The following is a 72,089-nucleotide window of genomic DNA, read 5'->3' as shown; positions in this document are numbered from 1 at the left end:
CATTTTAATGTAAACAATCATATTTCGTAATATTTTGGGTCAGAAACGTTTCATAGTACTATATTATGTCTAACTATGTGAAAAAAATCAAATTGGAGTACGTCGTGCACTTGATTATATGAGTTTGTTAGAAAAACCACTTTCCTTTGCTCCTAGCGCCTTCTCGTTCGCTGTATAGCGTTTTGCGCGGATAAAGAGCACAAGTGTGTAATTGGACACAGGATGAATGCGAACTAGTTTTGTTATGGTACCTTTGATTCAAAGTGACTTTCTAGACATAAAATATCACCTTTTTCACTTTATCATGCTTTTTCATCAACTTTTGCATTTTAATGTAAACAATCATATTTCGTAATATTTTGGGTCAGAAACATTTCATAGTACTATATTATGTCTAACTATGTGAAAAAAATCAAATTGGAGTAGGTCGGGCAACTGATTATATGAGTTTGTTAGAAAAACCACTTTCCTTTGCTCCTAGCGCCTTCTCGTTCGCTGTATAGCGTTTTGAGCGGATAAAGAGCACAAGTGTGTAATGGGACCCAGGATGAATGCGAACTAGTTTTGTTATGGTACCTTTGATTCAAAGTGACTTTCTAGACATAAAATATCACCTTTTTCACTTTATCATACTTTTTCATCAACTTTTGCATTTTAATGTAAACAATCATATTTCGTAATATTTTGGGTCAGAAACATTTCATAGTACTATATTATGTCTAACTATGTGAAAAAAATCAAATTGGAGTACGTCGTGCACTTGATTATATGAGTTTGTTAGAAAAACCACTTTCCTTTGCTCCTAGCGCCTTCTCGTTCGCTGTATAGCGTTTTGAGCGGATAAAGAGCACAATTGTGTTAGGGGACACCGGATGAATTGGAACTAATTTTCTTATTGTACTTTTGATACAAAGTGACTTTCTAGACATAAAATGTCACTTTTTTCACCTTATCATACTTTTTCATCAACTTTTGCATTTTAATGTAAACAATCATATTTCGTAATATTTTGGGTCAGAAACATTTCATAGTACTATATTATGTCTAACTATGTGAAAAAAATCAAATTGAAGTACGTCGTGCACTTGATTATATGAGTTTGTTAGAAAAACCACTTTCCTTTGCTCCTAGCGCCTTCTCGTTCGCTGTATAGCGTTTTGAGCGGATAAAGAGCACAAGTGTGTAATGGGACACAGGATGAATGCGAACTAATTTTGTTATGGTACTTTTGATTCAAAGTGACTGTCTAGACATAAAATGTCACTTTTTTCACCTTATCATACTTTTTCATCAACTTTTGCATTTTAATGTAAACAATCATATTTCGTAATATTTTGGGTCAGAAACACTTCATAGTACTATATTATGTCTAACTATGTGAAAAAAATCAAATTGGAGTACGTCTTTCACTTGATTATATGAGTTTGTTAGAAAAACCACTTTCCTTTGCTCCTAGCGCCTTCTCGTTCGCTGTATAGCGTTTTGAGCGGATAAAGAGCACAATTGTGTTAGGGGACACAGGATGAATGCGAACTAATTTTGTTATGGTACTTTTGATTCAAAGTAACTGTCTAGACATACAATGTCACTTTTTTCACCTTATCATACTTTTTCATCAACTTTTGCATTTTAATGTAAACAATCATATTTCGTAATATTTTGGGTCAGAAACATTTCATAGTACTATATTATGTCTAACTGTGTGAAAAAAATCAAATTGGAGTTCGTCTTTCACTTGATTATATGAGTTTGTTAGAAAAACCACTTTCCTTTGCTCCTAGCGCCTTCTCGTTCGCTGTATAGCGTTTTGAGCGGATAAAGAGCACAAGTGTGTAATGGGACACAGGATGAATGCGAACTAGTTTTGTTATGGTACCTTTGATTCAAAGTGACTTTCTAGACATAAAATATCACCTTTTTCACTTTATCATACTTTTTCATCAACTTTTGCATTTTAATGTAAACAATCATATTTCGTAATATTTTGGGTCAGAAACATTTCATAGTACTATATTATGTCTAACTATGTGAAAAAAATCAAATTGGAGTAGGTCGGGCAACTGATTATATGAGTTTGTTAGAAAAACCACTTTCCTTTGCTCCTAGCGCCTTCTCGTTCGCTGTATAGCGTTTTGAGCGGATAAAGAGCACAAGTGTGTAAGGGGACACAGGATGAATGCGAACTAGTTTTGTTATGGTACTTTTGATTCAAAGTGACTGTCTAGACATAAAATGTCACTTTTTTCACCTTATCATTCTTTTTCATCAACTTTTGCATTTTAATGTAAACAATCATATTTCGTAATATTTTGGGTCAGAAACATTTCATAGTACTATATTATGTCTAACTATGTGAAAAAAATCAAATTGGAGTACGTCGTGCACTTGATTATATGAGTTTGTTAGAAAAACCACTTTCCTTTGCTCCTAGCGCCTTCTCGTTCGCTGTATAGCGTTTTGAGCGGATAAAGAGCACAATTGTGTTAGGGGACACAGGATGAATTGGAACTAATTTTCTTATTGTACTTTTGATACAAAGTGACTTTCTAGACATAAAATGTCACTTTTTTCACCTTATCATACTTTTTCATCAACTTTTGCATTTTAATGTAAACAATCATATTTCGTAATATTTTGGGTCAGAAACGTTTCATAGTACTATATTATGTCTAACTATGTGAAAAAAATCAAATTGGAGTACGTCGTGCACTTGATTATATGAGTTTGTTAGAAAAACCACTTTCCTTTGCTCCTAGCGCCTTCTCGTTCGCTGTATAGCGTTTTGCGCGGATAAAGAGCACAAGTGTGTAATTGGACACAGGATGAATGCGAACTAGTTTTGTTATGGTACCTTTGATTCAAAGTGACTTTCTAGACATAAAATATCACCTTTTTCACTTTATCATGCTTTTTCATCAACTTTTGCATTTTAATGTAAACAATCATATTTCGTAATATTTTGGGTCAGAAACATTTCATAGTACTATATTATGTCTAACTATGTGAAAAAAATCAAATTGGAGTAGGTCGAGCAACTGATTATATGAGTTTGTTAGAAAAACCACTTTCCTTTGCTCCTAGCGCCTTCTCGTTCGCTGTATAGCGTTTTGAGCGGATAAAGAGCACAAGTGTGTAATGGGACACAGGACGAATGCGAACTAATTTTGTTATTGTACTTTTGATTCAAAGTGACTTTCTAGACATAAAATGTCACTTTTTTCACTTTATCATACTTTTTCATCAACTTTTGCATTTTAATGTAAACAATCATATTTCGTAATATTTTGGGTCAGAAACATTTCATAGTACTATATTATGTCTAACTATGTGAAAAAAAATCAAATTGAAGTACGTCGTGCACTTGATTATATGAGTTTGTTAGAAAAACCACTTTCCTTTGCTCCTAGCGCCTTCTCGTTCGCTGTATAGCGTTTTGAGCGGATAAAGAGCACAAGTGTGTAATGGGACACAGGATGAATGCGAACTAGTTTTGTTATGGTACTTTTGATTCAAAGTGACTGTCTAGACATAAAATGTCACTTTTTTCACCTTATCATACTTTTTCATCAACTTTTGCATTTTAATGTAAACAATCATATTTCGTAATATTTTGGGTCAGAAACATTTCATAGTACTATATTATGTCTAACTATGTGAAAAAAATCAAATTGGAGTACGTCGTGCACTTGATTATATGAGTTTGTTAGAAAAACCACTTTCCTTTGCTCCTAGCGCCTTCTCGTTCGCTGTATAGCGTTTTGAGCGGATAAAGAGCACAATTGTGTTAGGGGACACAGGATGAATTGGAACTAATTTTCTTATTGTACTTTTGATACAAAGTGACTTTCTAGACATAAAATGTCACTTTTTTCACCTTATCATACTTTTTCATCAACTTTTGCATTTTAATGTAAACAATCATATTTCGTAATATTTTGGGTCAGAAACATTTCATAGTACTATATTATGTCTAACTATGTGAAAAAAATCAAATTGGAGTACGTCGTGCACTTGATTATATGAGTTTGTTAGAAAAACCACTTTCCTTTGCTCCTAGCGCCTTCTCGTTCGCTGTATAGCGTTTTGAGCGGATAAAGAGCACAAGTGTGTAATGGGACACAGGATGAATGCGAACTAATTTTGTTATGGTACTTTTGATTCAAAGTGACTGTCTAGACATAAAATGTCACTTTTTTCAGCTTATCATTCTTTTTCATCAACTTTTGCATTTTAATGTAAACAATCATATTTCGTAATATTTTGGGTCAGAAACATTTCATAGTACTACATTATGTCTAACTATGTGAAAAAAATCAAATTGGAGTAGGTCGGGCAACTGATTATATGAGTTTGTTAGAAAAACCACTTTCCTTTGCTCCTAGCGCCTTCTCGTTCGCTGTATAGCGTTTTGAGCGGATAAAGAGCACAAGTGTGTAATGGGACACAGGATGAATGCGAACTAATTTTGTTATGGTACTTTTGATTCAAAGTGACTGTCCAGACATAAAATGTCACTTTTTTCACCTTATCATTCTTTTTCATCAACTTTTGCATTTTAATGTAAACAATCATATTTCGTAATATTTTGGGTCAGAAACATTTCATAGTACTATATTATGTCTAACTATGTGAAAAAAATCAAATTGGAGTACGTCGTGCACTTGATTATATGAGTTTGTTAGAAAAACCACTTTCCTTTGCTCCTAGCGCCTTCTCGTTCGCTGTATAGCGTTTTGAGCGGATAAAGAGCACAATTGTGTTAGGGGACACAGGATGAATGCGAACTAATTTTGTTATGGTACTTTTGATTCAAAGTAACTGTCTAGACATAAAATGTCACTTTTTTCACCTTATCATACTTTTTCATCAACTTTTGCATTTTAATGTAAACAATCATATTTCGTAATATTTTGGGTCAGAAACATTTCATAGTACTATATTATGTCTAACTATGTGAAAAAAATCAAATTGGAGTACGTCTTTCACTTGATTATATGAGTTTGTTAGAAAAACCACTTTCCTTTGCTCCTAGCGCCTTCTCGTTCGCTGTATAGCGTTTTGAGCGGATAAAGAGCACAAGTGTGTAATGGGACACAGGATGAATGCGAACTAGTTTTGTTATGGTACCTTTGATTCAAAGTGACTTTCTAGACATAAAATATCACCTTTTTCACTTTATCATACTTTTTCATCAACTTTTGCATTTTAATGTAAACAATCATATTTCGTAATATTTTGGGTCAGAAACATTTCATAGTACTATATTATGTCTAACTATGTGAAAAAAATCAAATTGGAGTAGGTCGGGCAACTGATTATATGAGTTTGTTAGAAAAACCACTTTCCTTTGCTCCTAGCGCCTTCTCGTTCGCTGTATAGCGTTTTGAGCGGATAAAGAGCACAAGTGTGTAAGGGGACACAGGATGAATGCGAACTAATTTTGTTATGGTACTTTTGATTCAAAGTGACTGTCTAGACATAAAATGTCACTTTTTTCACCTTATCATTCTTTTTCATCAACTTTTGCATTTTAATGTAAACAATCATATTTCGTAATATTTTGGGTCAGAAACATTTCATAGTACTATATTATGTCTAACTATGTGAAAAAAATCAAATTGGAGTACGTCGTGCACTTGATTATATGAGTTTGTTAGAAAAACCACTTTCCTTTGCTCCTAGCGCCTTCTCGTTCGCTGTATAGCGTTTTGAGCGGATAAAGAGCACAATTGTGTTAGGGGACACAGGATGAATGCGAACTAATTTTGTTATGGTACTTTTGATTCAAAGTGACTTTCTAGACATAAAATGTCACTTTTTTCACCTTATCATACTTTTTCATCAACTTTTGCATTTTAATGTAAACAATCATATTTCGTAATATTTTGGGTCAGAAACATTTCATAGTACTATATTATGTCTAACTATGTGAAAAAAATCAAATTGGAGTACGTCGGGCACTGATTATATGAGTTTGTTAGAAAAACCACTTTCCTTTGCTCCTAGCGCCTTCTCGTTCGCTGTATAGCGTTTTGAGCGGATAAAGAGCACAAGTGTGTAATGGGACACAGGATGAATGCGAACTAATTTTGTTATGGTACTTTTGATTCAAAGTGACTGTCTAGACATAAAATGTCACTTTTTTCACTTTATCATACTTTTTCATCAACTTTTGCATTTTAATGTAAACAATCATATTTCGTAATATTTTGGGTCAGAAACATTTCATAGTACTATATTATGTCTAACTATGTGAAAAAAATCAAATTGGAGTAGGTCGGGCAACTGATTATATGAGTTTGTTAGAAAAACCACTTTCCTTTGCTCCTAGCGCCTTCTCGTTCGCTGTATAGCGTTTTGAGCGGATAAAGAGCACAAGTGTGTAAGGGGACACAGGATGAATGCGAACTAATTTTGTTATGGTACTTTTGATTCAAAGTGACTGTCTAGACATAAAATGTCACTTTTTTCACCTTATCATTCTTTTTCATCAACTTTTGCATTTTAATGTAAACAATCATATTTCGTAATATTTTGGGTCAGAAACATTTCATAGTACTATATTATGTCTAACTATGTGAAAAAAATCAAATTGGAGTAGGTCGGGCAACTGATTATATGAGTTTGTTAGAAAAACCACTTTCCTTTGCTCCTAGCGCCTTCTCGTTCGCTGTATAGCGTTTTGAGCGGATAAAGAGCACAATTGTGTTAGGGGACACAGGATGAATTGGAACTAATTTTCTTATTGTACTTTTGATACAAAGTGACTTTCTAGACATAAAATGTCACTTTTTTCACCTTATCATACTTTTTCATCAACTTTTGCATTTTAATGTAAACAATCATATTTCGTAATATTTTGGGTCAGAAACATTTCATAGTACTATATTATGTCTAACTATGTGAAAAAAATCAAATTGGAGTACGTCGTGCACTTGATTATATGAGTTTGTTAGAAAAACCACTTTCCTTTGCTCCTAGCGCCTTCTCGTTCGCTGTATAGCGTTTTGCGCGGATAAAGAGCACAAGTGTGTAATTGGACACAGGATGAATGCGAACTAGTTTTGTTATGGTACCTTTGATTCAAAGTGACTTTCTAGACATAAAATATCACCTTTTTCACTTTATCATGCTTTTTCATCAACTTTTGCATTTTAATGTAAACAATCATATTTCGTAATATTTTGGGTCAGAAACATTTCATAGTACTATATTATGTCTAACTATGTGAAAAAAATCAAATTGGAGTAGGTCGGGCAACTGATTATATGAGTTTGTTAGAAAAACCACTTTCCTTTGCTCCTAGCGCCTTCTCGTTCGCTGTATAGCGTTTTGAGCGGATAAAGAGCACAAGTGTGTAATGGGACACAGGATGAATGCGAACTAGTTTTGTTATGGTACTTTTGATTCAAAGTGACTGTCTAGACATAAAATGTCACTTTTTTCACTTTATCATACTTTTTCATCAACTTTTGCATTTTAATGTAAACAATCATATTTCGTAATATTTTGGGTCAGAAACATTTCATAGTACTATATTATGTCTAACTATGTGAAAAAAATCAAATTGGAGTACGTCGTGCACTTGATTATATGAGTTTGTTAGAAAAACCACTTTCCTTTGCTCCTAGCGCCTTCTCGTTCGCTGTATAGCGTTTTGAGCGGATAAAGAGCACAATTGTGTTAGGGGACACAGGATGAATTGGAACTAATTTTCTTATTGTACTTTTGATACAAAGTGACTTTCTAGACATAAAATGTCACTTTTTTCACCTTATCATACTTTTTCATCAACTTTTGCATTTTAATGTAAACAATCATATTTCGTAATATTTTGGGTCAGAAACATTTCATAGTACTATATTATGTCTAACTATGTGAAAAAAATCAAATTGGAGTACGTCGTGCACTTGATTATATGAGTTTGTTAGAAAAACCACTTTCCTTTGCTCCTAGCGCCTTCTCGTTCGCTGTATAGCGTTTTGAGCGGATAAAGAGCACAAGTGTGTAATGGGACACAGGATGAATGCGAACTAATTTTGTTATGGTACTTTTGATTCAAAGTGACTGTCTAGACATAAAATGTCACTTTTTTCACCTTATCATACTTTTTCATCAACTTTTGCATTTTAATGTAAACAATCATATTTCGTAATATTTTGGGTCAGAAACATTTCATAGTACTATATTATGTCTAACTATGTGAAAAAAATCAAATTGGAGTACGTCTTTCACTTGATTATATGAGTTTGTTAGAAAAACCACTTTCCTTTGCTCCTAGCGCCTTCTCGTTCGCTGTATAGCGTTTTGAGCGGATAAAGAGCACAAGTGTGTAAGGGGACACAGGATGAATGCGAACTAATTTTGTTATGGTACTTTTGATTCAAAGTAACTGTCTAGACATAAAATGTCACTTTTTTCACCTTATCATACTTTTTCATCAACTTTTGCATTTTAATGTAAACAATCATATTTCGTAATATTTTGGGTCAGAAACATTTCATAGTACTATATTATGTCTAACTATGTGAAAAAAATCAAATTGGAGTACGTCTTTCACTTGATTATATGAGTTTGTTAGAAAAACCACTTTCCTTTGCTCCTAGCGCCTTCTCGTTCGCTGTATAGCGTTTTGAGCGGATAAAGAGCACAAGTGTGTAATGGGACACAGGATGAATGCGAACTAGTTTTGTTATGGTACCTTTGATTCAAAGTGACTTTCTAGACATAAAATATCACCTTTTTCACTTTATCATACTTTTTCATCAACTTTTGCATTTTAATGTAAACAATCATATTTCGTAATATTTTGGGTCAGAAACATTTCATAGTACTATATTATGTCTAACTATGTGAAAAAAATCAAATTGGAGTAGGTCGGGCAACTGATTATATGAGTTTGTTAGAAAAACCACTTTCCTTTGCTCCTAGCGCCTTCTCGTTCGCTGTATAGCGTTTTGAGCGGATAAAGAGCACAAGTGTGTAAGGGGACACAGGATGAATGCGAACTAATTTTGTTATGGTACTTTTGATTCAAAGTGACTGTCTAGACATAAAATGTCACTTTTTTCACCTTATCATTCTTTTTCATCAACTTTTGCATTTTAATGTAAACAATCATATTTCGTAATATTTTGGGTCAGAAACATTTCATAGTACTATATTATGTCTAACTATGTGAAAAAAATCAAATTGGAGTACGTCGTGCACTTGATTATATGAGTTTGTTAGAAAAACCACTTTCCTTTGCTCCTAGCGCCTTCTCGTTCGCTGTATAGCGTTTTGAGCGGATAAAGAGCACAAGTGTGTAATGGGACACAGGATGAATGCGAACTAATTTTGTTATGGTACTTTTGATTCAAAGTGACTGTCTAGACATAAAATGTCACTTTTTTCACCTTATCATACTTTTTCATCAACTTTTGCATTTTAATGTAAACAATCATATTTCGTAATATTTTGGGTCAGAAACATTTCATAGTACTATATTATGTCTAACTATGTGAAAAAAATCAAATTGGAGTACGTCGTGCACTTGATTATATGAGTTTGTTAGAAAAACCACTTTCCTTTGCTCCTAGCGCCTTCTCGTTCGCTGTATAGCGTTTTGAGCGGATAAAGAGCACAAGTGTGTAATGGGACACAGGATGAATGCGAACTAGTTTTGTTATGGTACCTTTGATTCAAAGTGACTTTCTAGACATAAAATATCACCTTTTTCACTTTATCATACTTTTTCATCAACTTTTGCATTTTAATGTAAACAATCATATTTCGTAATATTTTGGGTCAGAAACATTTCATAGTACTATATTATGTCTAACTATGTGAAAAAAATCAAATTGGAGTAGGTCGGGCAACTGATTATATGAGTTTGTTAGAAAAACCACTTTCCTTTGCTCCTAGCGCCTTCTCGTTCGCTGTATAGCGTTTTGAGCGGATAAAGAGCACAAGTGTGTAATGGGACACAGGATGAATGCGAACTAATTTTGTTATGGTACTTTTGATTCAAAGTGACTTTCTAGACATAAAATGTCACTTTTTTCACTTTATCATACTTTTTCATCAACTTTTGCATTTTAATGTAAACAATCATATTTCGTAATATTTTGGGTCAGAAACATTTCATAGTACTATATTATGTCTAACTATGTGAAAAAAATCAAATTGGAGTAGGTCGGGCAACTGATTATATGAGTTTGTTAGAAAAACCACTTTCCTTTGCTCCTAGCGCCTTCTCGTTCGCTGTATAGCGTTTTGAGCGGATAAAGAGCACAAGTGTGTAATGGGACACAGGATGAATGCGAACTAGTTTTGTTATGGTACTTTTGATTCAAAGTGACTTTCTAGACATAAAATGTCACTTTTTTCACCTTATCATACTTTTTCATCAACTTTTGCATTTTAATGTAAACAATCATATTTCGTAATATTTTGGGTCAGAAACATTTCATAGTACTATATTATGTCTAACTATGTGAAAAAAATCAAATTGGAGTACGTCGTGCACTTGATTATATGAGTTTGTTAGAAAAACCACTTTCCTTTGCTCCTAGCGCCTTCTCGTTCGCTGTATAGCGTTTTGAGCGGATAAAGAGCACAATTGTGTTAGGGGACACAGGATGAATTGGAACTAATTTTCTTATTGTACTTTTGATACAAAGTGACTTTCTAGACATAAAATGTCACTTTTTTCACCTTATCATACTTTTTCATCAACTTTTGCATTTTAATGTAAACAATCATATTTCGTAATATTTTGGGTCAGAAACATTTCATAGTACTATATTATGTCTAACTATGTGAAAAAAATCAAATTGGAGTACGTCGTGCACTTGATTATATGAGTTTGTTAGAAAAACCACTTTCCTTTGCTCCTAGCGCCTTCTCGTTCGCTGTATAGCGTTTTGAGCGGATAAAGAGCACAAGTGTGTAATGGGACACAGGATGAATGCGAACTAATTTTGTTATGGTACTTTTGATTCAAAGTGACTGTCTAGACATAAAATGTCACTTTTTTCAGCTTATCATTCTTTTTCATCAACTTTTGCATTTTAATGTAAACAATCATATTTCGTAATATTTTGGGTCAGAAACATTTCATAGTACTACATTATGTCTAACTATGTGAAAAAAATCAAATTGGAGTAGGTCGGGCAACTGATTATATGAGTTTGTTAGAAAAACCACTTTCCTTTGCTCCTAGCGCCTTCTCGTTCGCTGTATAGCGTTTTGAGCGGATAAAGAGCACAAGTGTGTAATGGGACACAGGATGAATGCGAACTAATTTTGTTATGGTACTTTTGATTCAAAGTGACTGTCCAGACATAAAATGTCACTTTTTTCACCTTATCATTCTTTTTCATCAACTTTTGCATTTTAATGTAAACAATCATATTTCGTAATATTTTGGGTCAGAAACATTTCATAGTACTATATTATGTCTAACTATGTGAAAAAAATCAAATTGGAGTACGTCGTGCACTTGATTATATGAGTTTGTTAGAAAAACCACTTTCCTTTGCTCCTAGCGCCTTCTCGTTCGCTGTATAGCGTTTTGAGCGGATAAAGAGCACAATTGTGTTAGGGGACACAGGATGAATGCGAACTAATTTTGTTATGGTACTTTTGATTCAAAGTAACTGTCTAGACATAAAATGTCACTTTTTTCACCTTATCATACTTTTTCATCAACTTTTGCATTTTAATGTAAACAATCATATTTCGTAATATTTTGGGTCAGAAACATTTCATAGTACTATATTATGTCTAACTATGTGAAAAAAATCAAATTGGAGTACGTCTTTCACTTGATTATATGAGTTTGTTAGAAAAACCACTTTCCTTTGCTCCTAGCGCCTTCTCGTTCGCTGTATAGCGTTTTGAGCGGATAAAGAGCACAAGTGTGTAATGGGACACAGGATGAATGCGAACTAGTTTTGTTATGGTACCTTTGATTCAAAGTGACTTTCTAGACATAAAATATCACCTTTTTCACTTTATCATACTTTTTCATCAACTTTTGCATTTTAATGTAAACAATCATATTTCGTAATATTTTGGGTCAGAAACATTTCATAGTACTATATTATGTCTAACTATGTGAAAAAAATCAAATTGGAGTAGGTCGGGCAACTGATTATATGAGTTTGTTAGAAAAACCACTTTCCTTTGCTCCTAGCGCCTTCTCGTTCGCTGTATAGCGTTTTGAGCGGATAAAGAGCACAAGTGTGTAAGGGGACACAGGATGAATGCGAACTAGTTTTGTTATGGTACTTTTGATTCAAAGTGACTGTCTAGACATAAAATGTCACTTTTTTCACCTTATCATTCTTTTTCATCAACTTTTGCATTTTAATGTAAACAATCATATTTCGTAATATTTTGGGTCAGAAACATTTCATAGTACTATATTATGTCTAACTATGTGAAAAAAATCAAATTGGAGTACGTCGTGCACTTGATTATATGAGTTTGTTAGAAAAACCACTTTCCTTTGCTCCTAGCGCCTTCTCGTTCGCTGTATAGCGTTTTGAGCGGATAAAGAGCACAATTGTGTTAGGGGACACAGGATGAATGCGAACTAATTTTGTTATGGTACTTTTGATTCAAAGTGACTTTCTAGACATAAAATGTCACTTTTTTCACCTTATCATACTTTTTCATCAACTTTTGCATTTTAATGTAAACAATCATATTTCGTAATATTTTGGGTCAGAAACATTTCATAGTACTATATTATGTCTAACTATGTGAAAAAAATCAAATTGGAGTACGTCGTGCACTTGATTATATGAGTTTGTTAGAAAAACCACTTTCCTTTGCTCCTAGCGCCTTCTCGTTCGCTGTATAGCGTTTTGAGCGGATAAAGAGCACAAGTGTGTAATGGGACACAGGATGAATGCGAACTAATTTTGTTATGGTACTTTTGATTCAAAGTGACTGTCTAGACATAAAATGTCACTTTTTTCACTTTATCATGCTTTTTCATCAACTTTTGCATTTTAATGTAAACAATCATATTTCGTAATATTTTGGGTCAGAAACATTTCATAGTACTATATTATGTCTAACTATGTGAAAAAAATCAAATTGGAGTAGGTCGGGCAACTGATTATATGAGTTTGTTAGAAAAACCACTTTCCTTTGCTCCTAGCGCCTTCTCGTTCGCTGTATAGCGTTTTGAGCGGATAAAGAGCACAAGTGTGTAATGGGACACAGGATGAATGCGAACTAATTTTGTTATGGTACTTTTGATTCAAAGTGACTTTCTAGACATAAAATATCACCTTTTTCACTTTATCATACTTTTTCATCAACTTTTGCATTTTAATGTAAACAATCATATTTCGTAATATTTTGGGTCAGAAACATTTCATAGTACTATATTATGTCTAACTATGTGAAAAAAATCAAATTGGAGTACGTCGGGCACTTGATTATATGAGTTTGTTAGAAAAACCACTTTCCTTTGCTCCTAGCGCCTTCTCGTTCGCTGTATAGCGTTTTGAGCGGATAAAGAGCACAATTGTGTTAGGGGACACAGGATGAATTGGAACTAATTTTCTTATTGTACTTTTGATACAAAGTGACTTTCTAGACATAAAATGTCACTTTTTTCACCTTATCATACTTTTTCATCAACTTTTGCATTTTAATGTAAACAATCATATTTCGTAATATTTTGGGTCAGAAACATTTCATAGTACTATATTATGTCTAACTATGTGAAAAAAATCAAATTGAAGTACGTCGTGCACTTGATTATATGAGTTTGTTAGAAAAACCACTTTCCTTTGCTCCTAGCGCCTTCTCGTTCGCTGTATAGCGTTTTGAGCGGATAAAGAGCACAAGTGTGTAATGGGACACAGGATGAATGCGAACTAATTTTGTTATGGTACTTTTGATTCAAAGTGACTGTCTAGACATAAAATGTCACTTTTTTCACCTTATCATACTTTTTCATCAACTTTTGCATTTTAATGTAAACAATCATATTTCGTAATATTTTGGGTCAGAAACATTTCATAGTACTATATTATGTCTAACTATGTGAAAAAAATCAAATTGGAGTACGTCGGGCACTTGATTATATGAGTTTGTTAGAAAAACCACTTTCCTTTGCTCCTAGCGCCTTCTCGTTCGCTGTATAGCGTTTTGAGCGGATAAAGAGCACAAGTGTGTAATGGGACACAGGATGAATGCGAACTAGTTTTGTTATGGTACTTTTGATTCAAAGTGACTGTCTAGACATAAAATGTCACTTTTTTCACTTTATCATTCTTTTTCATCAACTTTTGCATTTTAATGTAAACAATCATATTTCGTAATATTTTGGGTCAGAAACATTTCATAGTACTATATTATGTCTAACTATGTGAAAAAAATCAAATTGGAGTAGGTCGGGCAACTGATTATATGAGTTTGTTAGAAAAACCACTTTCCTTTGCTCCTAGCGCCTTCTCGTTCGCTGTATAGCGTTTTGAGCGGATAAAGAGCACAAGTGTGTAATGGGACACAGGATGAATGCGAACTAATTTTGTTATGGTACTTTTGATTCAAAGTGACTGTCTAGACATAAAATGTCACTTTTTTCACCTTATCATTCTTTTTCATCAACTTTTGCATTTTAATGTAAACAATCATATTTCGTAATATTTTGGGTCAGAAACATTTCATAGTACTATATTATGTCTAACTATGTGAAAAAAATCAAATTGGAGTACGTCGGGCACTTGATTATATGAGTTTGTTAGAAAAACCACTTTCCTTTGCTCCTAGCGCCTTCTCGTTCGCTGTATAGCGTTTTGAGCGGATAAAGAGCACAAGTGTGTAATGGGACACAGGATGAATGCGAACTAATTTTGTTATGGTACTTTTGATTCAAAGTGACTGTCTAGACATAAAATGTCACTTTTTTCACCTTATCATACTTTTTCATCAACTTTTGCATTTTAATGTAAACAATCATATTTCGTAATATTTTGGGTCAGAAACATTTCATAGTACTATATTATGTCTAACTATGTGAAAAAAATCAAATTGGAGTACGTCGTGCACTTGATTATATGAGTTTGTTAGAAAAACCACTTTCCTTTGCTCCTAGCGCCTTCTCGTTCGCTGTATAGCGTTTTGAGCGGATAAAGAGCACAAGTGTGTAATGGGACACAGGATGAATGCGAACTAATTTTGTTATGGTACTTTTGATTCAAAGTGACTGTCTAGACATAAAATGTCACTTTTTTCACCTTATCATGCTTTTTCATCAACTTTTGCATTTTAATGTAAACAATCATATTTCGTAATATTTTGGGTCAGAAACATTTCATAGTACTATATTATGTCTAACTATGTGAAAAAAATCAAATTGGAGTACGTCGGGCACTTGATTATATGAGTTTGTTAGAAAAACCACTTTCCTTTGCTCCTAGCGCCTTCTCGTTCGCTGTATAGCGTTTTGAGCGGATAAAGAGCACAATTGTGTTAGGGGACACAGGATGAATGCGAACTAATTTTGTTATGGTACTTTTGATTCAAAGTGACTTTCTAGACATAAAATATCACCTTTTTCACTTTATCATACTTTTTCATCAACTTTTGCATTTTAATGTAAACAATCATATTTCGTAATATTTTGGGTCAGAAACATTTCATAGTACTATATTATGTCTAACTATGTGAAAAAAATCAAATTGGAGTAGGTCGGGCAACTGATTATATGAGTTTGTTAGAAAAACCACTTTCCTTTGCTCCTAGCGCCTTCTCGTTCGCTGTATAGCGTTTTGAGCGGATAAAGAGCACAAGTGTGTAATGGGACACAGGATGAATGCGAACTAATTTTGTTATGGTACTTTTGATTCAAAGTGACTTTCTAGACATAAAATGTCACTTTTTTCACCTTATCATACTTTTTCATCAACTTTTGCATTTTAATGTAAACAATCATATTTCGTAATATTTTGGGTCAGAAACATTTCATAGTACTATATTATGTCTAACTATGTGAAAAAAATCAAATTGGAGTACGTCGTGCACTGATTATATGAGTTTGTTAGAAAAACCACTTTCCTTTGCTCCTAGCGCCTTCTCGTTCGCTGTATAGCGTTTTGAGCGGATAAAGAGCACAAGTGTGTAATGGGACACAGGATGAATGCGAACTAATTTTGTTATGGTACTTTTGATTCAAAGTGACTGTCTAGACATAAAATGTCACTTTTTTCACCTTATCATACTTTTTCATCAACTTTTGCATTTTAATGTAAACAATCATATTTCGTAATATTTTGGGTCAGAAACATTTCATAGTACTATATTATGTCTAACTATGTGAAAAAAATCAAATTGGAGTACGTCGTGCACTTGATTATATGAGTTTGTTAGAAAAACCACTTTCCTTTGCTCCTAGCGCCTTCTCGTTCGCTGTATAGCGTTTTGAGCGGATAAAGAGCACAAGTGTGTAATGGGACACAGGATGAATGCGAACTAATTTTGTTATGGTACTTTTGATTCAAAGTGACTTTCTAGACATAAAATGTCACTTTTTTCACCTTATCATACTTTTTCATCAACTTTTGCATTTTAATGTAAACAATCATATTTCGTAATATTTTGGGTCAGAAACATTTCATAGTACTATATTATGTCTAACTATGTGAAAAAAATCAAATTGGAGTAGGTCGGGCAACTGATTATATGAGTTTGTTAGAAAAACCACTTTCCTTTGCTCCTAGCGCCTTCTCGTTCGCTGTATAGCGTTTTGAGCGGATAAAGAGCACAAGTGTGTAATGGGACACAGGATGAATGCGAACTAATTTTGTTATGGTACTTTTGATTCAAAGTGACTGTCTAGACATAAAATGTCACTTTTTTCACCTTATCATTCTTTTTCATCAACTTTTGCATTTTAATGTAAACAATCATATTTCGTAATATTTTGGGTCAGAAACATTTCATAGTACTATATTATGTCTAACTATGTGAAAAAAATCAAATTGGAGTAGGTCGGGCAACTGATTATATGAGTTTGTTAGAAAAACCACTTTCCTTTGCTCCTAGCGCCTTCTCGTTCGCTGTATAGCGTTTTGAGCGGATAAAGAGCACAAGTGTGTAATGGGACACAGGATGAATGCGAACTAATTTTGTTATGGTACTTTTGATTCAAAGTGACTGTCTAGACATAAAATGTCACTTTTTTCACCTTATCATTCTTTTTCATCAACTTTTGCATTTTAATGTAAACAATCATATTTCGTAATATTTTGGGTCAGAAACATTTCATAGTACTATATTATGTCTAACTATGTGAAAAAAATCAAATTGGAGTACGTCGGGCACTTGATTATATGAGTTTGTTAGAAAAACCACTTTCCTTTGCTCCTAGCGCCTTCTCGTTCGCTGTATAGCGTTTTGAGCGGATAAAGAGCACAATTGTGTTAGGGGACACAGGATGAATGCGAACTAATTTTGTTATGGTACTTTTGATTCAAAGTGACTTTCTAGACATAAAATGTCACTTTTTTCACCTTATCATACTTTTTCATCAACTTTTGCATTTTAATGTAAACAATCATATTTCGTAATATTTTGGGTCAGAAACATTTCATAGTACTATATTATGTCTAACTATGTGAAAAAAATCAAATTGGAGTAGGTCGGGCAACTGATTATATGAGTTTGTTAGAAAAACCACTTTCCTTTGCTCCTAGCGCCTTCTCGTTCGCTGTATAGCGTTTTGAGCGGATAAAGAGCACAAGTGTGTAATGGGACACAGGATGAATGCGAACTAATTTTGTTATGGTACTTTTGATTCAAAGTGACTGTCTAGACATAAAATGTCACTTTTTTCACCTTATCATACTTTTTCATCAACTTTTGCATTTTAATGTAAACAATCATATTTCGTAATATTTTGGGTCAGAAACATTTCATAGTACTATATTATGTCTAACTATGTGAAAAAAATCAAATTGGAGTACGTCGGGCAACTTGATTATATGAGTTTGTTAGAAAAACCACTTTCCTTTGCTCCTAGCGCCTTCTCGTTCGCTGTATAGCGTTTTGAGCGGATAAAGAGCACAAGTGTGTAATGGGACACAGGATGAATGCGAACTAGTTTTGTTATGGTACTTTTGATTCAAAGTGACTGTCTAGACATAAAATGTCACTTTTTTCACCTTATCATACTTTTTCATCAACTTTTGCATTTTAATGTAAACAATCATATTTCGTAATATTTTGGGTCAGAAACATTTCATAGTACTATATTATGTCTAACTATGTGAAAAAAATCAAATTGGAGTACGTCGTGCACTTGATTATATGAGTTTGTTAGAAAAACCACTTTCCTTTGCTCCTAGCGCCTTCTCGTTCGCTGTATAGCGTTTTGAGCGGATAAAGAGCACAAGTGTGTAAGGGGACACAGGATGAATGCGAACTAATTTTGTTATGGTACTTTTGATTCAAAGTGACTTTCTAGACATAAAATGTCACTTTTTTCACCTTATCATACTTTTTCATCAACTTTTGCATTTTAATGTAAACAATCATATTTCGTAATATTTTGGGTCAGAAACATTTCATAGTACTATATTATGTCTAACTATGTGAAAAAAATCAAATTGGAGTACGTCGTGCACTTGATTATATGAGTTTGTTAGAAAAACCACTTTCCTTTGCTCCTAGCGCCTTCTCGTTCGCTGTATAGCGTTTTGAGCGGATAAAGAGCACAAGTGTGTAATGGGACACAGGATGAATGCGAACTAGTTTTGTTATGGTACCTTTGATTCAAAGTGACTTTCTAGACATAAAATATCACCTTTTTCACTTTATCATGCTTTTTCATCAACTTTTGCATTTTAATGTAAACAATCATATTTCGTAATATTTTGGGTCAGAAACATTTCATAGTACTATATTATGTCTAACTATGTGAAAAAAATCAAATTGGAGTAGGTCGGGCAACTGATTATATGAGTTTGTTAGAAAAACCACTTTCCTTTGCTCCTAGCGCCTTCTCGTTCGCTGTATAGCGTTTTGAGCGGATAAAGAGCACAAGTGTGTAATGGGACACAGGATGAATGCGAACTAATTTTGTTATGGTACTTTTGATTCAAAGTGACTGTCTAGACATAAAATGTCACTTTTTTCACCTTATCATACTTTTTCATCAACTTTTGCATTTTAATGTAAACAATCATATTTCGTAATATTTTGGGTCAGAAACATTTCATAGTACTATATTATGTCTAACTATGTGAAAAAAATCAAATTGGAGTACGTCGTGCACTTGATTATATGAGTTTGTTAGAAAAACCACTTTCCTTTGCTCCTAGCGCCTTCTCGTTCGCTGTATAGCGTTTTGAGCGGATAAAGAGCACAAGTGTGTAATGGGACACAGGATGAATGCGAACTAATTTTGTTATGGTACTTTTGATTCAAAGTGACTTTCTAGACATAAAATGTCACTTTTTTCACCTTATCATACTTTTTCATCAACTTTTGCATTTTAATGTAAACAATCATATTTCGTAATATTTTGGGTCAGAAACATTTCATAGTACTATATTATGTCTAACTATGTGAAAAAAATCAAATTGGAGTACGTCGTGCACTTGATTATATGAGTTTGTTAGAAAAACCACTTTCCTTTGCTCCTAGCGCCTTCTCGTTCGCTGTATAGCGTTTTGAGCGGATAAAGAGCACAAGTGTGTAATGGGACACAGGATGAATGCGAACTAATTTTGTTATGGTACTTTTGATTCAAAGTGACTGTCTAGACATAAAATGTCACTTTTTTCACCTTATCATACTTTTTCATCAACTTTTGCATTTTAATGTAAACAATCATATTTCGTAATATTTTGGGTCAGAAACATTTCATAGTACTATATTATGTCTAACTATGTGAAAAAAATCAAATTGGAGTACGTCGTGCACTTGATTATATGAGTTTGTTAGAAAAACCACTTTCCTTTGCTCCTAGCGCCTTCTCGTTCGCTGTATAGCGTTTTGAGCGGATAAAGAGCACAAGTGTGTAAGGGGACACAGGATGAATGCGAACTAATTTTGTTATGGTACTTTTGATTCAAAGTGACTGTCTAGACATAAAATGTCACTTTTTTCACCTTATCATACTTTTTCATCAACTTTTGCATTTTAATGTAAACAATCATATTTCGTAATATTTTGGGTCAGAAACATTTCATAGTACTATATTATGTCTAACTATGTGAAAAAAATCAAATTGGAGTACGTCGTGCACTTGATTATATGAGTTTGTTAGAAAAACCACTTTCCTTTGCTCCTAGCGCCTTCTCGTTCGCTGTATAGCGTTTTGAGCGGATAAAGAGCACAAGTGTGTAATGGGACACAGGATGAATGCGAACTAGTTTTGTTATGGTACCTTTGATTCAAAGTGACTTTCTAGACATAAAATATCACCTTTTTCACTTTATCATACTTTTTCATCAACTTTTGCATTTTAATGTAAACAATCATATTTCGTAATATTTTGGGTCAGAAACATTTCATAGTACTATATTATGTCTAACTATGTGAAAAAAATCAAATTGGAGTAGGTCGGGCAACTGATTATATGAGTTTGTTAGAAAAACCACTTTCCTTTGCTCCTAGCGCCTTCTCGTTCGCTGTATAGCGTTTTGAGCGGATAAAGAGCACAAGTGTGTAAGGGGACACAGGATGAATGCGAACTAATTTTGTTATGGTACTTTTGATTCAAAGTGACTGTCTAGACATAAAATGTCACTTTTTTCACCTTATCATTCTTTTTCATCAACTTTTGCATTTTAATGTAAACAATCATATTTCGTAATATTTTGGGTCAGAAACATTTCATAGTACTATATTATGTCTAACTATGTGAAAAAAATCAAATTGGAGTACGTCGTGCACTTGATTATATGAGTTTGTTAGAAAAACCACTTTCCTTTGCTCCTAGCGCCTTCTCGTTCGCTGTATAGCGTTTTGAGCGGATAAAGAGCACAATTGTGTTAGGGGACACAGGATGAATGCGAACTAATTTTGTTATGGTACTTTTGATTCAAAGTGACTTTCTAGACATAAAATGTCACTTTTTTCACCTTATCATACTTTTTCATCAACTTTTGCATTTTAATGTAAACAATCATATTTCGTAATATTTTGGGTCAGAAACATTTCATAGTACTATATTATGTCTAACTATGTGAAAAAAATCAAATTGGAGTACGTCGTGCACTTGATTATATGAGTTTGTTAGAAAAACCACTTTCCTTTGCTCCTAGCGCCTTCTCGTTCGCTGTATAGCGTTTTGAGCGGATAAAGAGCACAAGTGTGTAATGGGACACAGGATGAATGCGAACTAGTTTTGTTATGGTACCTTTGATTCAAAGTGACTTTCTAGACATAAAATATCACCTTTTTCACTTTATCATACTTTTTCATCAACTTTTGCATTTTAATGTAAACAATCATATTTCGTAATATTTTGGGTCAGAAACATTTCATAGTACTATATTATGTCTAACTATGTGAAAAAAATCAAATTGGAGTAGGTCGGGCAACTGATTATATGAGTTTGTTAGAAAAACCACTTTCCTTTGCTCCTAGCGCCTTCTCGTTCGCTGTATAGCGTTTTGAGCGGATAAAGAGCACAAGTGTGTAAGGGGACACAGGATGAATGCGAACTAATTTTGTTATGGTACTTTTGATTCAAAGTGACTGTCTAGACATAAAATGTCACTTTTTTCACCTTATCATTCTTTTTCATCAACTTTTGCATTTTAATGTAAACAATCATATTTCGTAATATTTTGGGTCAGAAACATTTCATAGTACTATATTATGTCTAACTATGTGAAAAAAATCAAATTGGAGTACGTCGTGCACTTGATTATATGAGTTTGTTAGAAAAACCACTTTCCTTTGCTCCTAGCGCCTTCTCGTTCGCTGTATAGCGTTTTGAGCGGATAAAGAGCACAAGTGTGTAATGGGACACAGGATGAATGCGAACTAGTTTTGTTATGGTACCTTTGATTCAAAGTGACTTTCTAGACATAAAATATCACCTTTTTCACTTTATCATACTTTTTCATCAACTTTTGCATTTTAATGTAAACAATCATATTTCGTAATATTTTGGGTCAGAAACATTTCATAGTACTATATTATGTCTAACTATGTGAAAAAAATCAAATTGGAGTACGTCGTGCACTTGATTATATGAGTTTGTTAGAAAAACCACTTTCCTTTGCTCCTAGCGCCTTCTCGTTCGCTGTATAGCGTTTTGAGCGGATAAAGAGCACAAGTGTGTAATGGGACACAGGATGAATGCGAACTAATTTTGTTATGGTACTTTTGATTCAAAGTGACTTTCTAGACATAAAATGTCACTTTTTTCACTTTATCATTCTTTTTCATCAACTTTTGCATTTTAATGTAAACAATCATATTTCGTAATATTTTGGGTCAGAAACATTTCATAGTACTATATTATGTCTAACTATGTGAAAAAAATCAAATTGGAGTAGGTCGGGCAACTGATTATATGAGTTTGTTAGAAAAACCACTTTCCTTTGCTCCTAGCGCCTTCTCGTTCGCTGTATAGCGTTTTGAGCGGATAAAGAGCACAAGTGTGTAATGGGACACAGGATGAATGCGAACTAATTTTGTTATGGTACTTTTGATTCAAAGTGACTGTCTAGACATAAAATGTCACTTTTTTCACCTTATCATTCTTTTTCATCAACTTTTGCATTTTAATGTAAACAATCATATTTCGTAATATTTTGGGTCAGAAACATTTCATAGTACTATATTATGTCTAACTATGTGAAAAAAATCAAATTGGAGTACGTCGTGCACTTGATTATATGAGTTTGTTAGAAAAACCACTTTCCTTTGCTCCTAGCGCCTTCTCGTTCGCTGTATAGCGTTTTGAGCGGATAAAGAGCACAATTGTGTTAGGGGACACAGGATGAATGCGAACTAATTTTGTTATGGTACTTTTGATTCAAAGTGACTGTCTAGACATAAAATGTCACTTTTTTCACCTTATCATACTTTTTCATCAACTTTTGCATTTTAATGTAAACAATCATATTTCGTAATATTTTGGGTCAGAAACATTTCATAGTACTATATTATGTCTAACTATGTGAAAAAAATCAAATTGGAGTACGTCGTGCACTTGATTATATGAGTTTGTTAGAAAAACCACTTTCCTTTGCTCCTAGCGCCTTCTCGTTCGCTGTATAGCGTTTTGAGCGGATAAAGAGCACAAGTGTGTAATGGGACACAGGATGAATGCGAACTAATTTTGTTATGGTACTTTTGATTCAAAGTGACTGTCTAGACATAAAATGTCACTTTTTTCACCTTATCATACTTTTTCATCAACTTTTGCATTTTAATGTAAACAATCATATTTCGTAATATTTTGGGTCAGAAACATTTCATAGTACTATATTATGTCTAACTATGTGAAAAAAATCAAATTGGAGTAGGTCGGGCAACTGATTATATGAGTTTGTTAGAAAAACCACTTTCCTTTGCTCCTAGCGCCTTCTCGTTCGCTGTATAGCGTTTTGAGCGGATAAAGAGCACAAGTGTGTAAGGGGACACAGGATGAATGCGAACTAGTTTTGTTATGGTACTTTTGATTCAAAGTGACTGTCTAGACATAAAATGTCACTTTTTTCACCTTATCATTCTTTTTCATCAACTTTTGCATTTTAATGTAAACAATCATATTTCGTAATATTTTGGGTCAGAAACATTTCATAGTACTATATTATGTCTAACTATGTGAAAAAAATCAAATTGGAGTACGTCGTGCACTTGATTATATGAGTTTGTTAGAAAAACCACTTTCCTTTGCTCCTAGCGCCTTCTCGTTCGCTGTATAGCGTTTTGAGCGGATAAAGAGCACAATTGTGTTAGGGGACACAGGATGAATGCGAACTAATTTTGTTATGGTACTTTTGATTCAAAGTGACTTTCTAGACATAAAATGTCACTTTTTTCACCTTATCATACTTTTTCATCAACTTTTGCATTTTAATGTAAACAATCATATTTCGTAATATTTTGGGTCAGAAACATTTCATAGTACTATATTATGTCTAACTATGTGAAAAAAATCAAATTGGAGTACGTCGTGCACTTGATTATATGAGTTTGTTAGAAAAACCACTTTCCTTTGCTCCTAGCGCCTTCTCGTTCGCTGTATAGCGTTTTGAGCGGATAAAGAGCACAAGTGTGTAATGGGACACAGGATGAATGCGAACTAATTTTGTTATGGTACTTTTGATTCAAAGTGACTGTCTAGACATAAAATGTCACTTTTTTCAGCTTATCATTCTTTTTCATCAACTTTTGCATTTTAATGTAAACAATCATATTTCGTAATATTTTGGGTCAGAAACATTTCATAGTACTACATTATGTCTAACTATGTGAAAAAAATCAAATTGGAGTAGGTCGGGCAACTGATTATATGAGTTTGTTAGAAAAACCACTTTCCTTTGCTCCTAGCGCCTTCTCGTTCGCTGTATAGCGTTTTGAGCGGATAAAGAGCACAAGTGTGTAATGGGACACAGGATGAATGCGAACTAATTTTGTTATGGTACTTTTGATTCAAAGTGACTGTCTAGACATAAAATGTCACTTTTTTCACCTTATCATTCTTTTTCATCAACTTTTGCATTTTAATGTAAACAATCATATTTCGTAATATTTTGGGTCAGAAACATTTCATAGTACTATATTATGTCTAACTATGTGAAAAAAATCAAATTGGAGTACGTCGTGCACTTGATTATATGAGTTTGTTAGAAAAACCACTTTCCTTTGCTCCTAGCGCCTTCTCGTTCGCTGTATAGCGTTTTGAGCGGATAAAGAGCACAATTGTGTTAGGGGACACAGGATGAATGCGAACTAATTTTGTTATGGTACTTTTGATTCAAAGTGACTGTCTAGACATAAAATGTCACTTTTTTCACCTTATCATACTTTTTCATCAACTTTTGCATTTTAATGTAAACAATCATATTTCGTAATATTTTGGGTCAGAAACATTTCATAGTACTATATTATGTCTAACTATGTGAAAAAAATCAAATTGGAGTACGTCTTTCACTTGATTATATGAGTTTGTTAGAAAAACCACTTTCCTTTGCTCCTAGCGCCTTCTCGTTCGCTGTATAGCGTTTTGAGCGGATAAAGAGCACAAGTGTGTAATGGGACACAGGATGAATGCGAACTAGTTTTGTTATGGTACCTTTGATTCAAAGTGACTTTCTAGACATAAAATATCACCTTTTTCACTTTATCATACTTTTTCATCAACTTTTGCATTTTAATGTAAACAATCATATTTCGTAATATTTTGGGTCAGAAACATTTCATAGTACTATATTATGTCTAACTATGTGAAAAAAATCAAATTGGAGTAGGTCGGGCAACTGATTATATGAGTTTGTTAGAAAAACCACTTTCCTTTGCTCCTAGCGCCTTCTCGTTCGCTGTATAGCGTTTTGAGCGGATAAAGAGCACAAGTGTGTAAGGGGACACAGGATGAATGCGAACTAGTTTTGTTATGGTACTTTTGATTCAAAGTGACTTTCTAGACATAAAATGTCACTTTTTTCACCTTATCATACTTTTTCATCAACTTTTGCATTTTAATGTAAACAATCATATTTCGTAATATTTTGGGTCAGAAACATTTCATAGTACTATATTATGTCTAACTATGTGAAAAAAATCAAATTGGAGTACGTCGTGCACTTGATTATATGAGTTTGTTAGAAAAACCACTTTCCTTTGCTCCTAGCGCCTTCTCGTTCGCTGTATAGCGTTTTGAGCGGATAAAGAGCACAATTGTGTTAGGGGACACAGGATGAATTGGAACTAATTTTCTTATTGTACTTTTGATACAAAGTGACTTTCTAGACATAAAATGTCACTTTTTTCACCTTATCATACTTTTTCATCAACTTTTGCATTTTAATGTAAACAATCATATTTCGTAATATTTTGGGTCAGAAACATTTCATAGTACTATATTATGTCTAACTATGTGAAAAAAATCAAATTGGAGTACGTCGTGCACTTGATTATATGAGTTTGTTAGAAAAACCACTTTCCTTTGCTCCTAGCGCCTTCTCGTTCGCTGTATAGCGTTTTGAGCGGATAAAGAGCACAAGTGTGTAATGGGACACAGGATGAATGCGAACTAATTTTGTTATGGTACTTTTGATTCAAAGTGACTGTCTAGACATAAAATGTCACTTTTTTCACCTTATCATACTTTTTCATCAACTTTTGCATTTTAATGTAAACAATCATATTTCGTAATATTTTGGGTCAGAAACATTTCATAGTACTATATTATGTCTAACTATGTGAAAAAAATCAAATTGGAGTACGTCGTGCACTTGATTATATGAGTTTGTTAGAAAAACCACTTTCCTTTGCTCCTAGCGCCTTCTCGTTCGCTGTATAGCGTTTTGAGCGGATAAAGAGCACAAGTGTGTAAGGGGACACAGGATGAATGCGAACTAATTTTGTTATGGTACTTTTGATTCAAAGTGACTGTCTAGACATAAAATGTCACTTTTTTCACCTTATCATACTTTTTCATCAACTTTTGCATTTTAATGTAAACAATCATATTTCGTAATATTTTGGGTCAGAAACATTTCATAGTACTATATTATGTCTAACTATGTGAAAAAAATCAAATTGGAGTACGTCGTGCACTTGATTATATGAGTTTGTTAGAAAAACCACTTTCCTTTGCTCCTAGCGCCTTCTCGTTCGCTGTATAGCGTTTTGAGCGGATAAAGAGCACAAGTGTGTAATGGGACACAGGATGAATGCGAACTAGTTTTGTTATGGTACCTTTGATTCAAAGTGACTTTCTAGACATAAAATATCACCTTTTTCACTTTATCATACTTTTTCATCAACTTTTGCATTTTAATGTAAACAATCATATTTCGTAATATTTTGGGTCAGAAACATTTCATAGTACTATATTATGTCTAACTATGTGAAAAAAATCAAATTGGAGTAGGTCGGGCAACTGATTATATGAGTTTGTTAGAAAAACCACTTTCCTTTGCTCCTAGCGCCTTCTCGTTCGCTGTATAGCGTTTTGAGCGGATAAAGAGCACAAGTGTGTAATGGGACACAGGATGAATGCGAACTAGTTTTGTTATGGTACTTTTGATTCAAAGTGACTGTCTAGACATAAAATGTCACTTTTTTCACCTTATCATTCTTTTTCATCAACTTTTGCATTTTAATGTAAACAATCATATTTCGTAATATTTTGGGTCAGAAACATTTCATAGTACTATATTATGTCTAACTATGTGAAAAAAATCAAATTGGAGTACGTCGTGCACTTGATTATATGAGTTTGTTAGAAAAACCACTTTCCTTTGCTCCTAGCGCCTTCTCGTTCGCTGTATAGCGTTTTGAGCGGATAAAGAGCACAATTGTGTTAGGGGACACAGGATGAATTGGAACTAATTTTCTTATTGTACTTTTGATACAAAGTGACTTTCTAGACATAAAATGTCACTTTTTTCACCTTATCATACTTTTTCATCAACTTTTGCATTTTAATGTAAACAATCATATTTCGTAATATTTTGGGTCAGAAACATTTCATAGTACTATATTATGTCTAACTATGTGAAAAAAATCAAATTGGAGTACGTCGTGCACTTGATTATATGAGTTTGTTAGAAAAACCACTTTCCTTTGCTCCTAGCGCCTTCTCGTTCGCTGTATAGCGTTTTGAGCGGATAAAGAGCACAAGTGTGTAATGGGACACAGGATGAATGCGAACTAGTTTTGTTATGGTACCTTTGATTCAAAGTGACTTTCTAGACATAAAATATCACCTTTTTCACTTTATCATACTTTTTCATCAACTTTTGCATTTTAATGTAAACAATCATATTTCGTAATATTTTGGGTCAGAAACATTTCATAGTACTATATTATGTCTAACTATGTGAAAAAAATCAAATTGGAGTAGGTCGGGCAACTGATTATATGAGTTTGTTAGAAAAACCACTTTCCTTTGCTCCTAGCGCCTTCTCGTTCGCTGTATAGCGTTTTGAGCGGATAAAGAGCACAAGTGTGTAATGGGACACAGGATGAATGCGAACTAATTTTGTTATGGTACTTTTGATTCAAAGTGACTGTCCAGACATAAAATGTCACTTTTTTCACCTTATCATTCTTTTTCATCAACTTTTGCATTTTAATGTAAACAATCATATTTCGTAATATTTTGGGTCAGAAACATTTCATAGTACTATATTATGTCTAACTATGTGAAAAAAATCAAATTGGAGTACGTCGTGCACTTGATTATATGAGTTTGTTAGAAAAACCACTTTCCTTTGCTCCTAGCGCCTTCTCGTTCGCTGTATAGCGTTTTGAGCGGATAAAGAGCACAATTGTGTTAGGGGACACAGGATGAATGCGAACTAATTTTGTTATGGTACTTTTGATTCAAAGTAACTGTCTAGACATAAAATGTCACTTTTTTCACCTTATCATACTTTTTCATCAACTTTTGCATTTTAATGTAAACAATCATATTTCGTAATATTTTGGGTCAGAAACATTTCATAGTACTATATTATGTCTAACTATGTGAAAAAAATCAAATTGGAGTACGTCGTGCACTTGATTATATGAGTTTGTTAGAAAAACCACTTTCCTTTGCTCCTAGCGCCTTCTCGTTCGCTGTATAGCGTTTTGAGCGGATAAAGAGCACAAGTGTGTAATGGGACACAGGATGAATGCGAACTAGTTTTGTTATGGTACCTTTGATTCAAAGTGACTTTCTAGACATAAAATATCACCTTTTTCACTTTATCATACTTTTTCATCAACTTTTGCATTTTAATGTAAACAATCATATTTCGTAATATTTTGGGTCAGAAACATTTCATAGTACTATATTATGTCTAACTATGTGAAAAAAATCAAATTGGAGTACGTCGTGCACTTGATTATATGAGTTTGTTAGAAAAACCACTTTCCTTTGCTCCTAGCGCCTTCTCGTTCGCTGTATAGCGTTTTGAGCGGATAAAGAGCACAAGTGTGTAATGGGACACAGGATGAATGCGAACTAGTTTTGTTATGGTACCTTTGATTCAAAGTGACTTTCTAGACATAAAATATCACCTTTTTCACTTTATCATACTTTTTCATCAACTTTTGCATTTTAATGTAAACAATCATATTTCGTAATATTTTGGGTCAGAAACATTTCATAGTACTATATTATGTCTAACTATGTGAAAAAAATCAAATTGGAGTAGGTCGGGCAACTGATTATATGAGTTTGTTAGAAAAACCACTTTCCTTTGCTCCTAGCGCCTTCTCGTTCGCTGTATAGCGTTTTGAGCGGATAAAGAGCACAAGTGTGTAAGGGGACACAGGATGAATGCGAACTAGTTTTGTTATGGTACTTTTGATTCAAAGTGACTGTCTAGACATAAAATGTCACTTTTTTCACCTTATCATACTTTTTCATCAACTTTTGCATTTTAATGTAAACAATCATATTTCGTAATATTTTGGGTCAGAAACATTTCATAGTACTATATTATGTCTAACTATGTGAAAAAAATCAAATTGGAGTACGTCGTGCACTTGATTATATGAGTTTGTTAGAAAAACCACTTTCCTTTGCTCCTAGCGCCTTCTCGTTCGCTGTATAGCGTTTTGAGCGGATAAAGAGCACAAGTGTGTAATGGGACACAGGATGAATGCGAACTAGTTTTGTTATGGTACCTTTGATTCAAAGTGACTTTCTAGACATAAAATATCACCTTTTTCACTTTATCATACTTTTTCATCAACTTTTGCATTTTAATGTAAACAATCATATTTCGTAATATTTTGGGTCAGAAACATTTCATAGTACTATATTATGTCTAACTATGTGAAAAAAATCAAATTGGAGTAGGTCGGGCAACTGATTATATGAGTTTGTTAGAAAAACCACTTTCCTTTGCTCCTAGCGCCTTCTCGTTCGCTGTATAGCGTTTTGAGCGGATAAAGAGCACAAGTGTGTAAGGGGACACAGGATGAATGCGAACTAGTTTTGTTATGGTACTTTTGATTCAAAGTGACTGTCTAGACATAAAATGTCACTTTTTTCACCTTATCATACTTTTTCATCAACTTTTGCATTTTAATGTAAACAATCATATTTCGTAATATTTTGGGTCAGAAACATTTCATAGTACTATATTATGTCTAACTATGTGAAAAAAATCAAATTGAAGTACGTCGTGCACTTGATTATATGAGTTTGTTAGAAAAACCACTTTCCTTTGCTCCTAGCGCCTTCTCGTTCGCTGTATAGCGTTTTGAGCGGATAAAGAGCACAAGTGTGTAAGGGGACACAGGATGAATGCGAACTAATTTTGTTATGGTACTTTTGATTCAAAGTGACTGTCTAGACATAAAATGTCACTTTTTTCACCTTATCATACTTTTTCATCAACTTTTGCATTTTAATGTAAACAATCATATTTCGTAATATTTTGGGTCAGAAACATTTCATAGTACTATATTATGTCTAACTATGTGAAAAAAATCAAATTGGAGTACGTCGTGCACTTGATTATATGAGTTTGTTAGAAAAACCACTTTCCTTTGCTCCTAGCGCCTTCTCGTTCGCTGTATAGCGTTTTGAGCGGATAAAGAGCACAAGTGTGTAATGGGACACAGGATGAATGCGAACTAATTTTGTTATTGTACTTTTGATTCAAAGTGACTTTCTAGACATAAAATGTCACTTTTTTCACCTTATCATACTTTTTCATCAACTTTTGCATTTTAATGTAAACAATCATATTTCGTAATATTTTGGGTCAGAAACGTTTCATAGTACTATATTATGTCTAACTATGTGAAAAAAATCAAATTGGAGTAGGTCGGGCAACTGATTATATGAGTTTGTTAGAAAAACCACTTTCCTTTGCTCCTAGCGCCTTCTCGTTCGCTGTATAGCGTTTTGAGCGGATAAAGAGCACAAGTGTGTAAGGGGACACAGGATGAATGCGAACTAATTTTGTTATTGTACTTTTGATTCAAAGTGACTTTCTAGACATAAAATGTCACTTTTTTCACCTTATCATACTTTTTCATCAACTTTTGCATTTTAATGTAAACAATCATATTTCGTAATATTTTGGGTCAGAAACATTTCATAGTACTATATTATGTCTAACTATGTGAAAAAAATCAAATTGGAGTACGTCGGGCACTTGATTATATGAGTTTGTTAGAAAAACCACTTTCCTTTGCTCCTAGCGCCTTCTCGTTCGCTGTATAGCGTTTTGAGCGGATAAAGAGCACAAGTGTGTAATGGGACACAGGATGAATGCGAACTAATTTTGTTATGGTACTTTTGATTCAAAGTGACTGTCTAGACATAAAATGTCACTTTTTTCACCTTATCATTCTTTTTCATCAACTTTTGCATTTTAATGTAAACAATCATATTTCGTAATATTTTGGGTCAGAAACATTTCATAGTACTATATTATGTCTAACTATGTGAAAAAAATCAAATTGGAGTAGGTCGGGCAACTGATTATATGAGTTTGTTAGAAAAACCACTTTCCTTTGCTCCTAGCGCCTTCTCGTTCGCTGTATAGCGTTTTGAGCGGATAAAGAGCACAAGTGTGTAATGGGACACAGGATGAATGCGAACTAGTTTTGTTATGGTACTTTTGATTCAAAGTGACTGTCTAGACATAAAATGTCACTTTTTTCACCTTATCATTCTTTTTCATCAACTTTTGCATTTTAATGTAAACAATCATATTTCGTAATATTTTGGGTCAGAAACATTTCATAGTACTATATTATGTCTAACTATGTGAAAAAAATCAAATTGGAGTATGTCGTGCACTTGATTATATGAGTTTGTTAGAAAAACCACTTTCCTTTGCTCCTAGCGCCTTCTCGTTCGCTGTATAGCGTTTTGAGCGGATAAAGAGCACAATTGTGTTAGGGGACACAGGATGAATTGGAACTAATTTTCTTATTGTACTTTTGATACAAAGTGACTTTCTAGACATAAAATGTCACTTTTTTCACCTTATCATACTTTTTCATCAACTTTTGCATTTTAATGTAAACAATCATATTTCGTAATATTTTGGGTCAGAAACATTTCATAGTACTATATTATGTCTAACTATGTGAAAAATCAAATTGGAGTACGTCGTGCACTTGATTATATGAGTTTGTTAGAAAAACCACTTTCCTTTGCTCCTAGCGCCTTCTCGTTCGCTGTATAGCGTTTTGCGCGGATAAAGAGCACAAGTGTGTAATGGGACACAGGATGAATGCGAACTAGTTTTGTTATGGTACCTTTGATTCAAAGTGACTTTCTAGACATAAAATATCACCTTTTTCACTTTATCATACTTTTTCATCAACTTTTGCATTTTAATGTAAACAATCATATTTCGTAATATTTTGGGTCAGAAACATTTCATAGTACTATATTATGTCTAACTATGTGAAAAAAATCAAATTGGAGTAGGTCGGGCAACTGATTATATGAGTTTGTTAGAAAAACCACTTTCCTTTGCTCCTAGCGCCTTCTCGTTCGCTGTATAGCGTTTTGAGCGGATAAAGAGCACAAGTGTGTTAGGGGACACAGGATGAATGCGAACTAATTTTGTTATTGTACTTTTGATTCAAAGTGACTTTCTAGACATAAAATGTCACTTTTTTCACCTTATCATACTTTTTCATCAACTTTTGCATTTTAATGTAAACAATCATGTTTCGTAATATTTTGGGTCAGAAACATTTCATAGTACTATATTATGTCTAACTATGTGAAAAAAATCAAATTGAAGTACGTCGTGCACTTGATTATATGAGTTTGTTAGAAAAACCACTTTCCTTTGCTCCTAGCGCCTTCTCGTTCGCTGTATAGCGTTTTGAGCGGATAAAGAGCACAAGTGTGTAATGGGACACAGGATGAATGCGAACTAATTTTGTTATTGTACTTTTGATTCAAAGTGACTTTCTAGACATAAAATGTCACTTTTTTCACCTTATCATACTTTTTCATCAACTTTTGCATTTTAATGTAAACAATCATATTTCGTAATATTTTGGGTCAGAAACATTTCATAGTACTATATTATGTCTAACTATGTGAAAAAAATCAAATTGGAGTAGGTCGGGCAACTGATTATATGAGTTTGTTAGAAAAACCACTTTCCTTTGCTCCTAGCGCCTTCTCGTTCGCTGTATAGCGTTTTGAGCGGATAAAGAGCACAATTGTGTTAGGGGACACAGGATGAATTGGAACTAATTTTCTTATTGTACTTTTGATACAAAGTGACTTTCTAGACATAAAATGTCACTTTTTTCACCTTATCATACTTTTTCATCAACTTTTGCATTTTAATGTAAACAATCATATTTCGTAATATTTTGGGTCAGAAACATTTCATAGTACTATATTATGTCTAACTATGTGAAAAAAATCAAATTGAAGTACGTCGTGCACTTGATTATATGAGTTTGTTAGAAAAACCACTTTCCTTTGCTCCTAGCGCCTTCTCGTTCGCTGTATAGCGTTTTGAGCGGATAAAGAGCACAAGTGTGTAATGGGACACAGGATGAATGCGAACTAATTTTGTTATGGTACTTTTGATTCAAAGTGACTGTCTAGACATAAAATGTCACTTTTTTCACCTTATCATTCTTTTTCATCAACTTTTGCATTTTAATGTAAACAATCATATTTCGTAATATTTTGGGTCAGAAACATTTCATAGTACTATATTATGTCTAACTATGTGAAAAAAATCAAATTGGAGTACGTCGTGCACTTGATTATATGAGTTTGTTAGAAAAACCACTTTCCTTTGCTCCTAGCGCCTTCTCGTTCGCTGTATAGCGTTTTGAGCGGATAAAGAGCACAAGTGTGTAATGGGACACAGGATGAATGCGAACTAGTTTTGTTATGGTACTTTTGCTTCAAAGTGACTTTCTAGACATAAAATAACACCTTTTTCACTTTATCATACTTTTTCATCAACTTTTGCATTTTAATGTAAACAATCATATTTCGTAATATTTTGGGTCAGAAACATTTCATAGTACTATATTATGTCTAACTATGTGAAAAAAATCAAATTGGAGTAGGTCGGGCAACTGATTATATGAGTTTGTTAGAAAAACCACTTTCCTTTGCTCCTAGCGCCTTCTCGTTCGCTGTATAGCGTTTTGAGCGGATAAAGAGCACAATTGTGTTAGGGGACACAGGATGAATTGGAACTAATTTTCTTATTGTACTTTTGATACAAAGTGACTTTCTAGACATAAAATGTCACTTTTTTCACCTTATCATACTTTTTCATCAACTTTTGCATTTTAATGTAAACAATCATATTTCGTAATATTTTGGGTCAGAAACATTTCATAGTACTATATTATGTCTAACTATGTGAAAAAAATCAAATTGAAGTACGTCGTGCACATGATTATATGAGTTTGTTAGAAAAACCACTTTCCTTTGCTTCTAGCGCCTTCTCGTTCGCTGTATAGCGTTTTGAGCGGATAAAGAGCACAAGTGTGTAATGGGACACAGGATGAATGCGAACTAATTTTGTTATGGTACTTTTGATTCAAAGTGACTGTCTAGACATAAAATGTCACTTTTTTCACCTTATCATACTTTTTCATCAACTTTTGCATTTTAATGTAAACAATCATATTTCGTAATATTTTGGGTCAGAAACATTTCATAGTACTATATTATGTCTAACTATGTGAAAAAAATCAAATTGAAGTACGTCGTGCACTTGATTATATGAGTTTGTTAGAAAAACCACTTTCCTTTGCTCCTAGCGCCTTCTCGTTCGCGGTATAGCGTTTTGAGCGGATAAAGAGCACAAGTGTGTAATGGGACACAGGATGAATGCGAACTAATTTTGTTATTGTACTTTTGATTCAAAGTGACTTTCTAGACATAAAATGTCACTTTTTTCACCTTATCATACTTTTTCATCAACTTTTGCATTTTAATGTAAACAATCATGTTTCGTAATATTTTGGGTCAGAAACATTTCATAGTACTATATTATGTCTAACTATGTGAAAAAAATCAAATTGGAGTAGGTCGGGCAACTGATTATATGAGTTTGTTAGAAAAACCACTTTCCTTTGCTCCTAGCGCCTTCTCGTTCGCTGTATAGCGTTTTGAGCGGATAAAGAGCACAAGTGTGTAATGGGACACAGGATGAATGCGAACTAATTTTGTTATTGTACTTTTGATTCAAAGTGACTTTCTAGACATAAAATGTCACTTTTTTCACCTTATCATACTTTTTCATCAACTTTTGCATTTTAATGTAAACAATCATATTTCGTAATATTTTGGGTCAGAAACGTTTCATAGTACTATATTATGTCTAACTATGTGAAAAAAATCAAATTGGAGTACGTCGTGCACTTGATTATATGAGTTTGTTAGAAAAACCACTTTCCTTTGCTCCTAGCGCCTTCTCGTTCGCTGTATAGCGTTTTGAGCGGATAAAGAGCACAAGTGTGTAATGGGACACAGGATGAATGCGAACTAATTTTGTTATTGTACTTTTGATTCAAAGTGACTTTCTAGACATAAAATGTCACTTTTTTCACCTTATCATACTTTTTCATCAACTTTTGCATTTTAATGTAAACAATCATATTTCGTAATATTTTGGGTCAGAAACGTTTCATAGTACTATATTATGTCTAACTATGTGAAAAAAATCAAATTGGAGTACGTCGTGCACTTGATTATATGAGTTTGTTAGAAAAACCACTTTCCTTTGCTCCTAGCGCCTTCTCGTTCGCTGTATAGCGTTTTGAGCGGATAAAGAGCACAAGTGTGTAATGGGACACAGGATGAATGCGAACTAGTTTTGTTATGGTACCTTTGATTCAAAGTGACTTTCTAGGCATAAAATATCACTTTTTTCACTTTATCATACTTTTTCATCAACTTTTGCATTTTAATGTAAACAATCATATTTCGTAATATTTTGGGTCAGAAACATTTCATAGTACTATATTATGTCTAACTATGTGAAAAAAATCAAATTGGAGTAGGTCGGGCAACTGATTATATGAGTTTGTTAGAAAAACCACTTTCCTTTGCTCCTAGCGCCTTCTCGTTCGCTGTATAGCGTTTTGAGCGGATAAAGAGCACAAGTGTATAAGGGGACACAGGATGAATGCGAACTAGTTTTGTTATGGTACTTTTGATTCAAAGTGACTGTCTAGACATAAAATGTCACTTTTTTCACCTTATCATTCTTTTTCATCAACTTTTGCATTTTAATGTAAACAATCATATTTCGTAATATTTTGGGTCAGAAACATTTCATAGTACTATATTATGTCTAACTATGTGAAAAAAATCAAATTGGAGTACGTCGTGCACTTGATTATATGAGTTTGTTAGAAAAACCACTTTCCTTTGCTCCTAGCGCCTTCTCGTTCGCTGTATAGCGTTTTGCGCGGATAAAGAGCACAAGTGTGTAATTGGACACAGGATGAATGCGAACTAGTTTTGTTATGGTACCTTTGATTCAAAGTGACTTTCTAGACATAAAATATCACCTTTTTCACTTTATCATGCTTTTTCATCAACTTTTGCATTTTAATATAAACAATCATATTTCGTAATATTTTGGGTCAGAAACATTTCATAGTACTATATTATGTCTAACTATGTGAAAAAAATCAAATTGGAGTAGGTCGGGCAACTGATTATATGAGTTTGTTAGAAAAACCACTTTCCTTTGCTCCTAGCGCCTTCTCGTTCGCTGTATAGCGTTTTGAGCGGATAAAGAGCACAAGTGTGTAATGGGACACAGGATGAATGCGAACTAATTTTGTTATGGTACTTTTGATTCAAAGTGACTGTCTAGACATAAAATGTCACTTTTTTCAGCTTATCATTCTTTTTCATCAACTTTTGCATTTTAATGTAAACAATCATATTTCGTAATATTTTGGGTCAGAAACATTTCATAGTACTATATTATGTCTAACTATGTGAAAAAAATCAAATTGGAGTAGGTCGGGCAACTGATTATATGAGTTTGTTAGAAAAACCACTTTCCTTTGCTCCTAGCGCCTTCTCGTTCGCTGTATAGCGTTTTGAGCGGATAAAGAGCACAAGTGTATAAGGGGACACAGGATGAATGCGAACTAGTTTTGTTATGGTACTTTTGATTCAAAGTGACTGTCTAGACATAAAATGTCACTTTTTTCACCTTATCATTCTTTTTCATCAACTTTTGCATTTTAATGTAAACAATCATATTTCGTAATATTTTGGGTCAGAAACATTTCATAGTACTATATTATGTCTAACTATGTGAAAAAAATCAAATTGGAGTACGTCGTGCACTTGATTATATGAGTTTGTTAGAAAAACCACTTTCCTTTGCTCCTAGCGCCTTCTCGTTCGCTGTATAGCGTTTTGCGCGGATAAAGAGCACAAGTGTGTAATTGGACACAGGATGAATGCGAACTAGTTTTGTTATGGTACCTTTGATTCAAAGTGACTTTCTAGACATAAAATATCACCTTTTTCACTTTATCATGCTTTTTCATCAACTTTTGCATTTTAATATAAACAATCATATTTCGTAATATTTTGGGTCAGAAACATTTCATAGTACTATATTATGTCTAACTATGTGAAAAAAATCAAATTGGAGTAGGTCGGGCAACTGATTATATGAGTTTGTTAGAAAAACCACTTTCCTTTGCTCCTAGCGCCTTCTCGTTCGCTGTATAGCGTTTTGAGCGGATAAAGAGCACAAGTGTGTAATGGGACACAGGATGAATGCGAACTAATTTTGTTATGGTACTTTTGATTCAAAGTGACTGTCTAGACATAAAATGTCACTTTTTTCAGCTTATCATTCTTTTTCATCAACTTTTGCATTTTAATGTAAACAATCATATTTCGTAATATTTTGGGTCAGAAACATTTCATAGTACTACATTATGTCTAACTATGTGAAAAAAATCAAATTGGAGTAGGTCGGGCAACTGATTATATGAGTTTGTTAGAAAAACCACTTTCCTTTGCTCCTAGCGCCTTCTCGTTCGCTGTATAGCGTTTTGAGCGGATAAAGACCACAAGTGTGTAATGGGACACAGGATGAATGCGAACTAATTTTGTTATGGTACTTTTGATTCAAAGTGACTGTCCAGACATAAAATGTCACTTTTTTCACCTTATCATTCTTTTTCATCAACTTTTGCATTTTAATGTAAACAATCATATTTCGTAATATTTTGGGTCAGAAACATCTCATAGTACTATATTATGTCTAACTATGTGAAAAAAATCAAATTGGAGTACGTCGTGCACTTGATTATATGAGTTTGTTAGAAAAACCACTTTCCTTTGCTCCTAGCGCCTTCTCGTTCGCTGTATAGCGTTTTGAGCGGATAAAGAGCACAAGTGTGTAATGGGACACAGGATGAATGCGAACTAATTTTGTTATGGTACTTTTGATTCAAAGTAACTGTCTAGACATAAAATGTCACTTTTTTCACCTTATCATACTTTTTCATCAACTTTTGCATTTTAATGTAAACAATCATATTTCGTAATATTTTGGGTCAGAAACATTTCATAGTACTATATTATGTCTAACTATGTGAAAAAAATCAAATTGGAGTACGTCTTTCACTTGATTATATGAGTTTGTTAGAAAAACCACTTTCCTTTGCTCCTAGCGCCTTCTCGTTCGCTGTATAGCGTTTTGAGCGGATAAAGAGCACAAGTGTGTAATGGGACACAGGATGAATGCGAACTAGTTTTGTTATGGTACCTTTGATTCAAAGTGACTTTCTAGACATAAAATATCACTTTCACTTTATCAAACTTTTTCATCAACTTTTGCATTTTAATGTAAACAATCATATTTCGTAATATTTTGGGTCAGAAACATTTCATAGTACTATATTATGTCTAACTATGTGAAAAAAATCAAATTGGAGTAGGTCGGGCAACTGATTATATGAGTTTGTTAGAAAAACCACTTTCCTTTGCTCCTAGCGCCTTCTCGTTCGCTGTATAGCGTTTTGAGCGGATAAAGAGCACAAGTGTATAAGGGGACACAGGATGAATGCGAACTAGTTTTGTTATGGTACTTTTGATTCAAAGTGACTGTCTAGACATAAAATGTCACTTTTTTCACCTTATCATACTTTTTCATCAACTTTTGCATTTTAATGTAAACAATCATGTTTCGTAATATTTTGGGTCAGAAACATTTCATAGTACTATATTTTGTCTAACTATGTGAAAAAAATCAAATTGGAGTAGGTCGGGCAACTGATTATATGAGTTTGTTAGAAAAACCACTTTCCTTTGCTCCTAGCGCCTTCTCGTTCGCTGTATAGCGTTTTGAGCGGATAAAGAGCACAAGTGTGTAATGAGACACAGGATGAATGCGAACTAATTTTGTTATGGTACTTTTGATTCAAAGTGACTGTCTAGACATAAAATGTCACTTTTTTCACCTTATCATTCTTTTTCATCAACTTTTGCATTTTAATGTAAACAATCATATTTCGTAATATTTTGGGTCAGAAACATTTCATAGTACTATATTATGTCTAACTATGTGAAAAAAATCAAATTGGAGTAGGTCGGGCAACTGATTATATGAGTTTGTTAGAAAAACCACTTTCCTTTGCTCCTAGCGCCTTCTCGTTCGCTGTATAGCGTTTTGAGCGGATAAAGAGCACAAGTGTGTAATGGGACACAGGATGAATGCGAACTAATTTTGTTATGGTACTTTTGATTCAAAGTGACTGTCTAGACATAAAATGTCACTTTTTTCACCTTATCATTCTTTTTCATCAACTTTTGCATTTTAATGTAAACAATCATATTTCGTAATATTTTGGGTCAGAAACATTTCATAGTACTATATTATGTCTAACTATGTGAAAAAAATCAAATTGGAGTATGTCGTGCACTTGATTATATGAGTTTGTTAGAAAAACCACTTTCCTTTGCTCCTAGCGCCTTCTCGTTCGCTGTATAGCGTTTTGAGCGGATAAAGAGCACAATTGTGTTAGGGGACACAGGATGAATTGGAACTAATTTTCTTATTGTACTTTTGATACAAAGTGACTTTCTAGACATAAAATGTCACTTTTTTCACCTTATCATACTTTTTCATCAACTTTTGCATTTTAATGTAAACAATCATATTTCGTAATATTTTGGGTCAGAAACATTTCATAGTACTATATTATGTCTAACTATGTGAAAAATCAAATTGGAGTACGTCGTGCACTTGATTATATGAGTTTGTTAGAAAAACCACTTTCCTTTGCTCCTAGCGCCTTCTCGTTCGCTGTATAGCGTTTTGCGCGGATAAAGAGCACAAGTGTGTAATGGGACACAGGATGAATGCGAACTAGTTTTGTTATGGTACCTTTGATTCAAAGTGACTTTCTAGACATAAAATATCACCTTTTTCACTTTATCATACTTTTTCATCAACTTTTGCATTTTAATATAAACAATCATATTTCGTAATATTTTGGGTCAGAAACATTTCATAGTACTATATTATGTCTAACTATGTGAAAAAAATCAAATTGGAGTAGGTCGGGCAACTGATTATATGAGTTTGTTATAAAAACCACTTTCCTTTGCTCCTAGCGCCTTCTCGTTCGCTGTATAGCGTTTTGAGCGGATAAAGAGCACAAGTGTGTTAGGGGACACAGGATGAATGCGAACTAATTTTGTTATTGTACTTTTGATTCAAAGTGACTTTCTAGACATAAAATGTCACTTTTTTCACCTTATCATACTTTTTCATCAACTTTTGCATTTTAATGTAAACAATCATGTTTCGTAATATTTTGGGTCAGAAACATTTCATAGTACTATATTATGTCTAACTATGTGAAAAAAATCAAATTGAAGTACGTCGTGCACTTGATTATATGAGTTTGTTAGAAAAACCACTTTCCTTTGCTCCTAGCGCCTTCTCGTTCGCTGTATAGCGTTTTGAGCGGATAAAGAGCACAAGTGTGTAATGGGACACAGGATGAATGCGAACTAATTTTGTTATTGTACTTTTGATTCAAAGTGACTTTCTAGACATAAAATGTCACTTTTTTCACCTTATCATACTTTTTCATCAACTTTTGCATTTTAATGTAAACAATCATGTTTCGTAATATTTTGGGTCAGAAACATTTCATAGTACTATATTATGTCTAACTATGTGAAAAAAATCAAATTGGAGTAGGTCGGGCAACTGATTATATGAGTTTGTTAGAAAAACCACTTTCCTTTGCTCCTAGCGCCTTCTCGTTCGCTGTATAGCGTTTTGAGCGGATAAAGAGCACAAGTGTGTAATGGGACACAGGATGAATGCGAACTAATTTTGTTATTGTACTTTTGATTCAAAGTGACTTTCTAGACATAAAATGTCACTTTTTTCACCTTATCATACTTTTTCATCAACTTTTGCATTTTAATGTAAACAATCATGTTTCGTAATATTTTGGGTCAGAAACATTTCATAGTACTATATTATGTCTAACTATGTGAAAAAAATCAAATTGGAGTAGGTCGGGCAACTGATTATATGAGTTTGTTAGAAAAACCACTTTCCTTTGCTTCTAGCGCCTTCTCGTTCGCTGTATAGCGTTTTGAGCGGATAAAGAGCACAATTGTGTTAGGGGACACAGGATGAATTGGAACTAATTTTCTTATTGTACTTTTGATACAAAGTGACTTTCTAGACATAAAATGTCACTTTTTTCACCTTATCATACTTTTTCATCAACTTTTGCATTTTAATGTAAACAATCATATTTCGTAATATTTTGGGTCAGAAACATTTCATAGTACTATATTATGTCTAACTATGTGAAAAAAATCAAATTGAAGTACGTCGTGCACATGATTATATGAGTTTGTTAGAAAAACCACTTTCCTTTGCTCCTAGCGCCTTCTCGTTCGCTGTATAGCGTTTTGAGCGGATAAAGAGCACAAGTGTGTAATGGGACACAGGATGAATGCGAACTAATTTTGTTATGGTACTTTTGATTCAAAGTGACTGTCTAGACATAAAATGTCACTTTTTTCACCTTATCATTCTTTTTCATCAACTTTTGCATTTTAATGTAAACAATCATATTTCGTAATATTTTGGGTCAGAAACATTTCATAGTACTATATTATGTCTAACTATGTGAAAAAAATCAAATTGGAGTACGTCGTGCACTTGATTATATGAGTTTGTTAGAAAAACCACTTTCCTTTGCTCCTAGCGCCTTCTCGTTCGCTGTATAGCGTTTTGAGCGGATAAAGAGCACAAGTGTGTAATGGGACACAGGATGAATGCGAACTAGTTTTGTTATGGTACTTTTGCTTCAAAGTGACTTTCTAGACATAAAATAACACCTTTTTCACTTTATCATACTTTTTCATCAACTTTTGCATTTTAATGTAAACAATCATATTTCGTAATATTTTGGGTCAGAAACATTTCATAGTACTATATTATGTCTAACTATGTGAAAAAAATCAAATTGGAGTAGGTCGGGCAACTGATTATATGAGTTTGTTAGAAAAACCACTTTCCTTTGCTCCTAGCGCCTTCTCGTTCGCTGTATAGCGTTTTGAGCGGATAAAGAGCACAATTGTGTTAGGGGACACAGGATGAATTGGAACTAATTTTCTTATTGTACTTTTGATACAAAGTGACTTTCTAGACATAAAATGTCACTTTTTTCACCTTATCATACTTTTTCATCAACTTTTGCATTTTAATGTAAACAATCATGTTTCGTAATATTTTGGGTCAGAAACATTTCATAGTACTATATTATGTCTAACTATGTGAAAAAAATCAAATTGAAGTACGTCGTGCACTTGATTATATGAGTTTGTTAGAAAAACCACTTTCCTTTGCTCCTAGCGCCTTCTCGTTCGCTGTATAGCGTTTTGAGCGGATAAAGAGCACAAGTGTGTAATGGGACACAGGATGAATGCGAACTAATTTTGTTATTGTACTTTTGATTCAAAGTGACTTTCTAGACATAAAATGTCACTTTTTTCACCTTATCATACTTTTTCATCAACTTTTGCATTTTAATGTAAACAATCATGTTTCGTAATATTTTGGGTCAGAAACATTTCATAGTACTATATTATGTCTAACTATGTGAAAAAAATCAAATTGGAGTAGGTCGGGCAACTGATTATATGAGTTTGTTAGAAAAACCACTTTCCTTTGCTCCTAGCGCCTTCTCGTTCGCTGTATAGCGTTTTGAGCGGATAAAGAGCACAAGTGTGTAATGGGACACAGGATGAATGCGAACTAATTTTGTTATTGTACTTTTGATTCAAAGTGACTTTCTAGACATAAAATGTCACTTTTTTCACCTTATCATACTTTTTCATCAACTTTTGCATTTTAATGTAAACAATCATGTTTCGTAATATTTTGGGTCAGAAACATTTCATAGTACTATATTATGTCTAACTATGTGAAAAAAATCAAATTGGAGTAGGTCGGGCAACTGATTATATGAGTTTGTTAGAAAAACCACTTTCCTTTGCTTCTAGCGCCTTCTCGTTCGCTGTATAGCGTTTTGAGCGGATAAAGAGCACAATTGTGTTAGGGGACACAGGATGAATTGGAACTAATTTTCTTATTGTACTTTTGATACAAAGTGACTTTCTAGACATAAAATGTCACTTTTTTCACCTTATCATACTTTTTCATCAACTTTTGCATTTTAATGTAAACAATCATATTTCGTAATATTTTGGGTCAGAAACATTTCATAGTACTATATTATGTCTAACTATGTGAAAAAAATCAAATTGAAGTACGTCGTGCACATGATTATATGAGTTTGTTAGAAAAACCACTTTCCTTTGCTCCTAGCGCCTTCTCGTTCGCTGTATAGCGTTTTGAGCGGATAAAGAGCACAAGTGTGTAATGGGACACAGGATGAATGCGAACTAATTTTGTTATGGTACTTTTGATTCAAAGTGACTGTCTAGACATAAAATGTCACTTTTTTCACCTTATCATTCTTTTTCATCAACTTTTGCATTTTAATGTAAACAATCATATTTCGTAATATTTTGGGTCAGAAACATTTCATAGTACTATATTATGTCTAACTATGTGAAAAAAATCAAATTGGAGTACGTCGTGCACTTGATTATATGAGTTTGTTAGAAAAACCACTTTCCTTTGCTCCTAGCGCCTTCTCGTTCGCTGTATAGCGTTTTGAGCGGATAAAGAGCACAAGTGTGTAATGGGACACAGGATGAATGCGAACTAGTTTTGTTATGGTAATTTTGCTTCAAAGTGACTTTCTAGACATAAAATAACACCTTTTTCACTTTATCATACTTTTTCATCAACTTTTGCATTTTAATGTAAACAATCATATTTCGTAATATTTTGGGTCAGAAACATTTCATAGTACTATATTATGTCTAACTATGTGAAAAAAATCAAATTGGAGTAGGTCGGGCAACTGATTATATGAGTTTGTTAGAAAAACCACTTTCCTTTGCTCCTAGCGCCTTCTCGTTCGCTGTATAGCGTTTTGAGCGGATAAAGAGCACAATTGTGTTAGGGGACACAGGATGAATTGGAACTAATTTTCTTATTGTACTTTTGATACAAAGTGACTTTCTAGACATAAAATGTCACTTTTTTCACCTTATCATACTTTTTCATCAACTTTTGCATTTTAATGTAAACAATCATATTTCGTAATATTTTGGGTCAGAAACATTTCATAGTACTATATTATGTCTAACTATGTGAAAAAAATCAAATTGAAGTACGTCGTGCACATGATTATATGAGTTTGTTAGAAAAACCACTTTCCTTTGCTCCTAGCGCCTTCTCGTTCGCTGTATAGCGTTTTGAGCGGATAAAGAGCACAAGTGTGTAATGGGACACAGGATGAATGCGAACTAATTTTGTTATGGTACTTTTGATTCAAAGTGACTGTCTAGACATAAAATGTCACTTTTTTCACCTTATCATACTTTTTCATCAACTTTTGCATTTTAATGTAAACAATCATATTTCGTAATATTTTGGGTCAGAAACATTTCATAGTACTATATTATGTCTAACTATGTGAAAAAAATCAAATTGAAGTACGTCGTGCACTTGATTATATGAGTTTGTTGGAAAAACCACTTTCCTTTGCTCCTAGCGCCTTCTCGTTCGCGGTATAGCGTTTTGAGCGGATAAAGAGCACAAGTGTGTAATGGGACACAGGATGAATGCGAACTAATTTTGTTATTGTACTTTTGATTCAAAGTGACTTTCTAGACATAAAATGTCACTTTTTTCACCTTATCATACTTTTTCATCAACTTTTGCATTTTAATGTAAACAATCATGTTTCGTAATATTTTGGGTCAGAAACATTTCATAGTACTATATTATGTCTAACTATGTGAAAAAAATCAAATTGGAGTAGGTCGGGCAACTGATTATATGAGTTTGTTAGAAAAACCACTTTCCTTTGCTCCTAGCGCCTTCTCGTTCGCTGTATAGCGTTTTGAGCGGATAAAGAGCACAAGTGTGTAATGGGACACAGGATGAATGCGAACTAATTTTGTTATTGTACTTTTGATTCAAAGTGACTTTCTAGACATAAAATGTCACTTTTTTCACCTTATCATACTTTTTCATCAACTTTTGCATTTTAATGTAAACAATCATATTTCGTAATATTTTGGGTCAGAAACATTTCATAGTACTATATTATGTCTAACTATGTGAAAAAAATCAAATTGGAGTACGTCGTGCACTTGATTATATGAGTTTGTTAGAAAAACCACTTTCCTTTGCTCCTAGCGCCTTCTCGTTCGCTGTATAGCGTTTTGAGCGGATAAAGAGCACAAGTGTGTAATGGGACACAGGATGAATGCGAACTAATTTTGTTATTGTACTTTTGATTCAAAGTGACTTTCTAGACATAAAATGTCACTTTTTTCACCTTATCATACTTTTTCATCAACTTTTGCATTTTAATGTAAACAATCATATTTCGTAATATTTTGGGTCAGAAACGTTTCATAGTACTATATTATGTCTAACTATGTGAAAAAAATCAAATTGGAGTACGTCGTGCACTTGATTATATGAGTTTGTTAGAAAAACCACTTTCCTTTGCTCCTAGCGCCTTCTCGTTCGCTGTATAGCGTTTTGAGCGGATAAAGAGCACAATTGTGTAATGGGACACAGGATGAATGCGAACTAATTTTGTTATGGTACTTTTGATTCAAAGTGACTGTCTAGACATAAAATGTCACTTTTTTCACCTTATCATTCTTTTTCATCAACTTTTGCATTTTAATGTAAACAATCATATTTCGTAATATTTTGGGTCAGAAACATTTCATAGTACTATATTATGTCTAACTATGTGAAAAAAATCAAATTGGAGTACGTCGTGCACTTGATTATATGAGTTTGTTAGAAAAACCACTTTCCTTTGCTCCTAGCGCCTTCTCGTTCGCTGTATAGCGTTTTGAGCGGATAAAGAGCACAAGTGTGTAATGGGACACAGGATGAATGCGAACTAGTTTTGTTATGGTACTTTTGATTCAAAGTGACTTTCTAGACATAAAATATCACCTTTTTCACTTTATCATACTTTTTCATCAACTTTTGCATTTTAATGTAAACAATCATATTTCGTAATATTTTGGGTCAGAAACATTTCATAGTACTATATTATGTCTAACTATGTGAAAAAAATCAAATTGGAGTAGGTCGGGCAACTGATTATATGAGTTTGTTAGAAAAACCACTTTCCTTTGCTCCTAGCGCCTTCTCGTTCGCTGTATAGCGTTTTGAGCGGATAAAGAGCACAAGTGTGTAAGGGGACACAGGATGAATGCGAACTAATTTTGTTATTGTACTTTTGATTCAAAGTGACTTTCTAGACATAAAATGTCACTTTTTTCACCTTATCATACTTTTTCATCAACTTTTGCATTTTAATGTAAACAATCATATTTCGTAATATTTTGGGTCAGAAACATTTCATAGTACTATATTATGTCTAACTATGTGAAAAAAATCAAATTGGAGTACGTCGTGCACTTGATTATATGAGTTTGTTAGAAAAACCACTTTCCTTTGCTCCTAGCGCCTTCTCGTTCGCTGTATAGCGTTTTGAGCGGATAAAGAGCACAAGTGTGTAATGGGACACAGGATGAATGCGAACTAATTTTGTTATGGTACTTTTGATTCAAAGTGACTTTCTAGACATAAAATGTCACTTTTTTCACCTTATCATACTTTTTCATCAACTTTTGCATTTTAATGTAAACAATCATATTTCGTAATATTTTGGGTCAGAAACATTTCATAGTACTATATTATGTCTAACTATGTGAAAAAAATCAAATTGGAGTACGTCGTGCACTTGATTATATGAGTTTGTTAGAAAAACCACTTTCCTTTGCTCCTAGCGCCTTCTCGTTCGCTGTATAGCGTTTTGAGCGGATAAAGAGCACAAGTGTGTAATGGGACACAGGATGAATGCGAACTAATTTTGTTATTGTACTTTTGATTCAAAGTGACTTTCTAGACATAAAATGTCACTTTTTTCACCTTATCATACTTTTTCATCAACTTTTGCATTTTAATGTAAACAATCATATTTCGTAATATTTTGGGTCAGAAACATTTCATAGTACTATATTATGTCTAACTATGTGAAAAAAATCAAATTGGAGTAGGTCGGGCAACTGATTATATGAGTTTGTTAGAAAAACCACTTTCCTTTGCTCCTAGCGCCTTCTCGTTCGCTGTATAGCGTTTTGAGCGGATAAAGAGCACAAGTGTGTAATGGGACACAGGATGAATGCGAACTAATTTTGTTATGGTACTTTTGATTCAAAGTGACTGTCTAGACATAAAATGTCACTTTTTTCACCTTATCATTCTTTTTCATCAACTTTTGCATTTTAATGTAAACAATCATATTTCGTAATATTTTGGGTCAGAAACATTTCATAGTACTATATTATGTCTAACTATGTGAAAAAAATCAAATTGGAGTACGTCGTGCACTTGATTATATGAGTTTGTTAGAAAAACCACTTTCCTTTGCTCCTAGCGCCTTCTCGTTCGCTGTATAGCGTTTTGAGCGGATAAAGAGCACAAGTGTGTAATGGGACACAGGATGAATGCGAACTAATTTTGTTATTGTACTTTTGATTCAAAGTGACTTTCTAGACATAAAATGTCACTTTTTTCACCTTATCATACTTTTTCATCAACTTTTGCATTTTAATGTAAACAATCATATTTCGTAATATTTTGGGTCAGAAACGTTTCATAGTACTATATTATGTCTAACTATGTGAAAAAAATCAAATTGGAGTACGTCGTGCACTTGATTATATGAGTTTGTTAGAAAAACCACTTTCCTTTGCTCCTAGCGCCTTCTCGTTCGCTGTATAGCGTTTTGCGCGGATAAAGAGCACAATTGTGTAATGGGACACAGGATGAATGCGAACTAGTTTTGTTATGGTACTTTTGATTCAAAGTGACTGTCTAGACATAAAATGTCACTTTTTTCACCTTATCATTCTTTTTCATCAACTTTTGCATTTTAATGTAAACAATCATATTTCGTAATATTTTGGGTCAGAAACATTTCATAGTACTATATTATGTCTAACTATGTGAAAAAAATCAAATTGGAGTACGTCTTGCACTTGATTATATGAGTTTGTTAGAAAAACCACTTTCCTTTGCTCCTAGCGCCTTCTCGTTCGCTGTATAGCGTTTTGAGCGGATAAAGAGCACAAGTGTGTAATGGGACACAGGATGAATGCGAACTAGTTTTGTTATGGTACCTTTGATTCAAAGTGACTTTCTAGGCATAAAATATCACCTTTTTCACTTTATCATACTTTTTCATCAACTTTTGCATTTTAATGTAAACAATCATATTTCGTAATATTTTGGGTCAGAAACATTTCATAGTACTATATTATGTCTAACTATGTGAAAAAAATCAAATTGGAGTAGGTCGGGCAACTGATTATATGAGTTTGTTAGAAAAACCACTTTCCTTTGCTCCTAGCGCCTTCTCGTTCGCTGTATAGCGTTTTGAGCGGATAAAGAGCACAAGTGTATAAGGGGACACAGGATGAATGCGAACTAGTTTTGTTATGGTACTTTTGATTCAAAGTGACTGTCTAGACATAAAATGTCACTTTTTTCACCTTATCATTCTTTTTCATCAACTTTTGCATTTTAATGTAAACAATCATATTTCGTAATATTTTGGGTCAGAAACATTTCATAGTACTATATTATGTCTAACTATGTGAAAAAAATCAAATTGGAGTACGTCGTGCACTTGATTATATGAGTTTGTTAGAAAAACCACTTTCCTTTGCTCCTAGCGCCTTCTCGTTCGCTGTATAGCGTTTTGAGCGGATAAAGAGCACAAGTGTGTAATGGGACACAGGATGAATGCGAACTAATTTTGTTATGGTACTTTTGATTCAAAGTGACTTTCTAGACATAAAATGTCACTTTTTTCACCTTATCATACTTTTTCATCAACTTTTGCATTTTAATGTAAACAATCATATTTCGTAATATTTTGGGTCAGAAACATTTCATAGTACTATATTATGTCTAACTATGTGAAAAAAATCAAATTGGAGTAGGTCGGGCAACTGATTATATGAGTTTGTTAGAAAAACCACTTTCCTTTGCTCCTAGCGCCTTCTCGTTCGCTGTATAGCGTTTTGAGCGGATAAAGAGCACAAGTGTGTAATGGGACACAGGATGAATGCGAACTAATTTTGTTATGGTACTTTTGATTCAAAGTGACTTTCTAGACATAAAATGTCACTTTTTTCACTTTATCATTCTTTTTCATCAACTTTTGCATTTTAATGTAAACAATCATATTTCGTAATATTTTGGGTCAGAAACATTTCATAGTACTATATTATGTCTAACTATGTGAAAAAAATCAAATTGGAGTAGGTCGGGCAACTGATTATATGAGTTTGTTAGAAAAACCACTTTCCTTTGCTCCTAGCGCCTTCTCGTTCGCTGTATAGCGTTTTGAGCGGATAAAGAGCACAAGTGTGTAATGGGACACAGGATGAATGCGAACTAATTTTGTTATGGTACTTTTGATTCAAAGTGACTGTCTAGACATAAAATGTCACTTTTTTCACCTTATCATTCTTTTTCATCAACTTTTGCATTTTAATGTAAACAATCATATTTCGTAATATTTTGGGTCAGAAACATTTCATAGTACTATATTATGTCTAACTATGTGAAAAAAATCAAATTGGAGTACGTCGTGCACTTGATTATATGAGTTTGTTAGAAAAACCACTTTCCTTTGCTCCTAGCGCCTTCTCGTTCGCTGTATAGCGTTTTGAGCGGATAAAGAGCACAAGTGTGTAATGGGACACAGGATGAATGCGAACTAATTTTGTTATTGTACTTTTGATTCAAAGTGACTTTCTAGACATAAAATGTCACTTTTTTCACCTTATCATACTTTTTCATCAACTTTTGCATTTTAATGTAAACAATCATATTTCGTAATATTTTGGGTCAGAAACGTTTCATAGTACTATATTATGTCTAACTATGTGAAAAAAATCAAATTGGAGTACGTCGTGCACTTGATTATATGAGTTTGTTAGAAAAACCACTTTCCTTTGCTCCTAGCGCCTTCTCGTTCGCTGTATAGCGTTTTGAGCGGATAAAGAGCACAAGTGTGTAATGGGACACAGGATGAATGCGAACTAGTTTTGTTATGGTACTTTTGATTCAAAGTGACTGTCTAGACATAAAATGTCACTTTTTTCACCTTATCATTCTTTTTCATCAACTTTTGCATTTTAATGTAAACAATCATATTTCGTAATATTTTGGGTCAGAAACATTTCATAGTACTATATTATGTCTAACTATGTGAAAAAAATCAAATTGGAGTAGGTCGGGCAACTGATTATATGAGTTTGTTAGAAAAACCACTTTCCTTTGCTCCTAGCGCCTTCTCGTTCGCTGTATAGCGTTTTGAGCGGATAAAGAGCACAAGTGTGTAATGGGACACAGGATGAATGCGAACTAATTTTGTTATGGTACTTTTGATTCAAAGTGACTGTCTAGACATAAAATGTCACTTTTTTCACCTTATCATTCTTTTTCATCAACTTTTGCATTTTAATGTAAACAATCATATTTCGTAATATTTTGGGTCAGAAACATTTCATAGTACTATATTATGTCTAACTATGTGAAAAAAATCAAATTGGAGTACGTCGTGCACTGATTATATGAGTTTGTTAGAAAAACCACTTTCCTTTGCTCCTAGCGCCTTCTCGTTCGCTGTATAGCGTTTTGAGCGGATAAAGAGCACAAGTGTGTAAGGGGACACAGGATGAATGCGAACTAATTTTGTTATGGTACTTTTGATTCAAAGTGACTGTCTAGACATAAAATGTCACTTTTTTCACCTTATCATACTTTTTCATCAACTTTTGCATTTTAATGTAAACAATCATATTTCGTAATATTTTGGGTCAGAAACATTTCATAGTACTATATTATGTCTAACTATGTGAAAAAAATCAAATTGGAGTACGTCGTGCACTTGATTATATGAGTTTGTTAGAAAAACCACTTTCCTTTGCTCCTAGCGCCTTCTCGTTCGCTGTATAGCGTTTTGAGCGGATAAAGAGCACAAGTGTGTAATTGGACACAGGATGAATGCGAACTAGTTTTGTTATGGTACTTTTGATTCAAAGTGACTTTCTAGACATAAAATATCACCTTTTTCACTTTATCATGCTTTTTCATCAACTTTTGCATTTTAATGTAAACAATCATATTTCGTAATATTTTGGGTCAGAAACATTTCATAGTACTATATTATGTCTAACTATGTGAAAAAAATCAAATTGGAGTAGGTCGGGCAACTGATTATATGAGTTTGTTAGAAAAACCACTTTCCTTTGCTCCTAGCGCCTTCTCGTTCGCTGTATAGCGTTTTGAGCGGATAAAGAGCACAAGTGTGTAATGGGACACAGGATGAATGCGAACTAATTTTGTTATGGTACTTTTGATTCAAAGTGACTGTCTAGACATAAAATGTCACTTTTTTCAGCTTATCATTCTTTTTCATCAACTTTTGCATTTTAATGTAAACAATCATATTTCGTAATATTTTGGGTCAGAAACATTTCATAGTACTACATTATGTCTAACTATGTGAAAAAAATCAAATTGGAGTAGGTCGGGCAACTGATTATATGAGTTTGTTAGAAAAACCACTTTCCTTTGCTCCTAGCGCCTTCTCGTTCGCTGTATAGCGTTTTGAGCGGATAAAGACCACAAGTGTGTAATGGGACACAGGATGAATGCGAACTAATTTTGTTATGGTACTTTTGATTCAAAGTGACTGTCCAGACATAAAATGTCACTTTTTTCACCTTATCATTCTTTTTCATCAACTTTTGCATTTTAATGTAAACAATCATATTTCGTAATATTTTGGGTCAGAAACATCTCATAGTACTATATTATGTCTAACTATGTGAAAAAAATCAAATTGGAGTACGTCGTGCACTTGATTATATGAGTTTGTTAGAAAAACCACTTTCCTTTGCTCCTAGCGCCTTCTCGTTCGCTGTATAGCGTTTTGAGCGGATAAAGAGCACAAGTGTGTAATGGGACACAGGATGAATGCGAACTAATTTTGTTATTGTACTTTTGATTCAAAGTGACTTTCTAGACATAAAATGTCACTTTTTTCACCTTATCATACTTTTTCATCAACTTTTGCATTTTAATGTAAACAATCATATTTCGTAATATTTTGGGTCAGAAACATTTCATAGTACTATATTATGTCTAACTATGTGAAAAAAATCAAATTGGAGTACGTCGTGCACTTGATTATATGAGTTTGTTAGAAAAACCACTTTCCTTTGCTCCTAGCGCCTTCTCGTTCGCTGTATAGCGTTTTGAGCGGATAAAGAGCACAAGTGTGTAATGGGACACAGGATGAATGCGAACTAGTTTTGTTATGGTACTTTTGATTCAAAGTGACTGTCTAGACATAAAATGTCACTTTTTTCACCTTATCATACTTTTTCATCAACTTTTGCATTTTAATGTAAACAATCATATTTCGTAATATTTTGGGTCAGAAACATTTCATAGTACTATATTATGTCTAACTATGTGAAAAAAATCAAATTGGAGTAGGTCGGGCAACTGATTATATGAGTTTGTTAGAAAAACCACTTTCCTTTGCTCCTAGCGCCTTCTCGTTCGCTGTATAGCGTTTTGAGCGGATAAAGAGCACAAGTGTGTAATGGGACACAGGATGAATGCGAACTAATTTTGTTATGGTACTTTTGATTCAAAGTGACTTTCTAGACATAAAATGTCACTTTTTTCACCTTATCATACTTTTTCATCAACTTTTGCATTTTAATGTAAACAATCATATTTCGTAATATTTTGGGTCAGAAACATTTCATAGTACTATATTATGTCTAACTATGTGAAAAAAATCAAATTGGAGTACGTCGTGCACTTGATTATATGAGTTTGTTAGAAAAACCACTTTCCTTTGCTCCTAGCGCCTTCTCGTTCGCTGTATAGCGTTTTGAGCGGATAAAGAGCACAAGTGTGTAATGGGACACAGGATGAATGCGAACTAATTTTGTTATGGTACTTTTGATTCAAAGTGACTTTCTAGACATAAAATGTCACTTTTTTCACCTTATCATACTTTTTCATCAACTTTTGCATTTTAATGTAAACAATCATATTTCGTAATATTTTGGGTCAGAAACATTTCATAGTACTATATTATGTCTAACTATGTGAAAAAAATCAAATTGGAGTACGTCGTGCACTTGATTATATGAGTTTGTTAGAAAAACCACTTTCCTTTGCTCCTAGCGCCTTCTCGTTCGCTGTATAGCGTTTTGCGCGGATAAAGAGCACAAGTGTGTAATGGGACACAGGATGAATGCGAACTAGTTTTGTTATGGTACTTTTGATTCAAAGTGACTGTCTAGACATAAAATGTCACTTTTTTCACCTTATCATACTTTTTCATCAACTTTTGCATTTTAATGTAAACAATCATATTTCGTAATATTTTGGGTCAGAAACATTTCATAGTACTATATTATGTCTAACTATGTGAAAAAAATCAAATTGGAGTAGGTCGGGCAACTGATTATATGAGTTTGTTAGAAAAACCACTTTCCTTTGCTCCTAGCGCCTTCTCGTTCGCTGTATAGCGTTTTGAGCGGATAAAGAGCACAAGTGTGTAATGGGACACAGGATGAATGCGAACTAATTTTGTTATGGTACTTTTGATTCAAAGTGACTTTCTAGACATAAAATGTCACTTTTTTCACTTTATCATTCTTTTTCATCAACTTTTGCATTTTAATGTAAACAATCATATTTCGTAATATTTTGGGTCAGAAACATTTCATAGTACTATATTATGTCTAACTATGTGAAAAAAATCAAATTGGAGTAGGTCGGGCAACTGATTATATGAGTTTGTTAGAAAAACCACTTTCCTTTGCTCCTAGCGCCTTCTCGTTCGCTGTATAGCGTTTTGAGCGGATAAAGAGCACAAGTGTGTAATGGGACACAGGATGAATGCGAACTAATTTTGTTATGGTACTTTTGATTCAAAGTGACTGTCTAGACATAAAATGTCACTTTTTTCACCTTATCATTCTTTTTCATCAACTTTTGCATTTTAATGTAAACAATCATATTTCGTAATATTTTGGGTCAGAAACATTTCATAGTACTATATTATGTCTAACTATGTGAAAAAAATCAAATTGGAGTACGTCGTGCACTTGATTATATGAGTTTGTTAGAAAAACCACTTTCCTTTGCTCCTAGCGCCTTCTCGTTCGCTGTATAGCGTTTTGAGCGGATAAAGAGCACAAGTGTGTAATGGGACACAGGATGAATGCGAACTAATTTTGTTATTGTACTTTTGATTCAAAGTGACTTTCTAGACATAAAATGTCACTTTTTTCACCTTATCATACTTTTTCATCAACTTTTGCATTTTAATGTAAACAATCATATTTCGTAATATTTTGGGTCAGAAACATTTCATAGTACTATATTATGTCTAACTATGTGAAAAAAATCAAATTGGAGTACGTCGGGCACTTGATTATATGAGTTTGTTAGAAAAACCACTTTCCTTTGCTCCTAGCGCCTTCTCGTTCGCTGTATAGCGTTTTGAGCGGATAAAGAGCACAAGTGTGTAAGGGGACACAGGATGAATGCGAACTAGTTTTGTTATGGTACTTTTGATTCAAAGTGACTGTCTAGACATAAAATGTCACTTTTTTCACCTTATCATACTTTTTCATCAACTTTTGCATTTTAATGTAAACAATCATATTTCGTAATATTTTGGGTCAGAAACATTTCATAGTACTATATTATGTCTAACTATGTGAAAAAAATCAAATTGGAGTAGGTCGGGCAACTGATTATATGAGTTTGTTAGAAAAACCACTTTCCTTTGCTCCTAGCGCCTTCTCGTTCGCTGTATAGCGTTTTGAGCGGATAAAGAGCACAAGTGTGTAATGGGACACAGGATGAATGCGAACTAATTTTGTTATGGTACTTTTGATTCAAAGTGACTGTCTAGACATAAAATGTCACTTTTTTCACCTTATCATTCTTTTTCATCAACTTTTGCATTTTAATGTAAACAATCATATTTCGTAATATTTTGGGTCAGAAACATTTCATAGTACTATATTATGTCTAACTATGTGAAAAAAATCAAATTGGAGTACGTCGTGCACTTGATTATATGAGTTTGTTAGAAAAACCACTTTCCTTTGCTCCTAGCGCCTTCTCGTTCGCTGTATAGCGTTTTGAGCGGATAAAGAGCACAAGTGTGTAATGGGACACAGGATGAATGCGAACTAATTTTGTTATGGTACTTTTGATTCAAAGTGACTGTCTAGACATAAAATGTCACTTTTTTCACCTTATCATACTTTTTCATCAACTTTTGCATTTTAATGTAAACAATCATATTTCGTAATATTTTGGGTCAGAAACATTTCATAGTACTATATTATGTCTAACTATGTGAAAAAAATCAAATTGGAGTACGTCGGGCACTTGATTATATGAGTTTGTTAGAAAAACCACTTTCCTTTGCTCCTAGCGCCTTCTCGTTCGCTGTATAGCGTTTTGAGCGGATAAAGAGCACAAGTGTGTAATGGGACACAGGATGAATGCGAACTAATTTTGTTATGGTACTTTTGATTCAAAGTGACTGTCTAGACATAAAATGTCACTTTTTTCACCTTATCATACTTTTTCATCAACTTTTGCATTTTAATGTAAACAATCATATTTCGTAATATTTTGGGTCAGAAACATTTCATAGTACTATATTATGTCTAACTATGTGAAAAAAATCAAATTGGAGTAGGTCGGGCAACTGATTATATGAGTTTGTTAGAAAAACCACTTTCCTTTGCTCCTAGCGCCTTCTCGTTCGCTGTATAGCGTTTTGAGCGGATAAAGAGCACAAGTGTGTAATGAGACACAGGATGAATGCGAACTAATTTTGTTATGGTACTTTTGATTCAAAGTGACTGTCTAGACATAAAATGTCACTTTTTTCACCTTATCATTCTTTTTCATCAACTTTTGCATTTTAATGTAAACAATCATATTTCGTAATATTTTGGGTCAGAAACATTTCATAGTACTATATTATGTCTAACTATGTGAAAAAAATCAAATTGGAGTACGTCGTGCACTGATTATATGAGTTTGTTAGAAAAACCACTTTCCTTTGCTCCTAGCGCCTTCTCGTTCGCTGTATAGCGTTTTGAGCGGATAAAGAGCACAAGTGTGTAATGGGACACAGGATGAATGCGAACTAATTTTGTTATGGTACTTTTGATTCAAAGTGACTGTCTAGACATAAAATGTCACTTTTTTCACCTTATCATTCTTTTTCATCAACTTTTGCATTTTAATGTAAACAATCATATTTCGTAATATTTTGGGTCAGAAACATTTCATAGTACTATATTATGTCTAACTATGTGAAAAAAATCAAATTGGAGTATGTCGTGCACTTGATTATATGAGTTTGTTAGAAAAACCACTTTCCTTTGCTCCTAGCGCCTTCTCGTTCGCTGTATAGCGTTTTGAGCGGATAAAGAGCACAATTGTGTTAGGGGACACAGGATGAATTGGAACTAATTTTCTTATTGTACTTTTGATACAAAGTGACTTTCTAGACATAAAATGTCACTTTTTTCACCTTATCATACTTTTTCATCAACTTTTGCATTTTAATGTAAACAATCATATTTCGTAATATTTTGGGTCAGAAACATTTCATAGTACTATATTATGTCTAACTATGTGAAAAAAATCAAATTGGAGTACGTCGTGCACTTGATTATATGAGTTTGTTAGAAAAACCACTTTCCTTTGCTCCTAGCGCCTTCTCGTTCGCTGTATAGCGTTTTGAGCGGATAAAGAGCACAAGTGTGTAATGGGACACAGGATGAATGCGAACTAGTTTTGTTATGGTACTTTTGATTCAAAGTGACTTTCTAGACATAAAATATCACCTTTTTCACTTTATCATACTTTTTCATCAACTTTTGCATTTTAATGTAAACAATCATATTTCGTAATATTTTGGGTCAGAAACATTTCATAGTACTATATTATGTCTAACTATGTGAAAAAAATCAAATTGGAGTAGGTCGGGCAACTGATTATATGAGTTTGTTAGAAAAACCACTTTCCTTTGCTCCTAGCGCCTTCTCGTTCGCTGTATAGCGTTTTGAGCGGATAAAGAGCACAAGTGTGTTAGGGGACACAGGATGAATGCGAACTAATTTTGTTATTGTACTTTTGATTCAAAGTGACTTTCTAGACATAAAATGTCACTTTTTTCACCTTATCATACTTTTTCATCAACTTTTGCATTTTAATGTAAACAATCATATTTCGTAATATTTTGGGTCAGAAACATTTCATAGTACTATATTATGTCTAACTATGTGAAAAAAATCAAATTGAAGTACGTCGTGCACTTGATTATATGAGTTTGTTAGAAAAACCACTTTCCTTTGCTCCTAGCGCCTTCTCGTTCGCTGTATAGCGTTTTGAGCGGATAAAGAGCACAAGTGTGTAATGGGACACAGGATGAATGCGAACTAATTTTGTTATTGTACTTTTGATTCAAAGTGACTTTCTAGACATAAAATGTCACTTTTTTCACCTTATCATACTTTTTCATCAACTTTTGCATTTTAATGTAAACAATCATGTTTCGTAATATTTTGGGTCAGAAACATTTCATAGTACTATATTATGTCTAACTATGTGAAAAAAATCAAATTGGAGTAGGTCGGGCAACTGATTATATGAGTTTGTTAGAAAAACCACTTTCCTTTGCTCCTAGCGCCTTCTCGTTCGCTGTATAGCGTTTTGAGCGGATAAAGAGCACAAGTGTGTAATGGGACACAGGATGAATGCGAACTAATTTTGTTATTGTACTTTTGATTCAAAGTGACTTTCTAGACATAAAATGTCACTTTTTTCACCTTATCATACTTTTTCATCAACTTTTGCATTTTAATGTAAACAATCATGTTTCGTAATATTTTGGGTCAGAAACATTTCATAGTACTATATTATGTCTAACTATGTGAAAAAAATCAAATTGGAGTAGGTCGGGCAACTGATTATATGAGTTTGTTAGAAAAACCACTTTCCTTTGCTCCTAGCGCCTTCTCGTTCGCTGTATAGCGTTTTGAGCGGATAAAGAGCACAATTGTGTTAGGGGACACAGGATGAATTGGAACTAATTTTCTTATTGTACTTTTGATACAAAGTGACTTTCTAGACATAAAATGTCACTTTTTTCACCTTATCATACTTTTTCATCAACTTTTGCATTTTAATGTAAACAATCATATTTCGTAATATTTTGGGTCAGAAACATTTCATAGTACTATATTATGTCTAACTATGTGAAAAAAATCAAATTGGAGTACGTCGTGCACTTGATTATATGAGTTTGTTAGAAAAACCACTTTCCTTTGCTCCTAGCGCCTTCTCGTTCGCTGTATAGCGTTTTGAGCGGATAAAGAGCACAAGTGTGTAATGGGACACAGGATGAATGCGAACTAATTTTGTTATGGTACTTTTGATTCAAAGTGACTGTCTAGACATAAAATGTCACTTTTTTCACCTTATCATTCTTTTTCATCAACTTTTGCATTTTAATGTAAACAATCATATTTCGTAATATTTTGGGTCAGAAACATTTCATAGTACTATATTATGTCTAACTATGTGAAAAAAATCAAATTGGAGTACGTCGTGCACTTGATTATATGAGTTTGTTAGAAAAACCACTTTCCTTTGCTCCTAGCGCCTTCTCGTTCGCTGTATAGCGTTTTGAGCGGATAAAGAGCACAAGTGTGTAATGGGACACAGGATGAATGCGAACTAGTTTTGTTATGGTACTTTTGCTTCAAAGTGACTTTCTAGACATAAAATAACACCTTTTTCACTTTATCATACTTTTTCATCAACTTTTGCATTTTAATGTAAACAATCATATTTCGTAATATTTTGGGTCAGAAACATTTCATAGTACTATATTATGTCTAACTATGTGAAAAAAATCAAATTGGAGTAGGTCGGGCAACTGATTATATGAGTTTGTTAGAAAAACCACTTTCCTTTGCTCCTAGCGCCTTCTCGTTCGCTGTATAGCGTTTTGAGCGGATAAAGAGCACAATTGTGTTAGGGGACACAGGATGAATTGGAACTAATTTTCTTATTGTACTTTTGATACAAAGTGACTTTCTAGACATAAAATGTCACTTTTTTCACCTTATCATACTTTTTCATCAACTTTTGCATTTTAATGTAAACAATCATATTTCGTAATATTTTGGGTCAGAAACATTTCATAGTACTATATTATGTCTAACTATGTGAAAAAAATCAAATTGAAGTACGTCGTGCACATGATTATATGAGTTTGTTAGAAAAACCACTTTCCTTTGCTCCTAGCGCCTTCTCGTTCGCTGTATAGCGTTTTGAGCGGATAAAGAGCACAAGTGTGTAATGGGACACAGGATGAATGCGAACTAATTTTGTTATGGTACTTTTGATTCAAAGTGACTGTCTAGACATAAAATGTCACTTTTTTCACCTTATCATACTTTTTCATCAACTTTTGCATTTTAATGTAAACAATCATATTTCGTAATATTTTGGGTCAGAAACATTTCATAGTACTATATTATGTCTAACTATGTGAAAAAAATCAAATTGAAGTACGTCGTGCACTTGATTATATGAGTTTGTTAGAAAAACCACTTTCCTTTGCTCCTAGCGCCTTCTCGTTCGCGGTATAGCGTTTTGAGCGGATAAAGAGCACAAGTGTGTAATGGGACACAGGATGAATGCGAACTAATTTTGTTATTGTACTTTTGATTCAAAGTGACTTTCTAGACATAAAATGTCACTTTTTTCACCTTATCATACTTTTTCATCAACTTTTGCATTTTAATGTAAACAATCATGTTTCGTAATATTTTGGGTCAGAAACATTTCATAGTACTATATTATGTCTAACTATGTGAAAAAAATCAAATTGGAGTAGGTCGGGCAACTGATTATATGAGTTTGTTAGAAAAACCACTTTCCTTTGCTCCTAGCGCCTTCTCGTTCGCTGTATAGCGTTTTGAGCGGATAAAGAGCACAAGTGTGTAATGGGACACAGGATGAATGCGAACTAATTTTGTTATTGTACTTTTGATTCAAAGTGACTTTCTAGACATAAAATGTCACTTTTTTCACCTTATCATACTTTTTCATCAACTTTTGCATTTTAATGTAAACAATCATATTTCGTAATATTTTGGGTCAGAAACGTTTCATAGTACTATATTATGTCTAACTATGTGAAAAAAATCAAATTGGAGTACGTCGTGCACTTGATTATATGAGTTTGTTAGAAAAACCACTTTCCTTTGCTCCTAGCGCCTTCTCGTTCGCTGTATAGCGTTTTGAGCGGATAAAGAGCACAAGTGTGTAATGGGACACAGGATGAATGCGAACTAATTTTGTTATTGTACTTTTGATTCAAAGTGACTTTCTAGACATAAAATGTCACTTTTTTCACCTTATCATACTTTTTCATCAACTTTTGCATTTTAATGTAAACAATCATATTTCGTAATATTTTGGGTCAGAAACGTTTCATAGTACTATATTATGTCTAACTATGTGAAAAAAATCAAATTGGAGTACGTCGTGCACTTGATTATATGAGTTTGTTAGAAAAACCACTTTCCTTTGCTCCTAGCGCCTTCTCGTTCGCTGTATAGCGTTTTGCGCGGATAAAGAGCACAATTGTGTAATGGGACACAGGATGAATGCGAACTAGTTTTGTTATGGTACTTTTGATTCAAAGTGACTGTCTAGACATAAAATGTCACTTTTTTCACCTTATCATTCTTTTTCATCAACTTTTGCATTTTAATGTAAACAATCATATTTCGTAATATTTTGGGTCAGAAACATTTCATAGTACTATATTATGTCTAACTATGTGAAAAAAATCAAATTGGAGTACGTCTTGCACTTGATTATATGAGTTTGTTAGAAAAACCACTTTCCTTTGCTCCTAGCGCCTTCTCGTTCGCTGTATAGCGTTTTGAGCGGATAAAGAGCACAAGTGTGTAATGGGACACAGGATGAATGCGAACTAGTTTTGTTATGGTACCTTTGATTCAAAGTGACTTTCTAGGCATAAAATATCACCTTTTTCACTTTATCATACTTTTTCATCAACTTTTGCATTTTAATGTAAACAATCATATTTCGTAATATTTTGGGTCAGAAACATTTCATAGTACTATATTATGTCTAACTATGTGAAAAAAATCAAATTGGAGTAGGTCGGGCAACTGATTATATGAGTTTGTTAGAAAAACCACTTTCCTTTGCTCCTAGCGCCTTCTCGTTCGCTGTATAGCGTTTTGAGCGGATAAAGAGCACAAGTGTATAAGGGGACACAGGATGAATGCGAACTAGTTTTGTTATGGTACTTTTGATTCAAAGTGACTGTCTAGACATAAAATGTCACTTTTTTCACCTTATCATTCTTTTTCATCAACTTTTGCATTTTAATGTAAACAATCATATTTCGTAATATTTTGGGTCAGAAACATTTCATAGTACTATATTATGTCTAACTATGTGAAAAAAATCAAATTGGAGTACGTCGTGCACTTGATTATATGAGTTTGTTAGAAAAACCACTTTCCTTTGCTCCTAGCGCCTTCTCGTTCGCTGTATAGCGTTTTGAGCGGATAAAGAGCACAAGTGTGTAATGGGACACAGGATGAATGCGAACTAATTTTGTTATGGTACTTTTGATTCAAAGTGACTGTCTAGACATAAAATGTCACTTTTTTCACCTTATCATTCTTTTTCATCAACTTTTGCATTTTAATGTAAACAATCATATTTCGTAATATTTTGGGTCAGAAACATTTCATAGTACTATATTATGTCTAACTATGTGAAAAAAATCAAATTGGAGTAGGTCGGGCAACTGATTATATGAGTTTGTTAGAAAAACCACTTTCCTTTGCTCCTAGCGCCTTCTCGTTCGCTGTATAGCGTTTTGAGCGGATAAAGAGCACAAGTGTGTAATGGGACACAGGATGAATGCGAACTAATTTTGTTATGGTACTTTTGATTCAAAGTGACTTTCTAGACATAAAATGTCACTTTTTTCACCTTATCATTCTTTTTCATCAACTTTTGCATTTTAATGTAAACAATCATATTTCGTAATATTTTGGGTCAGAAACATTTCATAGTACTATATTATGTCTAACTATGTGAAAAAAATCAAATTGGAGTACGTCGTGCACTGATTATATGAGTTTGTTAGAAAAACCACTTTCCTTTGCTCCTAGCGCCTTCTCGTTCGCTGTATAGCGTTTTGAGCGGATAAAGAGCACAAGTGTGTAATGGGACACAGGATGAATGCGAACTAATTTTGTTATGGTACTTTTGATTCAAAGTGACTGTCTAGACATAAAATGTCACTTTTTTCACCTTATCATACTTTTTCATCAACTTTTGCATTTTAATGTAAACAATCATATTTCGTAATATTTTGGGTCAGAAACATTTCATAGTACTATATTATGTCTAACTATGTGAAAAAAATCAAATTGGAGTACGTCGGGCACTTGATTATATGAGTTTGTTAGAAAAACCACTTTCCTTTGCTCCTAGCGCCTTCTCGTTCGCTGTATAGCGTTTTGAGCGGATAAAGAGCACAAGTGTGTAATGGGACACAGGATGAATGCGAACTAATTTTGTTATGGTACTTTTGATTCAAAGTGACTTTCTAGACATAAAATGTCACTTTTTTCACCTTATCATACTTTTTCATCAACTTTTGCATTTTAATGTAAACAATCATATTTCGTAATATTTTGGGTCAGAAACATTTCATAGTACTATATTATGTCTAACTATGTGAAAAAAATCAAATTGGAGTAGGTCGGGCAACTGATTATATGAGTTTGTTAGAAAAACCACTTTCCTTTGCTCCTAGCGCCTTCTCGTTCGCTGTATAGCGTTTTGAGCGGATAAAGAGCACAAGTGTGTAATGGGACACAGGATGAATGCGAACTAATTTTGTTATGGTACTTTTGATTCAAAGTGACTGTCTAGACATAAAATGTCACTTTTTTCACCTTATCATACTTTTTCATCAACTTTTGCATTTTAATGTAAACAATCATATTTCGTAATATTTTGGGTCAGAAACATTTCATAGTACTATATTATGTCTAACTATGTGAAAAAAATCAAATTGGAGTACGTCGTGCACTTGATTATATGAGTTTGTTAGAAAAACCACTTTCCTTTGCTCCTAGCGCCTTCTCGTTCGCTGTATAGCGTTTTGAGCGGATAAAGAGCACAAGTGTGTAATGGGACACAGGATGAATGCGAACTAATTTTGTTATTGTACTTTTGATTCAAAGTGACTTTCTAGACATAAAATGTCACTTTTTTCACCTTATCATACTTTTTCATCAACTTTTGCATTTTAATGTAAACAATCATATTTCGTAATATTTTGGGTCAGAAACGTTTCATAGTACTATATTATGTCTAACTATGTGAAAAAAATCAAATTGGAGTACGTCGTGCACTTGATTATATGAGTTTGTTAGAAAAACCACTTTCCTTTGCTCCTAGCGCCTTCTCGTTCGCTGTATAGCGTTTTGAGCGGATAAAGAGCACAATTGTGTAATGGGACACAGGATGAATGCGAACTAATTTTGTTATGGTACTTTTGATTCAAAGTGACTGTCTAGACATAAAATGTCACTTTTTTCACCTTATCATTCTTTTTCATCAACTTTTGCATTTTAATGTAAACAATCATATTTCGTAATATTTTGGGTCAGAAACATTTCATAGTACTATATTATGTCTAACTATGTGAAAAAAATCAAATTGGAGTACGTCGTGCACTTGATTATATGAGTTTGTTAGAAAAACCACTTTCCTTTGCTCCTAGCGCCTTCTCGTTCGCTGTATAGCGTTTTGAGCGGATAAAGAGCACAAGTGTGTAATGGGACACAGGATGAATGCGAACTAATTTTGTTATGGTACTTTTGATTCAAAGTGACTGTCTAGACATAAAATGTCACTTTTTTCACCTTATCATTCTTTTTCATCAACTTTTGCATTTTAATGTAAACAATCATATTTCGTAATATTTTGGGTCAGAAACATTTCATAGTACTATATTATGTCTAACTATGTGAAAAAAATCAAATTGGAGTACGTCGTGCACTTGATTATATGAGTTTGTTAGAAAAACCACTTTCCTTTGCTCCTAGCGCCTTCTCGTTCGCTGTATAGCGTTTTGAGCGGATAAAGAGCACAAGTGTGTAATGGGACACAGGATGAATGCGAACTAGTTTTGTTATGGTACTTTTGATTCAAAGTGACTTTCTAGACATAAAATGTCACTTTTTTCACCTTATCATACTTTTTCATCAACTTTTGCATTTTAATGTAAACAATCATATTTCGTAATATTTTGGGTCAGAAACATTTCATAGTACTATATTATGTCTAACTATGTGAAAAAAATCAAATTGGAGTACGTCGTGCACTTGATTATATGAGTTTGTTAGAAAAACCACTTTCCTTTGCTCCTAGCGCCTTCTCGTTCGCTGTATAGCGTTTTGAGCGGATAAAGAGCACAAGTGTGTTAGGGGACACAGGATGAATGCGAACTAATTTTGTTATTGTACTTTTGATTCAAAGTGACTTTCTAGACATAAAATGTCACTTTTTTCACCTTATCATACTTTTTCATCAACTTTTGCATTTTAATGTAAACAATCATATTTCGTAATATTTTGGGTCAGAAACATTTCATAGTACTATATTATGTCTAACTATGTGAAAAAAATCAAATTGGAGTACGTCGTGCACTTGATTATATGAGTTTGTTAGAAAAACCACTTTCCTTTGCTCCTAGCGCCTTCTCGTTCGCTGTATAGCGTTTTGAGCGGATAAAGAGCACAAGTGTGTAATGGGACACAGGATGAATGCGAACTAATTTTGTTATGGTACTTTTGATTCAAAGTGACTTTCTAGACATAAAATGTCACTTTTTTCACCTTATCATACTTTTTCATCAACTTTTGCATTTTAATGTAAACAATCATATTTCGTAATATTTTGGGTCAGAAACATTTCATAGTACTATATTATGTCTAACTATGTGAAAAAAATCAAATTGGAGTAGGTCGGGCAACTGATTATATGAGTTTGTTAGAAAAACCACTTTCCTTTGCTCCTAGCGCCTTCTCGTTCGCTGTATAGCGTTTTGAGCGGATAAAGAGCACAAGTGTGTAATGGGACACAGGATGAATGCGAACTAATTTTGTTATTGTACTTTTGATTCAAAGTGACTTTCTAGACATAAAATGTCACTTTTTTCACCTTATCATACTTTTTCATCAACTTTTGCATTTTAATGTAAACAATCATATTTCGTAATATTTTGGGTCAGAAACATTTCATAGTACTATATTATGTCTAACTATGTGAAAAAAATCAAATTGGAGTACGTCGTGCACTGATTATATGAGTTTGTTAGAAAAACCACTTTCCTTTGCTCCTAGCGCCTTCTCGTTCGCTGTATAGCGTTTTGAGCGGATAAAGAGCACAAGTGTGTAATGGGACACAGGATGAATGCGAACTAATTTTGTTATGGTACTTTTGATTCAAAGTGACTGTCTAGACATAAAATGTCACTTTTTTCACCTTATCATACTTTTTCATCAACTTTTGCATTTTAATGTAAACAATCATATTTCGTAATATTTTGGGTCAGAAACATTTCATAGTACTATATTATGTCTAACTATGTGAAAAAAATCAAATTGGAGTACGTCGTGCACTTGATTATATGAGTTTGTTAGAAAAACCACTTTCCTTTGCTCCTAGCGCCTTCTCGTTCGCTGTATAGCGTTTTGAGCGGATAAAGAGCACAAGTGTGTAATGGGACACAGGATGAATGCGAACTAATTTTGTTATGGTACTTTTGATTCAAAGTGACTTTCTAGACATAAAATGTCACTTTTTTCACCTTATCATACTTTTTCATCAACTTTTGCATTTTAATGTAAACAATCATATTTCGTAATATTTTGGGTCAGAAACATTTCATAGTACTATATTATGTCTAACTATGTGAAAAAAATCAAATTGGAGTAGGTCGGGCAACTGATTATATGAGTTTGTTAGAAAAACCACTTTCCTTTGCTCCTAGCGCCTTCTCGTTCGCTGTATAGCGTTTTGAGCGGATAAAGAGCACAAGTGTGTAATGGGACACAGGATGAATGCGAACTAGTTTTGTTATGGTACTTTTGATTCAAAGTGACTGTCTAGACATAAAATGTCACTTTTTTCACCTTATCATTCTTTTTCATCAACTTTTGCATTTTAATGTAAACAATCATATTTCGTAATATTTTGGGTCAGAAACATTTCATAGTACTATATTATGTCTAACTATGTGAAAAAAATCAAATTGGAGTACGTCGTGCACTTGATTATATGAGTTTGTTAGAAAAACCACTTTCCTTTGCTCCTAGCGCCTTCTCGTTCGCTGTATAGCGTTTTGAGCGGATAAAGAGCACAAGTGTGTAATGGGACACAGGATGAATGCGAACTAATTTTGTTATTGTACTTTTGATTCAAAGTGACTTTCTAGACATAAAATGTCACTTTTTTCACCTTATCATACTTTTTCATCAACTTTTGCATTTTAATGTAAACAATCATATTTCGTAATATTTTGGGTCAGAAACGTTTCATAGTACTATATTATGTCTAACTATGTGAAAAAAATCAAATTGGAGTACGTCGTGCACTTGATTATATGAGTTTGTTAGAAAAACCACTTTCCTTTGCTCCTAGCGCCTTCTCGTTCGCTGTATAGCGTTTTGAGCGGATAAAGAGCACAAGTGTGTAATGGGACACAGGATGAATGCGAACTAATTTTGTTATGGTACTTTTGATTCAAAGTGACTGTCTAGACATAAAATGTCACTTTTTTCACCTTATCATTCTTTTTCATCAACTTTTGCATTTTAATGTAAACAATCATATTTCGTAATATTTTGGGTCAGAAACATTTCATAGTACTATATTATGTCTAACTATGTGAAAAAAATCAAATTGGAGTACGTCGTGCACTTGATTATATGAGTTTGTTAGAAAAACCACTTTCCTTTGCTCCTAGCGCCTTCTCGTTCGCTGTATAGCGTTTTGAGCGGATAAAGAGCACAAGTGTGTAATGGGACACAGGATGAATGCGAACTAGTTTTGTTATGGTACTTTTGATTCAAAGTGACTTTCTAGACATAAAATGTCACCTTTTTCACTTTATCATACTTTTTCATCAACTTTTGCATTTTAATGTAAACAATCATATTTCGTAATATTTTGGGTCAGAAACATTTCATAGTACTATATTATGTCTAACTATGTGAAAAAAATCAAATTGGAGTAGGTCGGGCAACTGATTATATGAGTTTGTTAGAAAAACCACTTTCCTTTGCTCCTAGCGCCTTCTCGTTCGCTGTATAGCGTTTTGAGCGGATAAAGAGCACAAGTGTGTAAGGGGACACAGGATGAATGCGAACTAATTTTGTTATTGTACTTTTGATTCAAAGTGACTTTCTAGACATAAAATGTCACTTTTTTCACCTTATCATACTTTTTCATCAACTTTTGCATTTTAATGTAAACAATCATATTTCGTAATATTTTGGGTCAGAAACATTTCATAGTACTATATTATGTCTAACTATGTGAAAAAAATCAAATTGGAGTACGTCGTGCACTTGATTATATGAGTTTGTTAGAAAAACCACTTTCCTTTGCTCCTAGCGCCTTCTCGTTCGCTGTATAGCGTTTTGAGCGGATAAAGAGCACAAGTGTGTAATGGGACACAGGATGAATGCGAACTAATTTTGTTATGGTACTTTTGATTCAAAGTGACTGTCTAGACATAAAATGTCACTTTTTTCACCTTATCATACTTTTTCATCAACTTTTGCATTTTAATGTAAACAATCATATTTCGTAATATTTTGGGTCAGAAACATTTCATAGTACTATATTATGTCTAACTATGTGAAAAAAATCAAATTGGAGTACGTCGTGCACTTGATTATATGAGTTTGTTAGAAAAACCACTTTCCTTTGCTCCTAGCGCCTTCTCGTTCGCTGTATAGCGTTTTGAGCGGATAAAGAGCACAAGTGTGTAATGGGACACAGGATGAATGCGAACTAATTTTGTTATTGTACTTTTGATTCAAAGTGACTTTCTAGACATAAAATGTCACTTTTTTCACCTTATCATACTTTTTCATCAACTTTTGCATTTTAATGTAAACAATCATATTTCGTAATATTTTGGGTCAGAAACATTTCATAGTACTATATTATGTCTAACTATGTGAAAAAAATCAAATTGGAGTAGGTCGGGCAACTGATTATATGAGTTTGTTAGAAAAACCACTTTCCTTTGCTCCTAGCGCCTTCTCGTTCGCTGTATAGCGTTTTGAGCGGATAAAGAGCACAAGTGTGTAATGGGACACAGGATGAATGCGAACTAATTTTGTTATGGTACTTTTGATTCAAAGTGACTTTCTAGACATAAAATGTCACTTTTTTCACCTTATCATTCTTTTTCATCAACTTTTGCATTTTAATGTAAACAATCATATTTCGTAATATTTTGGGTCAGAAACATTTCATAGTACTATATTATGTCTAACTATGTGAAAAAAATCAAATTGGAGTACGTCGTGCACTTGATTATATGAGTTTGTTAGAAAAACCACTTTCCTTTGCTCCTAGCGCCTTCTCGTTCGCTGTATAGCGTTTTGAGCGGATAAAGAGCACAAGTGTGTAATGGGACACAGGATGAATGCGAACTAATTTTGTTATGGTACTTTTGATTCAAAGTGACTGTCTAGACATAAAATGTCACTTTTTTCACCTTATCATTCTTTTTCATCAACTTTTGCATTTTAATGTAAACAATCATATTTCGTAATATTTTGGGTCAGAAACATTTCATAGTACTATATTATGTCTAACTATGTGAAAAAAATCAAATTGGAGTACGTCGTGCACTTGATTATATGAGTTTGTTAGAAAAACCACTTTCCTTTGCTCCTAGCGCCTTCTCGTTCGCTGTATAGCGTTTTGAGCGGATAAAGAGCACAAGTGTGTAATGGGACACAGGATGAATGCGAACTAGTTTTGTTATGGTACTTTTGATTCAAAGTGACTTTCTAGACATAAAATGTCACTTTTTTCACCTTATCATACTTTTTCATCAACTTTTGCATTTTAATGTAAACAATCATATTTCGTAATATTTTGGGTCAGAAACATTTCATAGTACTATATTATGTCTAACTATGTGAAAAAAATCAAATTGGAGTAGGTCGGGCAACTGATTATATGAGTTTGTTAGAAAAACCACTTTCCTTTGCTCCTAGCGCCTTCTCGTTCGCTGTATAGCGTTTTGAGCGGATAAAGAGCACAAGTGTGTAATGGGACACAGGATGAATGCGAACTAATTTTGTTATGGTACTTTTGATTCAAAGTGACTTTCTAGACATAAAATGTCACTTTTTTCACCTTATCATACTTTTTCATCAACTTTTGCATTTTAATGTAAACAATCATATTTCGTAATATTTTGGGTCAGAAACATTTCATAGTACTATATTATGTCTAACTATGTGAAAAAAATCAAATTGGAGTACGTCGTGCACTTGATTATATGAGTTTGTTAGAAAAACCACTTTCCTTTGCTCCTAGCGCCTTCTCGTTCGCTGTATAGCGTTTTGAGCGGATAAAGAGCACAAGTGTGTAATGGGACACAGGATGAATGCGAACTAATTTTGTTATGGTACTTTTGATTCAAAGTGACTGTCTAGACATAAAATGTCACTTTTTTCACCTTATCATACTTTTTCATCAACTTTTGCATTTTAATGTAAACAATCATATTTCGTAATATTTTGGGTCAGAAACATTTCATAGTACTATATTATGTCTAACTATGTGAAAAAAATCAAATTGGAGTACGTCGTGCACTTGATTATATGAGTTTGTTAGAAAAACCACTTTCCTTTGCTCCTAGCGCCTTCTCGTTCGCTGTATAGCGTTTTGAGCGGATAAAGAGCACAAGTGTGTAATGGGACACAGGATGAATGCGAACTAATTTTGTTATTGTACTTTTGATTCAAAGTGACTTTCTAGACATAAAATGTCACTTTTTTCACCTTATCATACTTTTTCATCAACTTTTGCATTTTAATGTAAACAATCATATTTCGTAATATTTTGGGTCAGAAACATTTCATAGTACTATATTATGTCTAACTATGTGAAAAAAATCAAATTGGAGTAGGTCGGGCAACTGATTATATGAGTTTGTTAGAAAAACCACTTTCCTTTGCTCCTAGCGCCTTCTCGTTCGCTGTATAGCGTTTTGAGCGGATAAAGAGCACAAGTGTGTAATGGGACACAGGATGAATGCGAACTAATTTTGTTATGGTACTTTTGATTCAAAGTGACTTTCTAGACATAAAATGTCACTTTTTTCACCTTATCATTCTTTTTCATCAACTTTTGCATTTTAATGTAAACAATCATATTTCGTAATATTTTGGGTCAGAAACATTTCATAGTACTATATTATGTCTAACTATGTGAAAAAAATCAAATTGGAGTACGTCGTGCACTTGATTATATGAGTTTGTTAGAAAAACCACTTTCCTTTGCTCCTAGCGCCTTCTCGTTCGCTGTATAGCGTTTTGAGCGGATAAAGAGCACAAGTGTGTAATGGGACACAGGATGAATGCGAACTAATTTTGTTATTGTACTTTTGATTCAAAGTGACTTTCTAGACATAAAATGTCACTTTTTTCACCTTATCATACTTTTTCATCAACTTTTGCATTTTAATGTAAACAATCATATTTCGTAATATTTTGGGTCAGAAACGTTTCATAGTACTATATTATGTCTAACTATGTGAAAAAAATCAAATTGGAGTACGTCGTGCACTTGATTATATGAGTTTGTTAGAAAAACCACTTTCCTTTGCTCCTAGCGCCTTCTCGTTCGCTGTATAGCGTTTTGAGCGGATAAAGAGCACAAGTGTGTAATGGGACACAGGATGAATGCGAACTAATTTTGTTATGGTACTTTTGATTCAAAGTGACTGTCTAG

Source organism: Ictalurus punctatus, chromosome 5 (genome assembly GCF_001660625.3).
Source record: "Ictalurus punctatus breed USDA103 chromosome 5, Coco_2.0, whole genome shotgun sequence".
NCBI classification, from domain to species: Eukaryota; Metazoa; Chordata; class Actinopteri; order Siluriformes; family Ictaluridae; genus Ictalurus; species Ictalurus punctatus.
Note: the sequence above shows the minus strand (reverse complement) of the source record.